Source organism: Cryptomeria japonica, chromosome 7 (genome assembly GCF_030272615.1).
Source record: "Cryptomeria japonica chromosome 7, Sugi_1.0, whole genome shotgun sequence".
In the NCBI taxonomy this organism is placed as follows: Eukaryota; Viridiplantae; Streptophyta; class Pinopsida; order Cupressales; family Cupressaceae; genus Cryptomeria; species Cryptomeria japonica.
Window position 1 is genome coordinate 111,547,594 of NC_081411.1, and position 72,089 is coordinate 111,619,682.

Consider the following 72,089-nt stretch of genomic DNA (forward strand, 5'->3'; position numbering starts at 1 on the left):
TCTATAAGATGGATGCATACATTCATTTCCTCTTATCCATGAATTCTTTGTTCACATTCATAATATTGGTTGCCTCCAGCTCTTTCATAGTGGTATTTGGCACTGGCTCCAGCCATTATCTCAGACCAGTACCGTGTTGAACAAGCTTATCTCTTATTCCATTCCGCGTATATGTCAACAAAGTTGTCCATTACTACCAATTCATGTGCTAAAATCCAAAACAAAAAATCTTTCATATATATTGTTTTCTACTATTTAGAGTAAATAGTCATTGTAATCATATCTGTAGTATTAAAATACTAAATTCGAAGGCATGGCCTTTAAGCACAGTTTAAACTTTGAATGTAAGCTGTTTTGTTCTTTCTAGGTCTAGAAGAACAACTGTCCATCACAATAAAATCCCATGATTAGAAAGATTGTGAGAGATGAAGATAAAGGATGAATTTTTTCATGCACTGTGCGCTGGCAATGTTTCCAAATAACCCAATATTCAACGACTGAAGGGACTGATGGTTTCAAAATCAACATCCATTATTGTTGATTTCCATCATAGAGTAGACAAAAAGTTATTTGTTCAATTGAATTTTAAAGGTATTTGAATTTTTTTAAAAGTTAGCGTGCAGTTTCAAACATCTGATTTGAATATTATATTTTTGTAACAATCAAATAATTAGTAGTAATTTTATTTGCCATTCTTTTTAAAAAACAATAGATAGTTATCTTGTTTTATTGATTCAAATCTATCTCTAACTGTTTTGAGAAAAGAAATGAAACGTGACAGGGGAGTATAAATCTGAATTCTCTAATAATCAAACATCTTGCATCAACTTTTACTAATTCTAGAATTAGATTTCCAATCAATAGTTGACATATAGTGAAAGCTCAAAAGTTGATGTGCCTTATAATCTAATCAAGAATAAGAAAATTCTATTTAAATATTATATTTTGCAACTGTGAACATTCAATAAGAAATTTAGATGTCATTACCCAAAAAGAAGAATATGATACTTTTATTTTTTGGATATATGAAGTCCAAAGGTCACATGACTGTTTGTCTTCCCCATACTCTTCATTTTGTATCTGATATCTTTATATAAATGGCTGAGTGCAGCCCATACTGGATGTACTGTGTATTGGATATTTGGTTAATAAGATAATTCCCTGCATTTCTGGTGGAGGTAGCCACTTAGTGGTGAACCACGTTAAACCTTGTGTTGTGTGTTGTGTGTTTCTTTTCTGCTGTTTTGTTTTCCATTCTCTGCTCGTTTTAATCTTTACATTATTGACCAAAATTTACATTTAACTAACAAACAAAAACATTACAGAAATGGAAGACTAAGAAGAATAGTTTGTCTTATAATCATTTTTTCCCTGGGTATGAGTGAGAGACATTTTCTAGCCCACAATTACCGTTGACGATCCATATAGAAAATCTTCACTCTGACTGTCAAATAATCCCACTTCTGGTCACAATCATAGATGAAGGCAAAAATGATTGCGAAAGACAAACAATCCACAGAAATAATCACATTCAAGAAGAATGAGAATGAACAATAATCCTATTGACAAAATCAATCTTGAGAAAAAAAAGCACTTAAAATTCTTATCACACGTAAATTGTGGAATAATTTGGTGGACAGCCCGGAAATAAATGCTGTCCAGATAGATAATTGGTTGAAATTTTGAAATTTCATGGCTTGTTTTCTACGATGGACGCCAGCAATAAGACGAGGAAAATGTACAGAGCACATGATACACCATTATTATTATTATTACTATTTGTCTGGATCAAGCCATGATATCAATAATTAGGGTTTTTTAGCAACGCATTTTAACATTCTTATTGGATATATTCAATAATGGGTTTTCCTGATTTAGAACCTGTGTGATTAACAATTATTTGATAATGGGTACGTGTTTTGAAAATTAATCTTCTTTTGGGATGACTTAATAAGGATAATTTGTTATTTAAATAAATTTTGTGTGTGTAAATATATAGTTTATATGAATTACAGTTCAGTTTATTTTGAGGCAAATTTAATAATAAGTGTAAATTTGGATTTCATATAAATTTAAATTATTTGATAAATAAATTTCAATTAATCATTATTTATTTTCTTTTAGTTAATGATCTATTTTTCTACTAATTTAGATTCTTTTAAGTATTCTATCATTATGTCGAAATGTAATTTTTTTTCACTACTTTGATCTTTAAATAAACTCTTGAAAATTAAGTTTAATCTAGATTTGGAACCTATGTTTAAATTGTGACTTTCATGTTGACCTTCAAATTTAAACTATGTAATATTGTATGCTCGATCGAGTAGAATAGCTTCAGATTGACAAACCATGTTTCACTTATGAGATCTCATGCAACACTACCACATAACATAGTCTATGGTACAAAATCCATTCTTTCATGGTGCATTTTGTTGGTTAAGTTTACACTTTATAGAGGTGCATATGACTGTACAACATGTTGAGAATGTGGAGTCCAATGTCAATTAACCATTCCTTTCCGTCATCTCTTCATTTCTTATTGTCTCTTAATATTTGAAGAGTTAAACATTTCTATAAAATGATGTGTGCAAACTATGTATTGTGGTGCAACAATGAAAATGAGACATTTTCCTAGTTTCTCATGTATATAGCCTTTAATGGTGAATCATGTAATTGGCTATGTTATGTGTCCTTTTGATTGTCTCTGTTATGGAAATATTTTTGGGAAAACTAAGAAGAAATGGAAGAAGTAGGTAAATCCATAATTGAAAAGATCTCTAGACAAAAATTCACAATGTGGAAGTCTATAGCTACAAATTTTTCTAGTGCAATTTTTTTTTGGTAATAATGCTAGTAAGAAAGGAAAAGAAGCCAACTATGATGTCCAATGAGGAGTGGGAGAAACATGACAAGAAGGCGGTGACAACAATAATTCTAAATTCCTTTGCAGTAATATGTTGTTTAATGTTGCAGCAAGGAAGACAATGGAAGGTATTTGGGATCATTCATCCAACATGTATGTAATGGTTTCCACATCAAATAAAGTCTTCCTAATGTTGAAATTATACAATTTGAAGATGAGTGAAGGTAGAGTTCTATCGAACTATTTAAATGAATTTAACACATTGATCAACCAATTAATCTTTATGAGCATAAAATTGGATGATCGAATGAAAGCCATTTTTCTGTTGTGTTCTCTACTCAATAGTCGGGATGGAGTTGTTATGTCTATTAGCAACTCAATGTTTAAAAATAATGAAAGTGTAAATTAAAATTTGATGATGTTGTTGAGAATCTTCTTAATAAAGATTTATTACTAAATCCTCACCATCTATTATATGGTATTCATATGGTCTTCTCAGTGTGTAGGCATGTTCTCATTGTATCATCTAGTAAACCTTGATTAGAAAGCCTACTGGCCATGTGCATGTAATATGATTGAATTCCCAAACTTGGAGAAGTGTGCAGGTCATCAAGCTTTATAACTCATAATGAACATATCATCCCAAATCACAGTATAAATGTTCTAGCATATTTTATCCCTATGTGAAGATGGTCCTATTCTCCTTGATATCCTTTATGGTGTGAATGATGACCCCATGAAAGTTTATGCCTTATTCATCAGGGACTACCATAAGAGTGATAGTGGTAATGAGAGTACACACCTAATAGAATCCAATATATGTAGATGTGACTTGTTGTATTTCTCTTGATGTTGAGGACTTGGAAATGGAGAAGACACTAGAGAATTTGATGCTTAGCATTGTTACTAGAGAAAAATTAGATGAAATTATACAATAGACAACTTAATTTTTTAGTGGAGAACAAAGTTTAATCACTCAACATCAACTTCAAACTCATTTATAACTTACTAAATCATTAAATACTATCTAAGAGGATATTGAGAAAGGGAAGGAAACTCAATTTCATGTGAAAGAAAAATTTTCAAAACAAGTTTGAGTGATCGATTACCTAGAGGAGAAATATTCTATAATTTAAAATGGATGTGGTCCTCTCTCTAAGGAAAATAGAGAAAAGGCTGAGGAGACATTGAAGGGGATAAAAGTGAGGGTTTCACATCAAAGGTAGAATGTTGGAATCATAGATTACTTCTCTCATGTAAAGAAGTATGGTTTTATTATTAGATATTAATCAGTGTATGTTTGAATCTAGTCCATAAAATTGGAGATATATCCAAGTATCTATTATAAGTTGCTAGTGACAATGATGAGTTTGATGTTTAGTGGAGACTTCTTAGGTCTACAAAAGTTAATGGGTTTGAGGAAACAAATGTTGATTAGATAACGAATGTCACAAAAAATAATGTTTTGAGTTTGTTTATGAGAGAGATTTGATAAGATGGAGAAAAATAATAAATCTTACGAAGTTGATATTAAAAGACATAGAGGCTATATTGTGTGAGAATTTTTTTAGGGTAGTTTTGGAATTGTTTTGAGATTTAAAGTAGAAAATGTTCAATTGTTATATTTTTTTGACTCTGATATGGATTTGAGAAGGCTCATCCAAATTGTTCTTAAACAAAATTTGGAGAAGCTAAAGTCTTGCAAATATTATTTGGGTTTGGCTATAATATAATAATGAGAGTGGAGATATGGTGGACATCTCTGTTTGTAGCTGTATGGGTTGGAATTCAAATGAGATATTTTTGACAATTGGAAGGCCAATGGTCATTTGACCATTCCGTTCTTTCATCTCATGTGTTTGTGTACTATTTATCTTGGTGCAACAACAAATAAAAGATATTGCCTTGGTTTCTCATAGATGTATCCTTTAATGGCAAGCCACATAATATATTGTGTTATATGCTCTTCTTATTGTCTTTGTTTAGGTTTTGTTGTTTGATGTTATTTAATCTTCTATGTAAATTCAACACAACCTCTAGTCAATTTTTTAGATGCTACTTAATGCTAAAATTTAATCATTGACTTAGATCTACTAATTGTTAAAAAAATGTGATTTGTTCAATGCAAGTAAAAGTCAAGAGTCCTCACATTTTCCCACAAATACCAAAGATAACATATAGGTGTCAAATTTATGGTACCACATTCTAGGAGATTGCTTCAAACCATATAAAGACTTCTTCAAATTGCAATCCAATTTTGTTTACCTTTTTTAATCAAATGCTTTGGCTGTGACATATAAATTTCTTCCTCCAAATCACCATAAAGGAATGTTGTCTTCACATCTATATGTTCCACTTCTAAATCATATGATTCTACAAGTTATTTAACAAGAACCAATAGTAGTCAACTTCATGGTAGCAAATAAAATCTCACCTTAATTTATTCCCTCCACTTGAGCATAACCCATAGGGACCAAATACCCCTTACACTTCTTAATACTACCATCTAGACTATATTTTCTCTTGAACACCCATTTACATCCAATAGGATTTTTTTCTTGAGGATAGGGAACCAAATTCAATGTATAATTTATCTGCAATGAAGCCATTTCTTCATCCATGGATTCCATCCAAGATCCCATGCCTCTCATTCCCATAGCCTCTCTAATATTCCTAAGTTCATTAGTGTTAGTAATCAGTAAAAATATGCAATTGGAATCCAAACAAGAATATACAAAATATTCTAGTGAATAACCATATCTTTCAAGTTGTTGCCTATCACAAGTAGACCTCCTTAAATTTTGAGGTTGAGGTTCTTCATATTCTTCATAATTATTATATCTACTAGAGCTCTCTTTTTCATATAGTCTAATAGGAGTACATAGTAAATCTCTTTCCAGAGTAAGAAAAACTTTAACTACTTCCTTACTCTATTTATGTCTTTCCCAAGTTGTATCTTAACTACAAAAGGTGTCATCTCTTGAAATATCACACTTCTCCTATATAGAACCATTTGTTCTATTGAATCCCAAAGGTTGTCCCCCTTCACACTGACACCATATCTAATAAAGATACATTGTGTTTCCTTTTATTTTAATTTAGATCTTTTCTCAATATGATTATGAGCATAATCTTCACAACCAAATACTATAAGATGTCTCATCAAAGGATTTTTACTAGACCACACCTCCATGGGTATCTTATCAACAAGCACATCTGTAGAAGATATATTCATCAAATAACATGAAATGGCTATACCTCAGTCGAAAACTTATACTCAAGGCCTATGTCACTCATCATACTCCTATCCCTTTGTATCAATGTCTTGTTCATCCTCTTCACAACTCCATTTTGTTGTGGGGTGTATGGAGTTGTTCCATTTCCCTCAATCCTATAATCCTTACAAAACCTATCAAATTTTGCTAAACAAATTTCACCACCATTACTAGTCATCAAACACTTAATCAGTTTGCAAGTCTAATTTTCAAAAAGTGCCTTAAACTACTTAAATCAACTAAAGACTTTATATTTTCTTCTAAGAAGATAAACATATTTTCTTCTAAGAAGATAATTTTTTTTTCTTCTACTATAGTCATCTATGAATGAGACAAAGTACCCAGATGTAGAGAATGTAGAAACACTCATTGGACCAAATACATCTACATGCACATAATATAATAACCTAGAAAACTTATGAGAACTGGAATAAAAAGAAACATGATGTTATTTTGTATGCACACAATATTTTTAGAAGTAGAACTCAAGATTACAATAATAAAGGCCTTTAACAAGACTATTTATTTAATGGCTCTACAACCCTTCTCACCATTATGACCATGTGTTTGGTGTCGTAAACTGATTTTCTTTGTTGGGAGTTTCATCTCCAAGGCATGAACACCCTTAGCTACCCAAAAAGAATAACTATTAGATGTAGCTACCCCAACATTCTTATTTTCTTGATTTAATGGTGAAGATGTAGAATCCAAATATTTCTTCTTTGACATCTTAGAAGAACCGTGGATGCATCTAGCTTGTAAAAGATGCCAACTTGAATACCTTTACCCAACACCATAAATCCTCTAGTCATCTTGCATTGTCCATTTTAGAAAACATCATGCACACCCAAATCATTCAATTCACTCACTGAAGGTAGGTTTCATGTCAAAACTAGGATATGTATTACACCATCAATCCCCTTCACTCTACCATTAGGGAATCTAATATTAACTCTTCGATGACATACAATTCTTAGATGAGAATCATCACTAAAAAACCCTTGCCACCATCATACTCTTCATACTTTGAGAACCAACCCCTATAAGGGGTCATGTGGAAACAATCTTATAAGGCTATGAACTACACATCCCTTAATGCATTTATTACCATGGTTGTAATGAAAGCATCTACATCATCATGGGAGAATTATTTAGACTTAGAACCAGAGAAATTATTTGTACCTTTTCTTTTTCTTCTCCTCCTTTCAGTTTTTTGTAGATATGAGCAAATTTACCAAATTTCCAACATTTCACCTTGGATATTTGAGGAGTCTTAGATCACCCCAAAGATTTAGATCTAACTTTATTGTCATTTTTCTTGCCTTAATCTTTAGATCTACCTCAAATGGCAAGGGCTTCCTTGGTCATTTCAGAAGATTTTTTTCACATCTCTTCAAAGAAAAGCAATGAACCCACCTCATCCATTTTGAACTTGGTAATTGTACTTCCAAAAGCCATCGCTAGGTGATCCCATAAATTTAGGAAAAAATGTAACATAAACATTTTTCGTTAGTAATATTGTCACCAACACAACCCAATTGTGGAACAATTATATTAAAAGCATTTAAGTGATCTACAATGGATTGTACTTTGATCTTTAGAGAATAAAGTTTCTTTCCTAGGAACAAATTGTTTGCCAAAGATTTTTCTTGGTAAATATCTCCAAGTTTTCTCCAAATATCCTTTGCACTCTTCTCTTCATGGACATTTAGGAGCACTTAATCAACCAAATAGAGTTTGATCATGTCCCTAAATCTCAATATTCTTTGAGTATTGATGCTGGTTTTGTAGCAAATATTGTAGCTCATAAATCTATATCAATGACCGTATCTTTCATCTCGAGTTTCCACAACTCAAAATTGCCACCCAATATTTTCACTTCAATTCTAGATGTGTTTGCCATCTTTGCCTACAATAAGGTTAAAGAATATTCTCCACAAAGATACTACTAAAACTTAGATTACTACAAAAATCCATTCGACCCATCAAATAAAACAAAACTAGCCAGACTCTAATACAAGTAAAAGGGAGTCAAGTAAGCAAAAATAACTTCCTACATCAATCAACATAGAAGAGGGTTGTGAAATTCCTTCAAACCCTTGTTCAATTACAAATGCAATTATATGCTTAATTAAAATCAGATTTAAACAATTAAAATCAACAAACCATAACACAATAATTTACTTGGGAAATCTCTTTTGGGAAAACGTCCATGATCCAAAATACTCATACCTAAATTGTATTATTCAGTAAATAGTTACAATACAATTTATCTGAGCTAGTGCTTTTTAAGAAGTCTACCAACATTTATAATAATTTCAGCAACATCATGGTACCTCCCATATCAGTAATCTCTCATAGAACAATGAATTTTAAAACATATACATCAAGCTTTCCAAGCTAAGCACCAAAGAAAGCAATCTCCATCTTCAATAGAGCCATAAATTTAAAGAAAGTACTTCATCGATGACTCCAACTTCAACTTGCTGATCTCAATTAAAAACATATTCTTTCTTCATTATAAATCTCCAAGGAAAATAAATCCTTCCTTAACTTAGCTTCCAAGAAAAGATAAATCAAAGAACTGCTTTATTCCTTTTTGCTGTTGTAAAATGAAAACATAAATCTTTACTCCCAAGTCTTTATAGAAAGTGTCAAATCAGTTTTTTTAATCAATATTTTCTTCATTTCAACCTATTAAAAGTAAGAAGTAAATAATATATACCAAATAATTAATCAAAATAGTTATTAATGTGAAAACTCAATGATTGAAACACGTTAATCCCAACAAAAACATGATTTCATAGAAATGTCTTATTCTTCATTTATTTACATACCAAACTTTCATCTGCCTATTCTCTCAATTCTTGACAACTGAAAAATGTCTTATTTCCACCTATAATTGGATGTCATGTCCATCTACAATACCTACGCTTCCTATCTTATCATTCAACCAAATTTTCAATCAGTTATTTCAATATCTACAAACAAATCGCCACTGGTATATTTTTCACTCTGCACATTACGTGCACGATTGGTTTTCCGTAAATATTGGACATATTTTCTTGCATTCGTACTTCTGTCCAAGTGGTTGGTTTGGTCCCAATTAGAGGTAAATTTTTTGAGGCTATCGTGACAAGAACAGAGATTATATAGCGATTATTGATTTCACGTCTCATCCAATATAGGCCTAATATTCTCTCATAAATAAGGCATATTTACCCAGAAGATTCAGGCTACTCCGATGTGAAGATATTTTGTGTTGCAGACCCTCCACGCACTGGTCCGCCTGCTTCTCCTTGTGGTATGGCTTTTACCTTTATTTTCAAATAAAAATGAAAGCAGGGATTGGATTTTCCTCTGCTAAACTATGTAATAAACCCAGATGAACAGAACTATATCATACACTTTTTGACTCTTTGTTTTGTGTATAATTTATTTGTGTAATGCCATATGTCCGTGTGTGCTACCATTTTTAACAGAATGATTATGTTTTATCTCGTTTTTACCATTTATTTTTGAAATCTTATCTTAATAAATGTATTCTTACTTTTTAATTTCTAGTTTCTTAATGATATTAATTTTTCACAATTCATATTAGTTTTTGTTATTGCTTCTAAATTAGATTGTGTGTATTTATTTGTATCAGTGTTTCAGATCACACTCTGTGATCCATCATCAGAATGATAAAATAATTCATAAAATAGAAAAACAATAAAAATAAAGATATTCCTAGATGATGAATCAATAAATTTTTCTATATTAGATTCTTTTCCTCTCATCCAACCATAATATTGGTTGTCGCCAGCTTCTTCACAGAGGTATTTGCACTGGATCTAGCTGTTGTCTGAGAGAAGTAGATTGTCAAAAAAACTTACCTCTAAATTTCTAATCCCATTCCTCCCATATGCTAACAAAGTTATACATTACTACCAATTCATGGGTTAAATTCTAATAAAAAAAAATGATTCATATACATGTATTACTTATTACAGTAAATGGGCATTGTAATCATATTTGTATTAATAAATACAAAACTCAAAGGCTTCAGACTTGGGCACAAATTAGACTTTGAAAAAGCATTTTTCTATTTCTGTGTTGAGAGCAACCGTTGTCCAGACACTATAAAATACTATGATTAGAAAAGTTAGAAAAGTTATGAAAAATGAGAATAGACTGTAAGTCCAAGATTTGTAATCTTTATTGCATCAAGTTTAACTGATGTTAGAAATAGAACTTCCATCTAAAGGTTGGAAGATAGTGGAAAAATAGAAGTGCTATGTCATGTACTCTAATTAAGAGCAAGAATATTCTATTCAAATATCATATTTTACAACAGTCAAACAATCAAGAATAGTTTTATATTTCAATCTTATAAAACAAGGTAAAAATAATTTACGTAAGCTCTAACTCTTGAAACTCTAATATTCAAATCTGTTACATCAAGTTTAATTGATCACAGAAATCGAATTTCCACCCAAAGGTTTAGAAATAGTGGAAGCTGAAAAGAAGGGCTTGTCCTATAATCATTTCCACAGGTAGTGTGCTAAGTCCAAAACAGTTTGTGAGAAAGGCATTTCCTGGTCCATAATCACTGTTAGATGATCCAAAAAGAAAACTTTCCCACTGACTGTCAAATAATCCCTCTTCTGGCCAGACCAAACTCTGCAGCATAAAACAAAGATAGTTGTAAACCAATTAGCTTATTGATGAAGACAAATATCGTTGGCAAAGAGAAACAATCATCCAATTGACTATAACAACAATCATGAGATAAAATATTGTTAAATTATATAATTTTTAGTGGTAGATTGTTAAATAACCTGGTGGAAATCCAGGAAAGAAATTATATCCAGATAGGTGGAAATTATGCAGTTTCATGTTCGAGTTTGAAGCCGGATCCCTTGGGTTTTGTGTTAAATGTCTAACATCTTGTCAGCAAACATTTTCTTTCCCTTGCCCTTATTAGATCTCTTTGTATGCTTTGATGAATTATAAATTTGGTGAAAATGTAACTTTTGCATATATCAAAACTTTTTGTATATTAATAAAAGCAAGATCTGTCTTTTTTTTGTGGATGTAGGCGGTGAACCATGTAATTTTTATTTTATTTTGGTGTTTAGTATTGTGCCTTTATATTTTATTTTGTCTAAAAATATATTGTTTAGTTTTGTTCAATGTTTGAACAATTGATATTACAAAGAAAATTGAAAAAACCATTTTCAAACAAGAATAAATAGAGGAGATAGACAAATATAGAATTGAGAAATTTTCGCAATAGAATTTTGGGATGTTGAAGTTGCTACTCCAAAAAGACATTTGAATCATGCTAAAAGGTAAATAATAATAAAAATAGTTGGGATGTTGGATTAAAAAATGAGAAAAATTTGATAACAAGGCAAGGACAACAAGTATTCTCTTTATCACCTCATCAAAGCCTCTATCCCCAATTTCATGCCTCCATCCCCATTGCGAGAGGAGCTTGGAAGGTCTGTTGAAGACATTGGGGGTTTACTTGATGGTCACAGTGACTATATGGAAGGATTTGAATATGTAGGTGCCCCTACACATGTTATTTGGAAGGATGATGTTGCTATCAAGAATTATGGTGGATTGCATGATAACAATGAGGAGGATTTACAAATCCTTAAGGTAGTTTTCTCTCATTATTCTTCTATTAACCAATCTGCTTTGGATTTGTCTAACGATGATGTCTTTAATTTTTTTGTCTCTAAGGATATTCTTTGGAGGAATGATTTTGATGAAGAGGAGTATAAGCTCATGCTTGATATTCTTCTTAATGCCTGTAGGAATACAAGATGGTGTGAGGTTATTGAAAAAGAGGAGGAGATCCAAAATGGTGATCCATTTTTGAGCTTGCACAAGAGCTTTCTTCTATCGCAATATGCTAAGAACTCACCTTTTATTGAGGACACTGTCATGGTTTCCCCCTATCCTTCTTCTAGTGTTGGGAAAGATTTAGGTTAGTCTAAAATTATTCCTAAATGTAATTGTGTTAATGTTGCCTCCAATCTTTTGTTCCTACTTCCTCTAAAGTTTCTAAGGATAATTTTGGGGAGGTAGCTTGCATGCTACAAAATGATGAAGGTTTAGATTGTGGTGGGAAGGATGTGTGTTTGGCTGGTCTTGGACCTACTATTTCTCCACTCTATGAGGTATTCGAAGAGCCTCTTGATGTTGTTCCTCCTCCCATGGTTTTTGCTTCCAAACCTCTAGTAATTGTCCTTGCTCCCACATCTAATGTTTCAGAGGTTCTTTTAGAGAGGAAGAAAGTTATTGATATTTCTGATTCCCTTCTTGATGAGTCTATGGTTTGACTTAAGTGGTTGCTTGTTGGGAGATTCTATGGTAATCATCACAATATTGAAAGTGTGAGAAAATGGTTTCTTTTGATTTTTCTCAGATTCTTTAAGATGGTCCCTAGTTTTTGGGAATGCATAGGCTTTGTCTTACTAAGTGATCTTGTGGTTTTAATCTAAATAATGACTTTAGGTTTCTTTTTTGGGTTCACTTGTTGAGATTACTATTGAAATTTAAAAATAAATATTTTTTCATGATTACTGACAACTCATTTTAGAATTTTGTTCTTTTGACTTTGTCACCAAATTCGTGAAGTTCTTTTTATTTTCTGTATTTTGTGTGTTAATGGAGAAGAAAAATGTGCTTCCCACTTGGATTACACTATCTTACATATATGGTAGTTCGGTGCAACAAATTGAATTTGAAAGCTCTAAATTGTTGTTAATTCTTGTGGTCAAGTGGGTCATGCTACTACTACCTTTTGTGGAAAAAAAGAATGTCATTTTGTCTGGAGAAAAAATTGAAATATGTCTTAGGTATTATTGACTCATATTCTTATTCTTGCAAGAATGATATCACCAACATAATCCTCCAATATTTATGAATTTAATCATGAAACATAAGGGTCATATCATGTTGATATGTTCCACCAACATTCTTTAATACAAAAAGCATGACTACCCAACAATTGTTTTTTATGGTGGTTATGAAGGTATTTTTCTATTGATCTTGAGGATTTATAAATATTTGGATGTATGAAGAAAAATAATTTGTAAAGGACAATAAGGTATGACCCACAATAGAATCAACAATCATGTCTATGTAAAAGAGGGGATTGTCATATTTAAGGAAGCTTTATTAAGATCTCTAACTTATTACACATATGAATATGATTGTCTAGTTTCGCAACAACAACGGTGTTCTATATCCAGGGAGAATATTTTATTGGACAAATAAAGACAATTTATAGGAGCCTCTCGATTTAACCAATAGCTGAACCTCAAGGTTCACTTTTTGAAACTTTTGTTTAATAGGTTTAGCATCAACATGTAAGACAATTATGCATTACAATTTGAGAATCAATATTAGGCATGTTTGATTAAGTTGAATGAAAAAAATTAGTATTTCATGTAACAGAGAAAAATGTTCATATTGTTCATCAACATCCGAGCATCTTCCAAGTTTTATAACCTTTTTTGTATTATTTAGATCTATCATGACATTAAAAGTTTTCTCTATAAGAATAGTAATATTTTCTACAATATGAAATGGACAAGGGAATCCTTGGTTTATTTCTAATGTATCATTTGATAATCCAATTCCTTTCCTAATGTATACTTCATTATTTAAATAATAGGGAAACCCATGGTCATAATGATATTGACAAAGGTTTGTATAAGCTCCTCCCATCAATTTAGACAAATAATCATTTATTGAAAATATGTAAAATGAAGGAATGATAGAAGTGGAACTAACACCAATCAATTAATGATTACTTAAAGTAAGAATTTTAGATGAAGTAGATATCATTTTTACATTTAGAGATGGTTGTTGGGAAGCCTTGGTAGGTTTTGAATGATTGTAACCAAGACCAAATGAAGCTTTGCACAAGTTAGGTTCTATGGGAACTTTAATTCCTTATTCATTTATACCACAACCATTACCTTTATATCAACTTCTTGATAAAATATGAAAAACACAACCATAAAGAGATACCATTTCTATTTTACATGGTAGAAACTCATGAGTCTTAATGTCATATATAGAAGAACTGTCAAAATAATTGGTTGAAGTAGTAAAAGTTGTGAACTCTATCGTACATAATTTAAAAGAAGTTGAATACTTCATGGATGGGTTCAATTCTATCTCTTGAGTCTCAAATGTTGATGGTGGGACTATATACTTTGCAAAAATAAAGGATGTGATGTTTGAAAATCCCTAATTATTACCTAAGTGTGCGTCCTTAGATGAAGGAGTGTTATCAACAAGAGATTGTGTATCCATTTTAGTTGAAGAAGGAAGTGTATATTTAATAGGAGATTAAGATTATATTTTTGTTTGTAAACAACATTGTAGATTCTTATCAGCTTCCATTTTGTATAACCTATTATTATATATGCTTTTTTTGTTTGATTGAGAATAGATGAAACTACTTATATTCTATGAATCCATGATCTACCTAAAAGAATGTTATATGAGAGAAAATTAGGAATGAGATGGATAGGTATGGGTAAAGGCATAGGTTATATCGTAATAGTAAATTTTATTGTAGACCTAACAACTATCTACCAACATTGTCAAAGCCATGAATAGAGAGACAGTTAAGATGAATGACACAACTATCCACAATGATTTGATGTAACAAGTTAATGTTAGAAACATTAAGAAATAATCCATTGAAAATAAAGGTATAATTGATTTCATATTTATTAATAATAACTATAGTCATCAGAGGATTGTGAATCTATTTTGATCTTCCAAAGGGGACAATTCATGTTTTGAGAATGCAATATTCAACTTTGCTGTAAGCATACTCTCTAACTAGGTTGCTACATCATTCAATCTCATAGAAGCTTGAAAAAATATCTTCTACGAGGCTTATTGGACACTCGTTCATTATTTGAGTAGTTTCATTGGGCACACTCATGTATATTATCATTTATAGACTCTTAATATTTGCATCTTAAACTATCAGATATTTGCATTTTATTCGCCTTCAGATCATGTAGTGTTGGTAGAGACATTCAACAAGATTTTATGATAGTAGAGGAAGTTCTTCATTCAAAACACTATAGTAGTCTTTTTTTTTAGCAAATGTCTACAACTTCTTTGTGCTTTAGAAGAGGTTCTTCACATTCCTATTCCTTTAATGGCATTGCTTTGGAGGCTTCTTTGTCCATTTTTTTCTCTCCTTTTGGAGGGAATTATTTTACCATGTGGTTTTATCCTTATCTATGGTTTCACTTGTTAATAAATGGATACGTCATTAGGCCTAGTTTTTTAGACCTATCTCTATATTTTTTGTGCATTCTTTTGTTCCACCATAAGTTTCACTTAAGGAGTGTGTTAGTGCAATCTATATTTAAGAGACATGCTATATTTAGGTTAATCTCACTTGGGGATTTCTTGAGTTAATTTTATTTCCCCAATTATAGTTAAAGTTTCTATTGTCTTTTGCTATAAGGAAAGACTTCATTCTTTTTTCCATTCATTATGCATTATTTTCTTTTGACAAATATAGCTAATATTTTCTTGCTGCTCTCATTTGTCAAAGATGTTTTTCTTGTTGTTAGATCTTATAGGTGCTTGTGTTGCAAACTTTAATAGATTCCATTATAAAGAAAGTATCGTAGGTGTGCTTCTTGTTGTACTTGAGTCTGAACTCAATTAAATAATGTGTTGCCTTTATTAGTCACAAATCTCAAATTTGAATAGAACTTCTAATATCAATTGTCAATGAGAGCTTAACAATATGTTTATTAGTCATCAACACATCAAATCACGAAGGAGCTAAACAAGTCTATCTTTGTGCTCCATTTATCAATATCATTCTATTGTTAATTTGGGTGTAGTTTCATTTTTTTATTGATTATACATTAATCCTAGATTTGATTAGAGTTGTTTTCTTGATTATACTTTAACCCTAGATTTGATTAGGGTTTTATTTGTGAAGTCTTTTTTAATTTCTAGCACTAAAGATTTATATAATAGTCAAAATAAAGATAGCAAAGGGAAATACAAGATAATTAAGAGGAATCACTCCTCTATAATTAGTTAAAAAATTGTTTTTCGAGCATGATACAATAGTAATATCTTTAATCCTTGAGCTAGATTCTTTTCACTTGGAGAGTTATCTAGACTTTGTATTTTATGATTCTTAAATTTAGCTTAATACAAAATAATTAAATCATTTTTTGATATTGTATTTTATTTTATTTTATTTTATTTATTTAAATCATTTTAGCATTTTTCTTTTTCTTTTTTTAAATGTTAATTATCTTGATATTACATTCTATTAACGCCAACCTCATGAAATCAATTTCTTTATAGTACCACTCTAACAAATTTATTTAAGAGACAAATTTACACTCATCACTGATAACAAAAACTAGTACCTAATTAACTCTCTATAAAATAAATATACTCACCAATAAACCAACAACTACTTGAAAATAGTACATTTTCAATTCTCACAAACCCTGATTTATAGGTATACTAATTATAAAAAATAAAATAAAATGATTTCTAAAGAAACATACATCCAAAACATTTTTTTAACTTTTAAAACAGTAATTAAGCAGTAATTCTCAGTAATTCTTTAAATATACAGTAGAACACTGACATTAGAAAGGTCTCTTTCGGGTTGGTATACAAATTCTACCAAATTTCACCAAACCAGCCATCTAATTAGGGCCTCCATAGATTCACAGCGCCATAATTATGGAAGTGTAAACTTCCCCATTTAATCCTCAAACTCATAATTGCCAAAGAAAAATCCAATTAAAGAAACCAGGCAAAACTGACTTTATCCAAGTCACATAATTTTCACAGTACAACTTTGATCCATAGAAACCCCACCAGCAAAACATTCATACTCATGAACGGCCCAGAAATTGTACCTCTGTTAGAGGCCCCTGGCTTGGCTGCAAGACCTCATGCCAGTAAGCACATAAAAAAAAATATAAAGAAAAAAAGTTAAAATTGTAAAAAATTGTTTTAGTTGAGAAATGAAAATAGAAATGGATTTTTTTATAATCCATAATTATTTATTTTTGTTATAGTAATTTATGACGATCTGTTTTTAATCTACAAATGACTTATAATATATTGACAATCTATGATGATCTCTTTTTCAATCTACAAATCTTATAATATATGTGACAATCTATAATGATCTATTTTTGAATCTACAAATGAACTGACTTATAATATACTGACAATCTATGATGATCTCTTTTTCAATCTACAAATCTTATAATATATGTAACAATCTATAATGATCTATTTTTAAATCTACAAATGACTTATAATATATGTGACAATGATATCATACCTGCAGCGCACTGACTGGCAGGGGGAGAACTGACGTTGCAAGCACGGGGAAGTTGAAGAACCTGTGTTTGATTAACTCCACTGGAATTATCACCACTAAACACCTGACACAGACAGGTGGCATTCGTCTTAACAATCGAAGCTAAGGCACTGCAACAGGCTTGAGAAGGATCCTTGACGTCACCCCCACCTGAAATGTATTTCACACAGGGTGTCAGGTTCGCAAGCTCATCAGAACAGTCAGTTGGGACAGGCTGTGCATCCACAGCAGCAATTATCAACGCCACGGAGATTATCACGCCCATTAAAGCCCTCCAGTCCGCCATTATTGATTGTAGAGAAAAGCTTGAGGAAAGACAGAAGCCAAGCAGATCTCAAGAGAATTGAGAAATTTGGGATTGTAAAGCAATTTTTGAAAGGTGGATTGGAGATAAGAAGGGAATAATAAGGAGTCTTTGTAGGAGAGATGGATTGGGATTTTATGGAGCTAACTGATTTGAGTAATACAGGTGGTTTTCTCTTTTGTTTGTTCACCAAACGTCTCCTACTCCATGTGGTCTGCAAGGTTGTTGAATTACAGTCTGGGTAAGTTAACGAGGAGCATGTAATATGATTACTTACCATATAGATAAATTTAGTTGGTATATTGAATGTCATGTGTTTGTCATTTACGGATATTTAGGTTTTTAAAGTGGTCTTTAGTAGTTCACGAGGAATTCATGGTATTTGGGTACTCTATTTTTATGGATACGTGTTGCTTTATTAGTTATTAAAAACTAATATTATACATATTAAATTAAAAAGTGGTTGGATAAAAAATTATATGTTTTAGGTTTATGTGGAGCTAACAATCAGTTTATAAAACATATTAAAAATACATGCAATCAATTAAATATAATTAATTTAAATTAATATTTATTAGGATGATAAATAAATGTGAGAATTGAGAATTTAAATTAATATTTATTAGGATGATAAATAAATGTGAGAATTGAGAGGAAAGAGATGTGTGTCTTTGAAAATAATGATGTGAAAAAATGTTGTTGATATATAAAATTAGTTAATCATTATCTTGAAATTATGTCTTCATGTTTAATGAATGTCTCAAAAGTTGGGTAAGCATAGAACACCAATCTTGTAGAAGATGAGGATGCCATCCAAGAAGACAATGACAAAGTAGTACAAGGTCAAAAATTGTTGTTTATTATTTTTATAAAAAATTTCATTGGTATATTGGTCAATTTGATAGAAATAGCCATCCTTGGTTTTGAAATTATTCTTCCAAACATCTTTGGGATAAACTAGTACTAAATCGCATCTTGATTTGGGGTCAATCTTCATGAAAAAATGCACACCATGGAGCTAATCCAAAAGAGTTTCAATGCATAGAAAAGGATATTAGTTCTTCATTATAATGTTGGTCAGTGTATGATGTGTGATAGTTTATGCAGTTCAACACCATGTATCATTTTTCTTTCAACCAAGGAATACTAGATTAGCACATGGAGAAGAGCTAGGGTTGATCTTGTCACGATCAATCAACTCTAGGATTTGACATTAAACTTCACCATTCTCGCAAATGAATCTATATTACAAAGGAGTAATACGAAGATAGAATCTAAGAATCAAATTATTTATACATTGCACCGTATAGTATGTTAGAAGATCATTCAATTATTCAAAGGTGTCCATGTATTATTATTGTAATTTTTCAAGCTATTACTTTTAATTTGCAACATTCTATGTACTCTTTTCTTCTTTCCATAATATTTTATGTATTTTTTCTCCCCTAGGTTCACCTTAATGTATCTTAAATGACATAAGGATTCTTTGTATTGTTCCTCTTCATCTACACTTTTCCTCTTACTATAACCTACATCTAATAGCTCAATAAATGAACCAATTAAAAAAAATTCCTTTTATTTTAATATGCATGTGTTTGTACTAGCATGTGAAAACAATGGTACAATAACAATTATCTAAAACCTTGGTGGTCTAAAGGGCAAAGATATTTTGAGAAATATAGATTTTATAGAATTTGTAGAAAATAATGAATCAATCACCTTTAAACAATTATAGATACATGTAGAATACTTTAGAAAAAAAGAATGCTACTTCTACTCAAATTAAAAAATAAACAAGTTACAAAAATATTATAGAAGTATGTAGCAAGAAATGAAAAACTCTATAATAAGAATAAATGAGACACTTTATTCTAGTTTGCCTGTGACTATGTAATATTGATCACCATTCGTTCAATAAAGAAGCATCTAAATATATAGGATACATTACAATCATAAATTATAGAATGATATAGTTGCCAATGAATATCTTTAACCTTCTGATTAACATATTAGTTATGCTCTTTGATAATTAGTATTATTTTGGATCATTGAAGTTATCCAAATGTGAATATATTAAATTCATTAGGTGTCCTACATGAGTTTATGCATTTCATGCATGGGAATGTGTGATGATCAATGTGTAATTTATGTGTGGTGGTATATGTCTAAATGCAAAAAAAATGTAGAAGTATTCACTATCATGCAACAAATAGCTTTTAGACCTATTTGTAGTTAAACTCATATCAATACTATTTATCTTGGTCAAAGACAAAATTATATAGAACTACATGTGAGTTAGGTCACCATTGGCCAACTAGTCATGAAAAAATAGTACCTTGAAGGTCACGCTAATTTTTATTAGCAATTATACTCCTTTCTTGATGTATTTATCAAAATATTATCACTAAGATGTGTCTAAGAGGTTCTTAGCCCATTAAATTTCCTATGTACATGTTGGTCACTTGAGACCTATACAAATAAATATCTTCCTCCCTAAGGTAAGATAGATCTCTTCTATATAGATTCTTTAGTTTGAGGCCATATGATAAGATTGTAGTTCAATAGTTTCTAGAAAGTTAGTTTCAACCCTTAGTCCTATGCTCATGTTAAAATGAAGGAGACATATATAATATGACATCTACACTAACATATAAAAGTAGGTATGTGAAGATAAACTAAATCTTGGTAGTTACAATGAAAAAAACACAAAAAGTAGTATATCATAACATAGTGACTTACATTGAAAAATAGTTTTAGGAGAAAAATGCAACTCCAAAGAAATGCAATATATTATTTGGTAATCAAATGTTACAACACACTTACATATTCTAAACTTTTATAAGAGTATCACCAATTCCTAAGATTTAAGCTAATTCTTTTAGTATAACAATATTATAGAAGTCACTATCAAATTATTCATCTCAAGAATCTAATAAATAGGAGAAACAATATGCCAAACAATCAATTGGTAATCTGAAAAGTATGAGCTAGAACCACATAAAATGTAGTGCTCAATTTACCCTAGTCGAAAATTGAACACCTGAATCCAAAGAACATTGCACAAGGTACACTTGTAACATATTCTTTCCACCTATCATAAGCTCATCATAATCCACTCACCAACATGTAACAAGGCTACATATATTATCTTAGGGTCCTTGTCTGCTATCCTTTGAATATTTTTACACATTTTAAGGGTTGACCTATATAAGATTTTGTATCCTTGTAGCATAATGAAAACCCATATAGGGTATTTCTAAATATTGTTAGCCCTCAAATTATGAGAAAGAGCATAGTGAATAGAGACGTGTATGCTAAACATTAGAGTAGAGTCACACACTAAGTGCATATGAATTTTGAGGAACATGACACATTTATAGTTGTTATTTTGACCCAAGTGATTATAGTGAATCCTAATTTGTATTAAAGATCAACAAAACAATCCAGAACATTCATTTGATAAAGAAGTTGAATTTTTAAGATTAAAATTTAAAATATTATAAAATCCTCACTATCTAAATACCCTTATCCTCAAAATTACTTTCTTAATATCATAACACTTATCTAAATTATCAATTACCATTCAATATTAATTAACTCAAATCAATTTATATTTATTTATTTATATCCAATTAAATTGACCTAAACTAACCATAAGATACCGTATTGTCTATTTCAAGTAATTGATTCATCATCACATTTCTTTATGATAATTTTTCTTTCCTCGATAATTGATATGCATGAGATAAAACTTTCTAACCTACCTTCCTAATTTCTAGACCTGACGACCAAACCTTTTGTCTTTTTTTTCAACCTTACCTTTGTCGTTTTATTAAGAGTCGCTATAATGGTAAGAATCAATATGACAAAGACGACATACGGTGAAAACGAAAACTATTTAATAACTCATTGAGATAATAACACGTCCTTGATAATAACCAGGTCAAATCCATGCCCAAATCGCAAATGGTAAACCATTTGTAAAAGTTCTGCCATAGAAGAGATCGTTACCGTCGACGGTACAAAACCTGCGCGTGCGTTAGCGTTGCCTCCAGAAGCAACTTAATGGTGCGAAAACCAGTGCCGCCACAGAAACGATCCCGACCATCGATGGTGCGAAAACTGCGCCTAAGTTAGGGTTGCCTCAAATTATAGCTAGATTGCAAAACAAAACCCCAAGAAACTTCTAAATGGTTTGCTAAGTAATGAGAACTCTAGCAAGTAGAGGGGAAAACTGCAGATATCTTAAGCGATGGAACGATAGTGGGAATCGAGACAGGACCTGTGGGTACTAAAGAAGATACAGCACCTGCAGCTGGTAAAAGAAGCAAAAATTTAGAGCTAAACTTTCCTTTTAAGCTGCCATTTATAAGATAAACCCTGTGCCATCATGTTTGCTTGTCTCTGCTTCTAGATGTTTATCCATTTACATTGTTCTTGTCCCCTTTAGCAAAGCAGTTTTCCTCAGTTTTCCTCCTCTTTCTTTTATTTATAGTTGTTCTTATTTCGGATAAATACATTTAAATTTGATGTCTGTATGATCATATTTATATAATTTTTCAATAAAATATTATGTCATTAGTTAGCTTCAAGGAAAATGCCTAATATCTCATAGACTCAACAAGTAAGATTTTTGCTATTAAGGGTCTTGTTGTTGGAAGTGAAGTCCAACAGACCCCTTCTTTTTTGCCGCCAAATCTTTTGGCCTTTCATCTTCTGATGTAAAGCTCTTTAAGAGCTGAATGAATATCATTTTAGTTGTGTATTCTGAAGCTGCTTGCAGCTGTGTATGTAGAAACAGAACAGGTCATCAATATAATTGATTCCCCTGCTTTAAGTGTGGACATAGGCAATTTGCTGAGCCACAATAAATTGCGTGTTTCTTATTGTCCCTGTTTGTGAATTCATTGTTTAATTTTTGCTCTTCTAATTTCCATTAAATCCTAACAATTGGTATCAGAGCGAGGTTAGATTGTATTTCGGTGGTTGAAATTCAGGAATTATGGAAGAAGCGAAGATAGAGAAGTTCTCTGGTCATAACTTCGGGTAATGAAAGGTGCAGATGGAGTCCTTGCTGATAAAGCAAGACCATTCACTTGCGCTTGAAGGGAAAGCAAAGAAGCCAACTAAGATGGTTGATGAATAATGGGAAAAATTAGATAAGAAGGTAAGAGTGACAATTTTTCTCTCACTGTTCAACAATGTTCTCTTCAATGTCATGGGTGAAGAAACAATGAAAGATGTATGGGATAAATTAACAACCATGTATGAAATGGCGCCGGCTGCAACTAAAGTGTCTATCATGAAGCAATTGTACAAGCTTAAGATGGAGGAAGGTTGTGCGATGGCAAATCACATCAATGAATTTAATACATTGATTAGTCAAGCAACTTTGGTGGGGATGACACAAGACGATGAAAACAAGGTTGTCCTTTTGTTATACTCTTTACCAAGCAGATGGGATGGTGTTGCAATAGCCGTTAGCACATCGCTGTCTAGTAAAAATGTTAGTTTTTAATGATGTAGTAGCTGCTTTTCTCAGTGAGGATTTGAGAAGAAAAAATGAAGAACCTTCATCTGGTGAAGCCTTAACGGTGGTAAGCACCGAAAATAGAGGTAGGAGCCATAATGGAGGTAGAAATAATTATCATAGGCGATCGAAATCAACAAGGAGATCAAAGTCTAGAAACACAAATGGTGATTGTTGGTTTTGTGGCAAATTTGGTCATGTAAATAAAGATTGTAGAAACTACAAAAGGGCACAAGAGAAGGTGCAGGATAGTGAAGCAAATACCGTCTATGACAAAAATGATAGTGTACTCATCCTTTCAACAACCAACACTACTCCGGATTCATGGGCACTTGATTTCAGTTCCTCCCATCATGCTACCTCATGCCTTGAAGTGTTCATTAACTACAAAGAAGGTCACTTTGGAAATGTTTTCTTAGGAGATAAGAAAGCTTGCGAAATTATAGGCAAGGGTGATGTGTTGCTACCATTAGAAGGTAGTAAAACATGGCTGCTCAAAGATGTTCGACATGACCCACAATTAAAACCAAATTTGATATCCGTTGGACAGCTCTTCGATCAAGGTCTTAATGAGAATTTTCTTCTCGATACTTGGAAGGTAACTCATGGTACCATGCTGATTGCAAATGGCAATAAATTGGGTAGTCTCTATATATTTAAGACTCATGGTGAAGTGGGAGTTGCAATGGTGGTTGAAGACAACAAAGTGAATCTTTAGCATCAAAGGCTTGGGCATATTAGCAAGAAAGGGCTCCATGTTATGAACACAAGAAATCAGCTTCCAGGTCTCAAACTTGTAGATTTAGCCTTTTGTGAACATTGTCTTTATGGAAAACAAAAATGAGTCAGTTTTTTGAAAGGTGGGTGTGATACGAAGACAACATCGCTAGAGCTTGTATACTCGGATGTTTTTGGGCCTACCAAGGTAACCTCCATTGGCGGAGCTAACTATTTTGTCACCTTTCTTGATGATTGTACAAGGAAAGTATGGATCTACATGTTCTCTAAGAAATCTGAAGTTTTTTCAAAATTTAAAATTTTTAAGGCTTTAGTTGAAAATCAGATTGGGCATAAGATTAAGTGTCTACAAACAGATAATGGTGGAGAATTTTGTTCACACGAATTTGGTGGTTTTTGTGTTGATAATGGGATTAGAAGGATTAAGGTTGTTCCTTTCACTCCTCAAGAAAACAGTGCAGCCAAGAGGATGAACAAGACAATCCTTGAAAAGGCACGATGTATGTTATTAAATGTAGGTCTAGGTAAGGAATTTTGGGCAGAAGCTTGCAACACAACAGTATACTTGATCAACCAAAGTCCCTCATCTAAATTAGACTTTAGTATTCTAGAAGAGAAATGGCAAGGGAAGAAGATTTCCTACTTGCATCTTCACGTGTTTGGATGTGAAGCCTTCTCACATATACCCAAGGAGAAAAAAACTAAATTGGATCCCAAGTCACAGAAGTGTATTTTCGTTGGGTATGGAGAAGAAGAATTTGGTTTCAGGTTGTGGGATCCGGTTCATAGAAAAACTATTCATAGCAAGGATGTTATCTTTAATGAGACTTATTTCCCTGCACTACAAGTTCCAAATAAATCAGAAATGGAGTATGTTCCTTTATCAGTTTTTGGAAATTATCCTTCACCAGATCAGAATAATGGTAGTTTACATTAGTCTTCCCATCAAACTCTCAATGATGAAGAATCTGATAGCACCTCTATTGCATCACTGTTTGGAATAGGGCCACCTCGGCCTCTAACTGATTCCTCACGAGTTGAAACAGGGGCACGCAAAGAGAATCATGGATATGTTAGTGAGTAACTTCCATGGCACAGCGATGAGGCATCTCACTCTAGGATGTTGCTTACCCCATGACCTTCATCTCCACACATGTTGGTTGGTGGTCTCCACGGTCTTCATCTCTGCACACGCTGGTTGGTGGTAGCCCATGGCCTGCATCATAATTAATGTTGCTTAAACAACCTTCACCGTTAGCCGGATAGCTAACATGTTTGCCCCTCCTCTCTCCCTCCATGGGCTCCCTGCAGCAACAGTATTCAAATGTCATGGATGGTGAAATCATGGCAGACCACTCATGTGGTCTCAGTAAAATAAAACAAAGTCGTCTCCTCTCTACACCTTTGACTGATAAAATAGAGCCATCTCATATTGAATTGGTATCTCCTAGTCATTGTGTTGAAAAAAAACTCAAGCATGTGGTGTTGATAATCACCAATGCAGGTCTACTAGAGAGTTGATTTCCCCCAAAATTTATAGATTATGAGATGTTATTCTATGAAGAAGCTTGGCCACTTTGTTAGTCTCTGATGAAACAAAGCCTACAACTTATAAAGAATCTTGTAAAATTGCAAATTGTGATAAATGGCAAGCTGCAATGTGCGAAGAAATGGACGCATTATTGTGAAATCAGACATGGGATTTGGTGTCACTTCCGCCTAACAGAAAGGAATTATGTAATAAGTGGGTGCATAAATTGAAGGGTGAAGTTGGTGGTCGGAAATGGTTTCAAGCAAGACTAGTTGTCAATGGGTACACTCAATAGCAAGACCTTGATTTTAAAGAATTTTTTTCACTAGTAGTCAAAATGACTACCATTCGAGCCATTTGGGGATTGGTTGCAGCTTGGGATCTTGAGCTTGAACAATTAGATGTGAAGACGACATTTCTCCATGTCGACCTTAATGAGAAATTATTTAAGTATTAGCTAGAAGGATTTATCAAAAAGGGTTAGGAACATCTCTATTGCAGATTCAAATGGAGTTTGTATGGGCTTAAGAAAGCCCCAAGACAGTGGTATCTCAAATTTGATAAGTGTATGATTGATCACAAGTTTACTCACTGTGAGTTTGATCCTTGTATCTATTTTAAAAAGCTTCCCAATGGCGAATTTTTTATACTTCTCCTTTATGTGGATGATATGCTAGTGGCTGACACAAGCATGAAAATTGTTTGTGAGCTTAAAAATCACTTAGCTAATGAATTTGCCATGAAAGATTTAGGGGCGGCGAAGAAAATCCTTGGGATGACCATTTTTCGAGATAGAAAAAAGAGAGAACTCAAACTATCTCAAGAAGACTACATTAAAAATTTATTGGACAGATTTGGTATGGAAGATGCTAAGTCTATATGCATCCCCTTAGCCACTCATTTTCAGTTGTCAACTCAATTGTGTCCAAAAACACAAGAAGATAAGGAGTTTATGGACAATATTCCATGCAAATCTGTAGTTGGGAGTCTTATGTATGCTATGATATCTACTCGTCTGGATATTGCTCATGTTGTGGGAGTGGTGAGCATATTTATGGCTAATCCGGACAAACCACATTGGGAGGTGGTCAAGTATATTTTACGATATCTCAAGGGTAGTTCAGATTTTTGTTTATGTTTTGGGAAGGGAAAGGCACACTTGCAAGGGTTAACTGGTTCTAATTTTTCTGGGGATTTAGACAAACAAAACTCTACTTCAAGTTATGCTTTCACATTTGTTGGGGCAGTCATTAGTTGGGCCTCAAAATTACAACATACAGTTGCTCAATCAACTGCAGAGGCTGAATGCATAGCTCCTTCTAAGGGAGCCAAGGAGATGGTATGGTTGCAACTCTTGTTCAACGAATTGGGTTTGAAGCAATTAGATTTTGCCTTGTTTTGTGATAATAACAGTGCCATCTTTATGACTAAGCATTAGACATCTCAGCCTCGATCAAAACATGTTGATGTACGTAGTCATTATGTTCATTACATGGTCGAAGAGGGCAAGTTTCTTGTAGACAAAATTCACACCATGGAGAACCCAGTTGATGTGCTCACCAAAGTTGTTAAATGGGAGAAGTTCGATTTATGCTGAGCTTCTCTTAGCCTTTCCAATATATGATAGCACGACTGAGTGGAGGAATCTACTTGTGAAGCAGTTCCTTAGCCTTCTAGTGGGAGATTGTTGGAAATGAAGTCCAACGGACTCCTTCCTTTTTTCCACCAAATCCTTTGGCCTTTCATCTTCTACTGCAAAGCTCTTTAAGAGCTGATTGAATACCATTTTAGTTGTGTATTCTGAAGCTGCTTGCAGCTATTTATGTAGAAACAAAAGTGGTCATCAATATAATTGATTCCCCTGCTTTAAGTGTGGATGTAGGCAATCTGCCGAACCACGATAAATTGTGTGTTTCTTTTTGTCCCTGTCTATGAATTCATTGTTTAATTTTGGTTCTTCTAATTCGCATTAGATCCTAACACTTGTTTGTGGTGCATGAGAACAACACCTATCCCAAAGCATCAATTTCAATGAAAAAATGTTTTAAGAAATTTAGCATAGTAAAAATTAGAGTGATCAACACAACTTATTTAAGTAGGTCAATTTGCACTTCTATAATCAGACTCAAAGTGGTGCACATTGACTAATTTTCACTCATGATATAAAATATATGAATTATATAATATTTCTTTGTTGTATAGGTTTGTATGGAGGGTACATATCGAATGACACAATTTTATGATGACACCCTTGCAAGGTCCATACTTTGCAAACCCCTTTTTCATATATTTTGATCTTTGAATATCAACTTACATGCACATTTGTGAACACTGCATTCTTTGAGACACGTGATCATTTCTATTTACATGCACCTCAAGGTGGGTGAAAAATATGAATGCTAAATAAGAAAAACCTATATCATTTTCCATTTTTTCTATGTTCATTTTGAGGAAATTTCTTTACAAAATGTACATATCAACAAATGGTACACAATCTTATGCAAAGTTGGGCTTATTTTTCTATATTTAGCCTATCCCTTTAAGACATGTATTCCCACATTCTTAACACCTAGCTTGTCCTTTTATGTGCACACTTTAAGACATTCAAGAATACTTGGTGGGTATGTGCACCAAGTTATGGTACCAAAAGGGGGTCTGAAGATGCCACTTTTTTTTCTGAAATCAGCAAAGTTTGAACTTCAATGAAAAATTGAAGATAGTTACACTCTAAATTTAAAGATTCAACAACAACAAGAGTCAAAGTTCTTCGAGTCTACTTTCTAAAATACTAATTTGTTTTGAAATTGGTGGAGACTAAGGGCTTCAAAAAGGGGGGCCACAAAAAGTGGTCCTATTTTTATGCAAAAAACATAACATAGCGTTTGTTGTGGCCCCCCTAAAATGTTAACTTTTTTTTTTGAATTTTTAAAATCGCTTTAGTGAGAAATTAGCTAACATCTTTTAGTTTATGCCAAGTTTTTCAGCTAATTTTTTAATGAGTACATGATTTTTTACTAATTTTTGAAATGGACACAACCTGAAAAACAGATATTTGAGCGTGCTACCCCCTAAAGTCATTGATAACTAATCAAAAATCAATTTTTTTTTTTCAAGATTGTGTAGAATGGAACCTAGTTTCTAAAAATATAATTTTCTTCAAAATCTTATGAACATGTAAAAAACTATACCCAAAATAGTACATGTTGGTTTTCGACCAAAAATGGACACACTAAAAAAATAAATTTTAGATGAAAGCCTTAATGAAATCAAAATGCGAAAAAGTTACATACTTGGATAGCTAAGAGAGAGATTGAGGTTTTTATGGCATTTTTTTAAGTTTCATTGAAACACGTGCAAACCTAATGGAGAGCACGGCCAAAAATATGTGTAATTTCTTTTAATTTTTTGATAAAAACACGTCTTAGGTTTGAAATGGTTGTCCGACCCTTTGGGTTGGGTTTCCAATCCAAACCATTTGACAAGCACCCTATTTGGCACTCGCCAAATGCAAAATTTTGAATTTTCACATTTGGTGTGTGCCAAATTTGACGCTCACCAAATGCGAAAAGTTAATTTTTTGCATTTGGCAAGCACCAAATGTTCTCCATTGTCCAATGTGAAGATTTTGTGAGTGTGTAGATTTTCCAATCTGGGCATAAGTTATATCCACCCTCAAAGGAGAATATATACATGAAATATGACATTTAAGTATAAGTCATAAGAAAGAAAAAAGACATATTGAAATGTGACTTATATTTTATGTTATATTTTATGTATATATTGGTAGGATGTTTGAGAGTGGTTTCATCTCTATAGGACTTATAATGTAGATTCTAGTTTTAAGAGGATCATATAAAATTTCAGACAGTCAAATTTTAGTAATCAACATGCTCCTATTACGATTCTTCAGCTATGTATCTCACTCTCTTTATCGTCCCTAAACCCTAGACCTATCTCTATCCCTCTATTGTCTCTCTCACTTCTCTGTCCCCTCTCTAGGTAAACCCAACTTCTCTACCTTTCATTCCTTCCTTAACATCATATCTATCTTTGATTCCCTCCCTCTCTCTTCTTCTCTCTCATTCTCTTATTATTTCACTCCCCTCCCTCTCCATTCTATTGGTCACTACCTATCCCTTCTATCTTCTCTCTCCCCATATCTAGGTCTCTTCCTCCCTCCCTATTCGCCTCACTACCTCTCCCTCCCTATATTGTTACCCACCTCTCTCTCCCCCTCTAGGTATCTCACCTATTTAATTGTCCACCCTCTAGTTCTCTCCCCCCATCTCCATATTTCTCTCCCTCTCCCTTACCCCTATCCATTTATGAACTCTCTCCCTCTATTCTCTCTCTCCAAACCTATCTATCTTCTCATTCCTTAGGTCTATGAGTCCCTCCATGTATACCTCTCCATCCATCCCCTCTTAGTCATCTCTTTTCTCTTCAATCTATTCCCTCTCTCCATTGTCTAGGTTGTCACCTCTCCATCCTACTCTCTCTACCTCCCTCTCTCAAATTTCTAGGTTTCTCCCTCATTCCCTCTCCACATCTATACTTATCCATTAATGTCTCATTAGGAACCTATCTTTAAGCCCCTCTATCTATCTCTCCTCTATATCTCCCATCTAGTTATTTAACCTCTCTCTCATGTTCTACATATATCATTTCTCTACATATCCCCTCTCTAGTTCTCTCTCTTCCTCTCCACCTCTCTCTTACCATCACCCCTTACCCATCTCCCTTTATAAAGTCTCTCCTTCTCTTATCTCTCTCATCACCTCTTTATCTACCAAAAAATATAGACCTATTACTCCCCCTTTTTTCTTTGCATTTCTTCTCTCTCCCCTCTCTAGGTCTCTCCTATATTCTCTCCCTCTCTCTCTCACCTTCCCTCCTTATCTCCATATCTATCCTTCCCTCCCTCCATCTCTCTTCTCTTCTTATTGTTTCCCTACACTCTCTATGTGTTCTCTTAATGAATACCTCTCCCTCCTAACCTCTCTTTCCATACCTATTTTTCTCCTTCCCTCCATCTTTACATATCTACATATCCCTCTTTTATTCTCTCTCTCCCTTACCGATCTACTCTTTCCTCTCTAGGTCTCTCAGCCACTCCCTACCCACCTCTCCCTTTGTTCGTAGATCTCTCTTTCTCTTTATTCTTCCCTCTCCCATCTATTTCTCCCTTTCCTATACAGGATTTAGATAATAGGTTGTAGGATATAAGGTTTATGGTATGGGGTAAAAGATTGATGAAACATTGTTTAGGGTAGATAGGGTTGAGGGTAGTGGTCGTATTGATACCCAGGGAACATTATGACCCCTTAGGACACCATATGACCCCTAACAACACCATATCATTTCCTAAGGGGTCATATGGTGTCATATGGTATTCTATGACCCCTTAGGACACCATACGACACCATATAGTATCCTAAGGGGAAATATGGTCTTGTATGACCCCTTAGGACATCATATGACCCCTAATGACACCATATGGTGTCCTAAAGGGATAATTGGTATTTATGACCCCTTAGAACACCATATGGCACCTAACAACACCATATGGTGTCCAAAAGGATCAAATAGTTTCCTAAGGGGAAATATGGTCTTGTATCACCCCTTAGGACACCATATGACCCCTAATGACACCATATTATGTCCTAAGGGGTCATATGGTATTTTATGACCCCTTAGAACACCATATGACCCCTAACAACACCATATGGTGTCCAAAGGGGTTATATGGTTTCCTAAGGGGTCATATAATGTCCTAAGGGGTCATATGGTGTTATATGACCCCTTAGGATACCATATGACCCTAGACAACACCATATGACCCCTAATGACACCATATGGTGTCCTAAGGGGTCATATGGTGTCGTTAGAGATTATATGGTGTCCTATGGGGTCATATGGTGTTCTATAACCCCTTAGGACACCATATGATCCCTAACAATACTAAATGGTGTCCTAAGGGGTCAAATGGTGTCCTAAGGGGTCATATGATGTTTTATGATTCCTTAAGACACCATATGACCCCTAACATCACCATATGGTATTCTAAGGGGTCATATGATTTCCTAAAGGGTCATATGGTGTCCTAAGGGGTCATATGGTGTTATATGACCTCTTAGAACACCATATGACCCCATACAACACCATATCATCCTTAACAACACCATATGGTGTTCTATGACCCCTTGGGACACCATATGAGCCCTCGGGATACCATATGACCTCTAAAAACACCATATGGTGTCCTAAGAGATCATATTGTGTTCTATGTCCCCTTTAGACACCATATGACCCCATATAAAATCATATGAACCCTCACAACACCATATGGTGTCCTAAGGGGTCATATGGTGTCCTAAGGGGTCATATAGTGTCCTAAGGGGTCATAGAACACTATATGACTCCTTAGGACACCATATGACCCCTAACAACATTAGATGACCCCTTAGGATACCATATGGTATCATTAGGGGTAATATGATGTCCTAAGGGGTCATAGAACACCATATGACCCCTAACAACACCATATGACCCCTTAGGACACCATATAACATCCTTAGGGGTCAAATGGTGTCCTAAGGGGTTAGATGGTGTCTTAAGGGGTCATAGAACACCATATAACCTCTTAGGACATCATATGATCCCTTAGGACACCATATGACCCCTAACGACACCATATGGTGTCATTAGGGGTCATATGGTGTCCTAATGGGTCATAGAATACCATATGACCCCTTAGGACACCATGTGACCCTTAACGACACCATATAGTGTCATTAGGGGTCATATGGTATCCTAATGCGTCATATAATACCATATGACCCCTTAGGACACCATATGACCCCCAACGACACCATATGACATGTGCTAAGGGGTCATATAGTTTCTTAAGGGGTCATAGAACACCATATGACTCCTAAGGACACCATATGACGCCTTAGGACACCATATGGTGTTGTTAGGGGTCATAGAGCACCATATGACCCCTTAGGACACAATATGACCCCTAACAATACCATATGACCCCTAATGACACCATATGACCCCTTAGCACACCATATGGTGGTCATAGGGGTCATATTGTGTCCTAAGGGGTCATTGAACTCTATATGAACCCTTATGACACCATATGACCCCTTAGGACACTATATGACCCCCAATGACACCATATGTTGTGGTTAGGAGTCATATGGTGTCCTAAGGGGTCATGTGGTATCCTAATGGGTCATAGAATACTATATGACCCCTTGGGACACCATATGACCCCTAACGACACCATATCGTGTCCTAAGGGGTCATATGGTGTTCTATGATCCCTTAGGACACCATATGACCCATTTTAACATCTTAGTACATGACATGACTACTTGTGACACCATATGACTCCTCAGATGCAATATGGTGTTGTTAGGGATCATATTATGTTCTAAGGGGTCATATGGTGTCGATAGAGATCATATGGTCTCCTAAGGGGTCATATTGTATTCTATGACATATTAGGACAACATATGACCCCTTAGGACACTATATGACCCCTAACAACACCATATGATCCCTTAGGACACTATGTGATCCCTAATAACACCATATGGTGTCATAAGGGGTCACATGGTGTCCTAAGGGGTCATATGGTGTCGTTAGGGATCATATGGTGTCCTAAGGTGTCATATGGTATTCTATGACCTATTAGGATGCCATATGACCTATTAGGATGCCATATGACCCCTTAGGACACCATATGACCCCTAATGACACCATATGGTGTCTTTAGGGATCATATGGTGTCATAAGGGGTCATATAGTGTCATAAAGGGTCATATGGTGTTGTTAGGGGTCATATGGTGTTGTTAAGGGTCATATGGTGTCCTAAGGGGTCATATAATGTTGTTAGGAGTCATATGGTGTTCTATGATCCCTTAGGATACCATATGGTTTCGTGAGGGGTCATATGGTGTTGTATGGGGTCATATAGTGTCCTAAGGGGACATAGAGCACCATATGACCCCTAAGGACACCATATGGTGTTTTTAGGAGTCATATGGTGTCTTGAGGGCTCATATGGTGTCCCAAGGGATCATAGAACACCATATGACCCCTTAGGACACTATATGTTGTCATTAGTGGTTATATGGTGTCATTAGGGGTCATATGGTGTCCTAAGGGGTCATAGAACACCATATGACCCCTTAGGACACTATATGGTGTCATTAGGGATTATACGATGTTGTATGTGGTCATATGGTCTCCTAAGGGGTCATAGAACACCATATGACCACTTAGGACACCACATGACCCCTTAGAAAATCATATGACCCTTTAGGACACCATATGATGATGTTAGGGGTCATATGGTGTCCTATGGGGTCATAGAACACCATATGACCCCTTAGGAAACCATATGACATGTTTTAAGGGGTCATATGGTGTCTTAAGGGGTCATAGGACACCATATGACCCCTAAGGATACCATATGACACTTTAGGACACCATATGGTGTCGTTAGGGGTCATATGGTGTCCTAAGTGGTCATAGAACACCATATGATCCCTTAGGACACAATATGACCCCTAACAACACCATATGACCCCTAATGACACCATATGAACCCTGAGGACACCATATGGTAGTCTTATGGGTCATATGGTGTCCTAAGGTGTCATAGAACAACATATGACCCCTCAGGACACCAAATAACCCCTAATGACAATGTCGTTAGGGGTCATATGGTGTCTTAAGGGGTTATATGGCATCCTAATGGGTCATAGAATGCCACATGACTGCTTAGGACAGTAGATGGCCCCTAACAACACCATATGACCCCTTAGGACACCATATGTCCCTAATGACACCATATGGTGTCCTAAGGTGTCATATGGTGTCCTAAGGGGTTATATAGTGTTCTATGACCCCCTAGGACACCATATGACCCCTTTTAATGTCTTAGTCCACAACATGACCACTTGTGACACCATATGACCCCTCAAGACATAATATGGTCTTGTTAGGGGTCATATGGTGTCCTAAGGGGTCATATGGTGTCGTGAGGGATCATATGATGTCCTAAGGGGTCATATGGTATTCTATGACCTATTAGGGCACCATATGACCCCTTAGGACACCATATGATGCCTAATGATTCCATATGATTTCTTAGGACACCATATGACTCCTAATGACCCCATATGAAGTTGTTAGGGGTCATATGGTGTTTTAAGGGGTCATATGGTGTCATAAGGGGTCATAGAACATCATATGACACCTTAGGACACTATATGGTGTCGTTAGGGGTCATATGGTGTCATTAGGGGGTTCATATAGTGTCCTAAGGGGTCATATGATGTCCTTAGGGGTCATAAAACACCAAATGATCCCTTAGGACATCATATGGCCCCTTAGGACACCATATGATACCTTAGGACACCATATGACCCCTTAGGACACCACATGGTGTCGTTAGGGCTCATATGGTGTTCTAAGAGATCATATGGTATCCTAAGGGGTCATGGAACACCATATGACTCCTTAGTACACCATATGACCCCTTAGGACACCATATAACCCATAACGACACCATATCACCCCTTAGGACACCATATGACTTGTAACAATACCATTTGTTGTCTTAAGAGGTCATATGGTGTCGTAAGATAGATAGTAATGGTTTCCTAAGGGGTCATATGGCCCACTATGCTCCTGCACATACCTAGATGGGTTATATAGAGATATAAGATACCTAGAGGGGGAAAGAGGCATGAGAGACCTAGATAGGGTGAGAGAGAGAGAGAGGGTTGAGATAAATGGAGGGGGATAGAGAGAGGTTGGTAATGAGATATGGATAGAGATGTAGAGAGGTGGAGAGGGAATGAGGGAGAAACCTAAAGAGGGGTAGAGAGGGTGTGATGGAAATCTGATGATGTAGACGATAAAGAGAGAATAAGAATTAGCAGGGAAGGGAGAGAGAGATTGAGATAATGAGGGAGAAGGAGAGGGGAAGAAAATAGTGGAGATGCCTATAAATGGGAGGGAGGGATAAGAAGAGAGATGAAAGAATAAAGAGAAAGAAGAGTATGAGGGGATTGAGCGAGAGGTAGACATGGAGGGAATACAAGACCTAGGGAGGGAGAATATAGTAAGGTGTGGGGAAAGAGAGAAGAGGAGGAGAGAGTTAAAAAATAAATAGGGGTAAAGGGGGAGGGAGATAGAGGGGAAGATAGAGGGAGAGAACTAGAGAGGGGACAAATAGATAGGTGAGAGAACTATATTGGGAAAGAGAGATGAGAGACCTAGATGAAAAAAGAGAGGAATGAGATAGATAGATGGGGGATAGAGAGGTGAGTAATGAGACATGATGTAGAGGTAGATAGGTGGAGAAGAAGGAAGTGATTAACCTAGAGAGGTGAAAGAGAGTTGATGACCTAGAATGTAGAGAGAGAGATAGATTAAAAGAGGAAGAGAGAATAGAAAAGTGGGGGAGTGAGATATATATGGGGGTATGTATGGATGGGGAGGTAGAGAGGGATAGGGGAAGAAATGAAGGGAGAGACCTAGAAAGGGGAGGGAGGGAGAAGAGAAGAGATAGAAGAACAAAGAGAGGAGTAAGAGGGGATGGATGGAGGGAGTGAGAGACCTATCGAAGGAGGAGATAAAGTGGTTAGGGGAGGAAGAGAAAAGGAGGGAGTTCATAAAGGGATAGGGTTAAGGAGGAGGGAGAGAGAGGTAGAGAGGGACAAAGAGATAGATGGGAGACCTAGATGGCTAGAGAGGAGTGAGATAGATAGAGGGGGATAAATAGAGGTGGGTAATGCGACCTATATGCAGAGGTAGATAGGTGGAGAGGAAGGGAGGGAGAAACCTAGAGAGGGGAGAGAGGGCGGGATGGAGAGGTAATGACCTAGATAATGAAGATAGAGAATAAGAGAGGAAGAGAGAAGATGAGAGAGTGGGAGAAGGAGATAGAGAGGGAGAGAGGAAGAAAGGAAGGTAGAGACCTGGAGAGGGGAGGGAGGCAAAATAGAACAGATAGAAGAACAAAGAGATGAGTAAGAGGAGATGGATAGAGAGGTAGACATCGAGGGAGTGAGAGACCTATAGAATGAGGAGAAAGATAAGTTTGGAGAAAGAGAGAAAGAAGAGAGGGAGAGAGTTCATAAATAGATAGAGGTAAGGAGAAGGGAGAGAAAGGTGGAGAAGGAGGGAGAGAACTAGAGGGTGGAAAATTAGATAAGTGATAAACTTGGAGGGGGAGAGAAAGGTGGAAAACAATATAGGGAGGGAGAGGTAGTGGGGTGAATAGGGAGGGAGGGACAACCCTAGATATGGGGAGAGAGAGGATAAAAGGGATAGGTAGTGACCAAGAGAAAGGAGTGGGAGGGGAGAGAAACAATAAGAGAGTGAGAGAGAAGAGAGAGGGAGAGAGTAAAGGATAGAGAAGTGAGAGAGACAAGAGAGGGAGAGAGATAGGTCTAGAGTTTGGGGAAGATAAAGAGAGTAAGATACATAGATAAAAAATGCTAATAGGAGCATGCTGATTACTAAAATTTGACTGTCTAAAATTTTATATGATCCTCTAAAAACTAGAATCTACATTATAATTCCTATAGAGCTAACTTAAATGTTATATTTCATGTATATATTCTCCTTCGGGGGTGGATATAACTTGTGCCCAAATTGGAAAATCTACACACTCACAAAAACTTCACATTGGACAATGCAGAACATTTGGTGCTCGCCAAATGCAAAATTTTGAAGTCAATTTTTTGCATTTGGCGAGCGCCAAATGTGAAAATTCAAAATTTTGCATTTGGCAAGCGCCTTATTTGGGGCTCGCCAAATGGTTTGCTTGGGAGAATACCAACCCTTTGGGTTGGATTTTCCTTGGGCATTCAACCTGCAAGTTTGGATGACCTTTTCATGCCAATGATCCATTTTTATGAAAAGATAAAAAAGTGACACCTTTTTGGTACCACAACTTGGTGCACTTACCCTGTCATTTATTATATCTACTTCCTTTCATTGTCATGGTCATAGGGTCAACCACAAAATTTTAGATATGATCCCTTCCTTTTGTGAATTACAAAAGCAATTTCATCCAAGTAGCCCCTTAATTTTTTTTCTAAGATCTATCTAAACATCTTTTTCGTACTATTTGATATTATCTTCTAATCTCTAAAGGAATTTAGTTGCATTTATTTATCATTTTCATACATCAAAGCATCGTCTCTCATTTTATAACATAAAAGAGTAAATAATCATAAAATATTTACTAAAAGATAAATAAATGTGCATATATCATCTTAGGGATTTTTCTTCTTATTTTCAATATTTATATGCACTTATGAGTGTTGATGTGAAAGAACTTCTTTCCTTGAAAAAAAAAAAAATGAAACCCATGTAAGATATTTCTAAATATTTTTATCCCTCTAATTGTTAAGAATGGTGAAGCAAGCATAGACTTCTAATATAAACAATGAACAAAGTCATAACTTAGTAAACAAAGATAAGGCAAATAATAGAGCAAAGTCATACACTATGTACAAATAAATTTTAAGAATGAAGATAAGTCTATAGTAATGAATTTGATTGAATCAATCAGAATCAACTCTACATTACATTGAAGATAAATAAAGAATCAAATACATCCATCTGATAGAAAACTTATATTTTAAAAATAAAGAAAAAAAAATTCCAAAATTTTCATTAACTAAACACTCTTATCCATTTCACTACTTTTTTTCAAATTAAAAATATACTTGATCGATTTACATAAATTTACTATAGAAATCCATATTTTCTATTTCAAATAATTGCTTTACCCTTATACTCCTTTATAATAATTATAAAGGCTTAATGGTTATTTAGTGATATGCATTAGTCAAATTAAATAATTACTGAGTAAAAAATTTCAAACCTTCCTTCCTAATGTGTGAATGTGGTAACCTAATCTGTTAGTCTTTTCTTTTAACGTACCCTTTGTCTTTGTTTTAAGAGTCGATTGCAAGAAACAAGATAACAAACACAACATGCAGTGAAAACGATACCTTTCAATAACTCATTCACAAATTAACGAAGGGGTAGATCGCTTGTACGTTTGCCGCAGCTGATTATCTCGATTAAAAGCAATGCCGCCACAGAGACGATCGCTACCATCGACTGTGCGAAAACTGTGCCTGCGGTAGTGTTGCCTTCAGTAATAGCTAGAAAACAAAACTGATTGACAGGTAGGTTGATGGTCAAATTTAGGCTTCTACTGTAGCTTATATTATTTCTTTTTTTTTTTTTTTTAATAATTTTCTTGCTTTCTAAGGTTGTTGTCAGATAAAGGCGGCTAGTTAAAATTTCTCGTCCATATTTGTTGAAAAAATGGAAGAGCGGTAGTGTTGCCTTCAGTAATAGCTAGAAAACAAAACTGGTTGACAGGGAGGTTGATGGTCAAATTTAGGCTTCTATTGTAGCTTATATTATTTCCTCTTTTTTTTTTTTAATATTTTTCTTGCTTTCTAAGGTTGTTGTCAGATAAAGATGGCTAGTTAAAATTTCTCATCCATATTTGTTGAAAAAATGGAAGAGCCAAACGATTTTTTTGAAATTTTGAATGAATTTTTGAATATTTTTTTCACTAGATTAGTATAGGAAGTGTTAGGGGAAGAACACCAATAGATAACATAGTTTCAATAACCGTCACCTTATTGTCATGGTGACCCTCCAATAGCCGTCATAGTGAAAACACCATTAATAAATTTGTTTTGTACCAATAACCGATCATTTTTTGTAATTTTTTGTTCATAATTGGTCCATTTGTGCACCACTATTGGAACCTTTGTGCACCACTATTGGAACATTTGTCAACAAGTACTAGCGATTTTGAGTTGGTGGTTACTGTAACATCTTTAGTTAGGTATCAGACGTCACTTTGAAATGTGTACTTTTTGACCTTTGTACGCATAACTAATTCCACGACATGCATCGTTACTACCCAGAAGCCAGATCAATAGCTATAAGCAGTTAAGTCACATACGAAGATAAATTAAAAAATATATCAAAATCTGATGTACAGTTTAGGATTTGTGGGTGCGTGAAGTTAGCTATGAAGACTACTGGTGCTCTTCCCCTATCACATATCTTGTTTTCTATATTTTTTTGTTGTGTAAGAATTGTTTATTCTTGGTGTAGCAAGTATTATCACATATAATTGAAAGGTAACTTCATCTTTCTTTAAACTTTTAAATGATTTCACTACAATTTCTTTTGTAAAGGTTTGAAAACAAAAATGGAATAGTTTGTATTTGAATGTTGTATTTGTTAATGCAAAAAAGATGAAATAGTTGCCACCTCAAGGCAACGTTAACCTTTGTCCATTCATATCTAAATGTGGACAAACATTTCAATGGATTTTATTAGACTTCAAAAATCTACATGAAAAGTGGTCTTTCCAATAGTAGTAGATTGTCTCTCAAAATGTGCTCATTTTTGTGTTTGATCCCATTTTCGTTAAAAATACACATCATACATTGTTTCTTACTTTTATAGGTCCATTTGAAGACAATATACCAAGGGACACACTAATGTGATCACATCCTTTATAGGTTCATATTTTATAGGGCCTTCTTTCATAGACTTTGATTTTTGAATATTTACTTCACGTGCATTTAAGTGAACATTACATGCACCTTAAGTGGGGGAAAATGTAATGGTTAAGTAAGCAATACAAAATATTTCCAATTTAATTTTGTGCTCATTTTGGAAAAATCTCTTAGTGCATGTACATATAAACAAATGGTGTAATCTTGTACGAATTTGAGCTCATTTTTTGAACCGTATCCTATCCAAACCATAGACATGTATTCCCATATATTTAGCACTTACCTTATACACCTCGTTGCTTTCTTAAAATTAGAGCGTCTATCTAAATTATCAATTACCCTTCAATATTCATTGATCCAAATGAATTATATTTGTTTATTTACATTTAATTAAATTGACCTAAATTAACCTTAAGAAACCATATTTTGTATTTGAAAGAATAGATTTATCCTCCTATTTCTTTACAATAATTATATTTTATTTTATATACTTTGCTCAATATGATATGCATGAGATAAAACTTTCTAAACTACCTTCCTAATATCTAGAATCTAGATGTGGCAACGGACCCTTTTGTCTTTTTCTTTTAACCTTACTTTGTCCTCTTATTAAGAGTCCCTATAATGATGAGAATCAAGATGCCAAAAACGACATACATTGAAAACGAAAAGGAAAACTATTTAATAACTCATTGAGATAATAACAATTCCTTGATAATCATAATCAGGTCAAATCCTTCCCCAAATCAAAAGCGGTAAACCATTTGTATGTTTCTCTCATCCGAGAGCTTTCATTAAAACCAGTGCCGTCATAGAAGCGATCGCTACCATCGACGGTGCAAAAACTGTGCCTGCGTTAGTGTTGGCTCCTGTAGCAGCTGAAAAACAAAGAAACCCCCCCCCAAAAAAAATCTAAGTAATTTGCTCAGTAATCATAACGCATTCTGGAAGTAAATAGAGAGAAAATTTGCAGAAATCTTACGCGGTGGAGCGTTGCCGGGATTCGATATGGGGCCTGAAGCTACCACAGTAGGGGCAGGAGCTGTAGCTGGTGAAAGAAACCCCGAAACAGCGATATTTTAGAACCAGAGCTTTATTTTCAATCTTCTATTTATATTTTAGAACTAGAGCTTTATTATCAAAATCTTCCTTTTATCAGATTAGCTCTGTGACAGCATTTTTCATCTCTCTTCATTGTTTTATGCTTGATTTATTTTCCATTTGAATTTCTTACCATTTTTTATTTTGCCAGATTTGATGCTCTGTTTATCTCTTCACTGTTCTATAAGTTTCTTTATCTCGTTTATTTATTTATCATTTTAATAGAATTTATTATTAAATTTCTTAATATGTTTTTTTCAATATTTTCATCTATTTGTTGACTATAAATCACTGTAGTTTTTACCCTGCCTCCTTTGATTTCCAGGTTACTCTGTTTTTTTCTCATTTTTAACTCTTTTATTATTTCTCTTTCATTGTAATATGAGCTTTAATTTGATGGTCATATAATAGTATGTAAGCTTTTTATCATGAAATATAATTTAAAAAATTATGTAATTTTTTAAAAATTTAGTGGAATATTAGAATACAAATTGACATTGTTTTCTTTATTTGTATGGTCGTATTTTTCTTGTTACTGTTATCACATAAAGGGGGCTTGTTAAAATTTCTTGTTGCAAATTGGTGAGAAAATTAATCAGTAAAATAAGTTTTTCTAAATGTGTGGTTTATTTTTAAATTGAGAATTTTAAGAATAAATAAAAATTAGAATTTAAGAAAATGTTTTGTAAGGTGTCATATATACATAAAAGTAGACAAAGTAATTGTTAGTTGCAAGCTATCAAGTTTGTGAAAACAAAAATAAGAACTTAAATCTCTTCTATCAAATTTAACTTTCCTTTTTTCTTTTTTCTTTGTTTTCTATGTTATTATTTTAGGAGGAATTCTAGGTTCAACTCTAGGCTCTAGATTGTCGCTCTTAGAACTTTTCTTCTCTTTTATATTTTCGCAGTATTATATTTATTCATAGGAGAATCTATAACTCATGGAACTCAACTTTAGACTCTATATTATTGTCCCTATAAACCCTACCCATTGTCAATAAAAACATGGAGTAAGATAATTGTTGCCCCCAAAAGAATCATTTTGAAGTTTTTGAGTTCTTATTGGTTGTTGCCTACTAGCCCCTAGAAAATCAAATTATAGTCATCTAGTGACAAGCACTCACCTCCCTGTCTTTAATACTTTAGAATATATATTGTTTAAAAATGTTATATCATGATGGTGTGAATATGGTATTTTACCTAAGTAGTTCACTACAAGATCTTATTCACATGCTTAACTTAACATCTATCTTAAGGAATCTTTTTTTCATAAGGTCTTATATTATCTTTAGAAATTTAATTGTAATTTCCTAGGCCATATAAATATCTCTTAACTTGTCTCATAACATAGGATTAAGACATATGTCACAATCTTGTCTAATCCTCTCTCAATCTTATCTTTATAAGCAAGGCATACATCTCACATATTCAATCAATCATTCAATCATCCATAAAATCAAACAAGTTATTCTTGTCATTTTCTCACTAGTACAAAGTTATTTGTGTTTTGCATGTGATCCTAAAATATGAATGAGTTGACAATGAATTCCTTCATACCATAGATCTGATATACATTTAATTCTAATCCTTCTTCATTTTTTGAGGCTAATAAAATCTCTCATTTTCAATGATATTATCTTTCCTAAATTTTAAACTCATTTTATAACAAAAATCCTTAAATACAACGATCAAATTTAAATTCTACCTACCCTTATTCTTTTCGTTACACATCATTATTGAAGTAAAAACAATTTACATTTCATAATTCATTAGAAAAAAAAAAAGTGAATTTAAATCTATTCACTTTTTTATAACTAAATGATATTGTCTTCCCTAAATTTTTATCATATTTTACCATAAAAATCTCTAAACACAATCAACCAAACTCTGTTCTTTTAAGCCTAAACCTGATAATAAATCTGAAAATCAATCTCAAACAGATTAAAAAAGAACACAATTTTCAGGTACAAATTTCTCAGAAAACAACCATGAAAACCTAATCCATATAAATTTGGTGCAATTACCTTTGTTACAGTCGCTGACAGGTGGAGTGACGACGTTGCAAGCGGTGGGAAGGGCTAAAGCCTTGGTCATATTGATCGGAAACCCCGAATTGCCAGTTAAAACAAGGCACAGACAGCTGGCATTGGTACTCACAACCTTAGCCAAGGCGCTGCAACAAGCTGCAGACGGCTCTTTATCATTGCCTCCAACGTAGCTAACACACGGAAGCAACGTACCAATCTCCGTTTGACAGTCTGTCTGTGCAGCCACGTCAGCAGCGCCAATCAGAGCCACGAGGACCACGAAACCCATTATTGCCTTCACTTCCGCCATTAATGCCATCGCACTAAATACTAACGAGAAGACTAAAAGGAAGGAAAAAAACTACAGAAGAAATAAATGCTTTGCAAACCAGAATGCAGTGTTTTGATAAAAAAAGGGGATTTTAAAGGCCCGAAATTAATCCGTACTTTTATCTTTTGTAATGGGAACAACTGGAAAACATGGAAATTTTTATTTAATTATTGTAGGCGATATTTTTTCTCATAACGTGTTCCTTAGGTCTTACAAATATAATTCCAAGTCGCGATGAAGAAAAATTTGAGAGGAAAATTTAAATTATGGAATAAAAATTATTAGTCCTAGCTTAATTATATTATGGTATGTCCGGTGTTTTATCGTTTAGTCGGCGTCTTTATGCGGAAAAGTATTCCAAATCGTATATGGCTTATATTATATTATGGACGTGATATTTTATTGTTTATCCGTCGTCGTATACGGAAAAAGCATCCTGAAGCGTACACGGGATGTCGACATGCAAACGTCATACTCTTTGGGGGAATAAGAATATTCAATGTTATTAGATTTCTGTGTGAAATTTTTATGATATATTTTTCACGATGAAAGAGAGTTTAAGGAGATTTAAGATTATTAAGTGTGATTCTAAAGGTTGATGATAATTTTTTACATACAATTGAATTCAGAAATTAAAAATAATAAACTAAAAATTACTTTTAATGTTGTTATTTTTTAATTAAATGTGTGAAAAAAAAATATATTCATTTAATCTTGCATTGATTTAATTATTTAAATTTAAAGTATATTAATTTATCTGATCGAATCTTGATTATTAGAGGGTGTTTCTTTTGACTTAGGGTGTCTTTAATATGTCTATTAGTTTACAGATTAAATAATAGTTAAATAGGTTTTATTGAAAAATATATTTGGATTAAATTTATTGATTTATATTTATGACTAGTGGTTTATAGTCATTCCTTTTATTATGAATGGTTTGCTTATCATGTAATCTTTTATTAAGGTTTAATTTTTTCAATTTTAGTTAAATTTATTAATTTGGTTGGTTTATTTTTTTCAATTTTAGTTAAATTTATTAATTTGGTGGTGTCTTGATTATAGGGAGATGTTTCTTTTGAGTTAGGGCATCTCTAGTTTGTCTATTATCTTATATATAAAGTAAAAGTTAAATAGGTTTTGTTGAAAAACATTGAGTTAAATTTGTTGATTTATATTTACGAGTTGTGGTTTATAAGAATTTTCTATTATGAATGGTTTGTTTAGTATTTGTTGTATTTAAGTGACTTTGTAAAGAACTAAGACTTATTTTGGCAGGTCGCCCATCTTAAACCCTTATCCTTGTAGCTATTGTATAGATGCAATAAATGATAAGTGAATCAATCATAATCATGAGGGATGGGTTTTTTTGAATAACAAAATGTTTTAATATAGGCATATATATTGAGACATAATTTTGTTATTACAAATTTTGTGAACCTTTCAACTTCACCACTATGCAAAGAGACCATTGAAATTTTGTGTCTATGTGAAAAGAATGTTTTAATATATATATATTGAAACAAAACTTACTTATTACAAATTGTAATACCCAAATCTCCTATGCAATCAATGACCACAACACATTAACATTTGTCATTAACTATGAGAATTAAATCCTTTTAACTTCATTCACTTTTAAAAATGAGTTTTTCACAATCACACTGATAACATTTTATGTCGATCTTTGAAAACGCGCTCAATATTCCATCATTTTTCTCATCATTATAATAATACATCATTGAATATGATTGAAAAACTCCTACAATTTATCATTTATATTATAGTTATTCACTTATTTTTTAAGTAATCTATAACTATTCAAATTTTTCAAAATAAAATCTAATAATTGACTTCTTAATTACCATTTCAATTCTAATTACACTGTGATGGAATAAAAAGAAATTAATAATCACCTAGTACAAATTGGATAACGAACCGTGCCTTGAGAGTCATGACTCTTCCATTGAAATAGAGTTGCACAATAAAATTCAGACTGTTTTATTCCTCTCGAAAGCAAAGAGATACGACGCACACTGAAAATAAATCTAGTTTAACAATTTATTATCTAAACCACACTGAAGGCCGCCAAGACATTTCTATGATCTTTCTTAACTGAGAATCTTCATTAAAAGCAGTGCTGCCAACGCAAAGATCGCCACCATTGACGGTGCAAACATTACTCCTGCGTTAGCAGGAGGGGGAGCTGAAAAACAAAAGAAAAAAAACCCACAAAAGTCAAAATAATGATAACATATTATACAAGTATCTATACATGAAGATTGCAGAAATCTTACCCAGTGACCCAGGATGAGAAGGCCATTTGAATGGGTTTGGAGAAGGCGCCGGTGCACCTTGTAGAAGAAACAGAGGAACATTAAAATTTAGAATCATTTAATTTGTTAAAAAATCATGGGAATATGGGCGTATTAATATTGGGAGGGTCTTTACAGTCAAAGTTAATTCGATATATTGAAATTTGATTATATAATATTTTTTCATTAACATTTCAAATCATATTCTATTTTAAGATCTATAACAAATCATGATATATGATCAATAATATTAAAGAAGAAAAAAGGTTTACATAATCAAATATAAAAAAATATACCAAACTAATATTATAAATTACAAAAGATTTAAAGATTTGATTATGTAATTTTTTTTTCTTATCAATTTTTTAACTTTAGATCATATCCCATGGTGGGATAAGATAATGGGAGAAGAAAAACAAATTATAAAATATGATTAGAAACATCGATGATGAATTTTTTTTACATGATAAAACCAAAAAATATATAGAATTATGTTATAAATTATAAAATTTGAAGTCTTTTGAATCCACAATAAAAGTCGAATCAATATAAAAAATATGCTTAAAGAATGTATAGTTCATACTTGATAGTGAACAGACTAGGCAATAATCATAGTTGAAACCTACTATAACTTACATTCTTGTATATAAGATATAACATATTTAATATACTTCATAAAAGAAAATATCTGTTTGGTGAAGACGGTTATGTTCGCCTTCTATAATATAATACTAACTATTATTTTCTATTCCTTCTGATAATGTATCATGGAGTATAATTGACAGTGAAATAACCATAGCTGAATCCTGATTGAACTTCTATTCATGAATATAAAATATATTTATGAAATATCTGTTTGATTAAGACTGTTATTTTCGCCCTCCATAATATAATATAATATTGTTATTGATCCTTGCCTGTAAGGGAGCCCATGCACGGCCAACCCAAGTTGGAGACTTGAGGATCACAGAATGTTAACTGTGCAGCCACGTCAGCAGCGCCAATCAAAGCCACCATTGCCACGAAAGCCATTATTGTGTTTGCTTTCGACATGAACGCCATCGCCATAATATTAAGTAGAAGGCCGAAAGGAGGAAAACAGTAAGAAATAATTAGAGCCTTGGAAATCCGAATGCAGATTGCCTGTGGAGAGGGGGTTTTAAAGGCCTCGGAAATCGTACATCGATTTCCTCAACGGATTCTTCAATGAGCTTTCGGATTAATCTCCCTCGGTTTCTTCTTTTGGGCGAGCTTAGCAATACAATGTCTCTTTCAGGTTTTTCTTGTAGCGGGCGGCTGGGCTAGTTGACCAGCGCACTCAGAAATCATTAAAATATCGCAGGAGGCCATGAAAATAGCTGTGAAACACCAAAATGTGGAATAGTAAATGAATTTCTTATTTAGGATCTGAAATATGCTGTGTAAATAAAATATTTAATTCTTAATGATTCTTTTTTATTGTTTTGTTCTCTTCTTTCTAATGATTAATCATAATGATTGATAAAGTAATATTGAGATAAAAAAATCACACAATTTATTTCAAAAATTATGTAGATGAAATCATGAATTTTAAGAGTGATGAAATGATTGATTTTGTATGATGAGGTCTTGTATAAAAGAACAAATTATAAATCATTTTAAAATATCAAGTTTCAAGTTTCAATTTAAGCCATATACATTAAACATCATAGCATCATCATTTGACATTAATGGATGCACAACTAGAATACAATATGCATACTACATGGTTTCTTAGTATGTATTCATCTTGTTCTAATCCTTAAATTGAATAAAGGGGATTGATTGTATAATAACTCATGCACACAAAATACTAATGATATATGTAATCTTGTCTCTCCATACATTCTCTCAATTCAACTACTCCTTTAATCTTATGTAATTTTATGTTGGCATTTTTCACTATCCTTGAATCTCATTATTTCTCATTTATATATAATATAAGAACCAATTTTAGTATCAAATTTTTAGTCACTTGTTTTATTATAATAATTGGTCCAATATTCTTTTCTACTTTCTCTATGCTCCATCATTTTTCCTCTAGTTCTATCTTTCTTACTTATTTAGATAATTAAGCTTGCAATCTTAATATTCTATTCTCATTATGACATCTCTAATTATACTTGAAAATATTGATGATATTGATGATAAATCTATCCTTTTATCAAAGCATTCATACAAAAATTAGATTAAAATCCAAAATTGAATTAAGAAAAAATGTGTTCTCTATACTGAAGGCATTGGATTCTTCTTTGATTTGCTTAATACCTCATTTCACAATTAACTAACATTTAAAGAAGAATTGAATGTGTTGGGGTGGACTATTTTCGATTATTAACACTTTGAAGTGGCTTGAACATAGGATGCATTTATTCCATGTCTCACCTAAATAACTAGTTTCATAGGTTGGTTGACTATTTGAGCCTATAATGTAATATTTTGATTGAGCGGTAGATTGGACATGTGAACACTTCACTATCTTGATTATTGAGTGATAATTGGCTAACATCATTCAATGGAATCTATCAAACAGTTCAAGGTTGGGATCTAAACTTTTTCAATGAATTCATTGTATACATGATCTACATGTATGACTTTCATGAGATGACATCTTTTAAGATGTTCCATCAAATATCTAATGTGCTTTGTTGATTATTTCAATTTTTTTTTATATATTTCTAAAATAGCATTTTCACCCATAATTTATGAAATACCTCTTCCCTTTCATTTTGATGAATTGTCTTACATTGATTTGAAGGTCCCTTACTCATATGAGTTGTGAGGATTTTGGTCTAGGGTGTGAAATTTTTATTTATGATTGCCAAATGTGATTCAATGAAATATTTTAAAACCTTTCACACACACACACACATGCACATACACATATACATATATACCTAGACACACCCATATGGATATATTGAATAATTTAAAATGAAATGACAATTTTTTTTTTTTGAAATGAATCTTTTTTTCCAAAACATAATTAATTAACCATGTTGATTTTATTTTTTAAAATAAAGATAAAAAAATTATATCAATAAATAGAATTATATGATACAATTTTACAAATAAAGTATAATTTAGATTAGGAATACTATCCTACTAATCTATTGCGTTACATTAATATGTAAATTTTAACTTATTTTGCAAACTAATTAGTTATTAGTTACAAATAATTAGTCATAGTCATCTCATTTAGGTGCAATCAATTATGGCTATCCAGCTATAAGAAAGAAAGGATCACCTACGTATTTAATCTCTAAACATAAAACAAGTAGTCTCTTACTCATCTTCTCATTAGAAGTGGTGTAACCCTTGAATAAGAGTGATACATAGGGACATCTATAGAACCGTATTTGAGAGCCAAGTTCACTATAAAAATGTACATTCCCATCGCATATAACCTATCATGTAAAATTCTCCTAGATTCCCTCTAGCTAACATGTTATCTAGCTAATATAGACCTTGTTCTATAGTGACCTAACAATGTATATAACTATCGTACCGCTTTGACCAAAGCATTGAATTAATAGTCACAAAAGTGTAGGTTGTCTATTCACATCAATACTACCTTTTCTTGAATCTTGCCAAATACTAAATAATTAGAAAAAATGTAAGTATAAACTAAAATATAAATGATCATTTACTTATCAATCTCTTAAGATACCCCCTACCTTTGGTTTGGTCCTATTAATTGTCTAGTTTATTAGTAGATTATTATAAGTTTAAACTGGAATAAATATATTAACTAACAAGTGCATAGACAATTAGTACAAAATATAATTATTAATAAAAGTGCATAGATCATCCATTATCACTAGTTGCCAAGTAACCCTTACCCTAAATTAGTTTTATCAATAATGTAAATATATTAATAGCTAGATCACTTTCAATTTCTTGGTATGCACTTTCCCTTAAGTTGGTTCTATTTTTAATATTCTAGTGGTAAAATAATAAATGAAACACAAAACGTAAAGTTTCTTTTTTCGGTTCTCTTGTTGAGGTTACTATTGAAATTTAAAAATAAATATTTTTTCATGATTATTAACAACCCATTTTAGAATTTTGTGCTTTTGACTTTGTCACCAAATTCGTGAAGTTACTTTTATTTTCTATATTTGTATGTTAGTGGAGAAGAAAAAGGCACTTCCCACTTGGATTACCCTATCTTACATATATGGTAGTGTAGTCACATAAATCTGTCCACTTAATTAAATGAATACTTAGTATTTATTTGATTATTTAACCATCAATTAATAATTAATTAAATTAATATTTAATTAATTCATCTTAACCCTCTTCTCCTATTAATTAAATAAATTATTTAATTTATTTGATTTAATTCACTTAACCAAATTCATACCATTAATTAAATAAATAAATCATATTTGTTTAATTAAATCTTCTCTCACATTTAAATAAATTAATATTTATTTAAATCCCCCAAAATCCCACCTCTCACATTTAAATAAATTAATATTTATTTAAATCCCCCAAAATCCCACCTCTCACATTTAAATAAATAAATCATTTATTTAAATCACCTTTATCCTCCACCCACTTGTATTTTCCTACAAAAGCAAGTTGCACAACTATTTTAAATAAATTATTTATTTAAAATCCTATTTATCCTCACCCACTTGAAACCTTTAATGGTTTCCCTTAAAGTATTCAAACTTGATGGCTTTAAAGTCTTCAAACTTGATGGCTTCCTTCTATAGTCTTCTTAAGACTTTAATGGTTTTCCTTAAAGTCTTCAAGCCTTTAATGGTTCCCCTCAAAGTCTTCAAGCATTTTAATGCTTTATCTTCCTTTTTTTCATTTAAATAAATTAATATTTATTTGAATATTTATCCAAATACAACTTGCACACATTTATTGAAATAAATGAATTTTTATTTTAAATAAAATCCTATTTTCCCTCACCCACCAAATCCACTTGCAAAATCTAATCCCCTTCTAGATTCTTCTAACCCCTTCCTAATTAGCCTAATCCATCCCCTAATTATTGTCACATTCCTAAGCAAAATGGAGTCACTTCTCAAAGCCTAAAAGTCTTTGATAACCATTAAAGGCTTCCAACCTTCAACCACTAAATGTCTCAAAGTCCTGGATAACCTTTGAAAGCTTCCAACCTTCAACCACTTAATCCACAAAGTCTTCAAAAACCATTAATGGTTAACCCAAACCCTCCTACATGGTTAAAACATTTGTTTTGACTCAACCTCTACCCAACCCAAGGGTCTCATCAAGCCTTTAATGCTTTGACCATGATTATCTCTTAATCATTTTCACAAAGGTTTATCCTTGCATTAACTCCTAATCCAGTGGGTAATCCTAATTTAGGCTTGACCCTTACCTTCTAGATAACCATGAGGTCTCCTCAGGCATTTAATGCCTCCAACCTCTTCTCTCAACCCAATCTTATGTTGACACTTGTCACCATTTCATTGGTGCAAATTGTGCACATGGATCCCCAACTTTCAAGCTTGACCCTTGATTAAACCTTTCAATCCTGGCCATCCATTGCTCCATTTTTCCTATAAATAGAGCCCATTCCTTCATAATCCAGATCCTGAAAACTTGTATGCATTTAGGCTATAGACATTTTTAGAGAGCATTTAGCATAGCATAACTAAAATCTTGTCTTTTTGGTAAAATCAATCATTTTAGCATCAATAGCATAGTATTTAGCTTTTCATTTCATATTTGAAGCTTAATATTAAATCTCAATCCTCCATAAGCATCCATAGTGCAAAAAGCTGCTGAGAGCTACACTATTTTGGAACTTGGAGAGGAGAGGAACAAGGGAGAAGGAACTAAGAGTATGTTAGGAGGTATTTGGAGATGCCTCATCATGTTTGCTTTGATAGTTAAATATGCTTGCATGCTTGTAGTCTCTCTTTTGGAATGCCTTCATAGATTAGTTTTTGATTGACTAACGCTAATGTTTTGTGTGTTTTTGTGTTATTTGATCATAGACTAATCTTGTGCCATTTAGGAGGGCATCATTTGGTGAACCCGACGTGAATCCAAACACCAAAAAGATCAACTTTTTTTTTTAACCAATATCATATTTGAATGTTGAAAATGTCACACAGGTTGCGTTTTTGACACTGTTTTGGCGTGTTTGACATTATTTTGGTGCTATTCACCCCGTTTCAGTGCTTTTTCCTTCTCTTGTCTTTCCCTTTCTTTTAGTGCATTTGTGTTAAATAGTGCCTCTATTCAAACGCAGACTAGCGCTATTGTAACAAAACGTTGTACAAATCACCTTGTAACCAAAAAAAAAAAAAACCAAAAAAAAAAAGAAAAAAATTAGGCTTGTAGAAGCCCACCAAATAGGCGGATTTTACTAACTATTTTTCTCTTTTGTGCAGATTTAAATTAGATTAAAAAGTAGATTTATATTTTTTACTAACTTGTTTTTGAAGTTGGTTTTAAAAATGAATTCGGTTTTTATTTTGGTTTAAAATTAACTTCACATTTGTTTGGGGCTCTTAAAAAGAATTTCATTGTTCCAAGGTAAAAAGAACCACAAACTTATACAAAAACAACTTTATTTCTTTTGCAAGTTAGGAAACAAACTTCGTTTTGGTGCTTAAAATCAACAAGGCAAATTTTATTTCTTGCATCAAGATAAAACTCACAATCCACACTTCCATTTTTGGTGCAAATAAAATTCACAATCAACTTGTCTCATTTTTAAAGCAATTTTACTTCATGCAAACATGTTTTTCATTAAGTTGACCAGGATTTCCGAATTCTAGATTACAAAACACATTGTTTTTGAAGTTAAAAAGAACACCATGACTATTGGAGCAACATCTCCAAATAGTTAAATCACATTGCAATGATGGATTAAAAAGAACAAGTGAATTTGGTGTTTGGCACACTTGTGCACAAAGGTCAGTCGAGTGGTCCTACCTCTAACACACACTATCCTCTCCCTTGGCTCTCGTGGTCCTAGGTGCAAGAGAAAAGTGTTAGTAACACTCAAATTTTATCTTTTTAAGAGAGGCCTGCCAAGGGATCGATACTCTTGGGAACGACCTCGAGCGGTAAATCCTTCGAGCCGCTATAGAAATCAGGTGAGAGAAAAAGCTGTAGCCTTGGGTATAGCTGTTCCTACAGTGTAACTGGCCGAAAGGACAAATGGGCCCCACCACCAATTACAAGGCTCTTAAGTGAGTCACTGTAGAATGAACTTATGTCCAAAAACATCGAACATGACTAAACACCTTTAAGTAGTAGCCCACCCGTTCTATTGATTGAGGATATTTGAGGTATAATTTAGTGCAAGAGCATAGATGGTTTTGCTCCCAAGATACTCACCATACATATTTCCTTGAGTAGAAACATAGCTTTTTGAAAAGTCACTTGTGGCTTGATAAAAGTGGTGACTCCCCCATCATAGGGATCATCTATTTGTTATGCTCGTGCAAGACTTAGTATATCACATCCTTACCTGCCACGGCGGGATTCATAAGGTATGTAGTACCAAAGTCAAAGAAATATCAAGATGTGGGCTAAATTTATCACAACTGGCCATTTGACCTTAGGGATAAAGAGTGTTTGAAGTGTGTTCATTTTACAGACCTAGTGCAAATTAAGCCGACTTCAGGCTTTGGAAATACACCTTAAAATACATCTAAAGGAAGGGTCAAAAACAAGTCCAAGGATTGGGTTGATCTAGACCCATACTCATTTGTGCCTTTGAGGCAACATTCTTGTGTTTGTGTGCTTGCTTTGTTTTCTTGTCAAAGAAAAATCAGAAAATCAATCCCAAAAACATAGTATTCATCCAACATTTCTCAAAAACAAACAAAAATACCAAAAACAAAGTGCAAACAATACAGAGACAAATTTTATGACCATTCTTCACATCTAGCGAAAGAAGAAGTGTCATCAGAATATCAACTTGAAAAGGAGACCATTAAGCTCAAAGGCTTTAATCAAAAGGAGTAACTTCTTCTATCTCAATAGACAAATCTTTATCTCACATAGAGTCTTTCTACATCGCATGCGTCTATACCTTCAAGGTAAAAACAAACGAGTTTGATTCAGAATCATTGAATCGTAGAACTTTTATGCAATATAGAGCTCTGAGTTATCACAAAAATCAAGGAGGAAAGATTAATCCCAACTTCTTCCCAAACATCTGTATCACCTACAACACAGCTTGAGAAGTGCCACCAACGCCTGAAAGGGAAGAGATAGAGTTTGTCCCATTTGTAACACAAAGTTTTTATTGAATTTGAAAACATTTTCATCCATCATCTCACTCATACATCATCACTTCATCATCAATCTGTCCCAACTCTCAAAACATTAAGAGGTTCTTGTCCCAAGTTCTCTTTTAGATATTGCTTGAAATCAAACACATCACATCACTTTTTAGATTGTTTCTACATCTAGGATAAGCTCATCCTAAGAGACACATCTACGCAGGTTAAAACTAGTTCATGAGTGAATCCTCTCATTACTAGGTAGTCAAAATCTGTAACACATCTCAGATTTCTCTACACCTTATCACATCCAAACTCCTCAAAACAAACAAGCAATTCAAAGAAGGAATTTCGGTTACATCTACCTTAAAGTGCTAGAGATCCCCATACAACACAAATCACCAACCATCAATCTTTCATTTCATCGACAACTCATCATCATCTTCAATCAACTTCACACAAAACTTGCAAACAAAATGGCTCAAACCCGATCACGGTCAAGGCAACGAGAAATAGAAATTGAGGAAGAAGAAGACGAAAATCTCAATGAATTTCAAGAGGCACTTGGAGGAAATATGAATGACGAAAACCCAAATACTCCCACTCCTGCAACAATAGAGAGGGCCTAGCATAACCCTCTCTTTAACAGACTATTTGACGAAATACTCAGGAGTAATGCGGATGCTCAATTCTTAAAACTCGCTCAAGAAGGAGCCAAACTCCCCTCTGACTTTGATCTTGCCCAATTAAGACAAGCATCAGAAAGACAAAGTCGCCATGAGGAGGAAAGAGGTAGAGATCACATCAGATATAACATTCCTTGAGGTAACCCACCACCTCCTCCTCCAAATGAAATGGAGATGTTGCGGCAACAAGTCGAGAATCTCACCCAACAACTTCATAGTGGTGTTAAGACCAATCAATTCTCACTCAATGACATCTGTCCCTATCCTTTTGATAGGAATATTTATATGCCACCCTTTCCACGCGGGTTCGAAACACCCAAATTTGAAAAATATAGAGGAAAGGGGGATCCCCGTGATCATGTCCGAGAATTTCATTCCGCTTGTCTTGAAGTGGCATATGAAGACACCTACCTAATGCACCTTTTTCCCCAAAGCTTGGGAGGAACAACCACATCATGGTTTTCCCGACTACCAGGTGGCATTAGAACATTTGAGGAACTCATCCAGAAGTTCCTATCTCATTACTCTTATAACATTGAACGCGACATCACCATGGCTGATCTATGCAATACCAAACAAAAACCAGGTGAACTATTCTCAGTATTCCTGCAACGATGGCGCCAAATGTCTAGCAGACGTTCTCTTCAGATACCTGAACGAGAACTAGTGGAAATTTTCATTTCCAACTTAAACGAAGAAATGGAATTTCACTTGGATGTCAAAGACACAGACTCTTTTAACGATATGATCACCAAGGGTTTAAAATGTGAAAGGGCACTCATCAAGAAAGGACTCATCAAAATCTTTAATGAACCAAAAGATGGACCTCGCCCGCGCTTCAATAGTGATAAACCAAACTTCTGGAACAAGAATAAGAATATCGTCAACGATGGGGTTGTGGATGCTCGAACTATCCAAAATGCACAGCCTGTGGTTCGATTTGCAGGACAAAATCCTCCACCTCAGAATAACACAAATGTTCCTTCCAATCAAGGTCGCATCACATCTCATGATGAACCAAGACCTCGTCCACAAAAACAAAAACGCACATACACTCCCTTAGGGGAACCCATTGAAACAGTGTTGCAACAACTCATTTCTCAAAATTTGATCACTCTACCTAAGCTATCAAACTATGAGCCTCAGGTCAAACCGGCATGGTGGAGAGATACTGAACACTGTGAGTTCCATCAAGGAAGAGGACACAAGACAAGTAATTGTCACCGATTGAAAGATCTCATTCAAGATCTTATTGATCGAGGAGAAATTGAAATTGAAGGACATAACCCAAAAACAACCAATAATGATCATCTGATGTTCAAAAATCCACTTCCATCACAAGATCAAAGGGATCCTTCCACTTCCAGATGAGGCACTGATACCACTGATTATACGCAGGTTGCGTATAACTACACTGTAAATCACCTGTATGATGCCAGTGAACAAATTGCAACTATCACCTTCAAAAATCCCACCTCAAATTGCAATGTTGTTACACGTCATGGCAAGGTCACCATCAAGGCAGCTCCACAAGGCACCACCTCCGTCCCAAAGCAGTACAATCTTGTGGAACAATTAGACAAAACCCCTGCACTTATATCCATTTTGGAGCTTTTGCGTATGTCACCCTCTCATAAAACAATCTTGGATCAAGCACTCCAAGAAGTGTCAGTCCCTGCAAATCTAAATACGGACCAATTTCAAGCCATGGTTGGAAATCTAAAGTCATCACCTTGTCTCACTTTTTCGGAAAGTGACAACTCTTCCTTCCAACAACCTCATAATGCTTCACTACACATTGAAGGCTTTATCAACCAACACAGGATCAAGCGAGTCTTGATCGATAATGGAGCAGGCCTAAACATTTGCACACTACAGTTGGTCACAGCATTAGGATATGCAATAGAATCAGTGGATCCTCGCAAGAAGATCACCATCAAGGCCTATGATGATGCAGAGCATTCATCCAAAGGAGCTGTGGTACTACCAATCCGAGTGGGCCCCGTGGTAAAGCACATCATTTGTCAAGTTCTGGACCTTCCTCTGCCATATAATCTATTATTAGGAAGACCTTGGATACATGCCATGCAAGCTGTTCCATCTACCTACCATCAATGTATCAAGTTCCCACATAATGGTGCAGAGATCACAATCCTGGGCAATGCAAATCCCTTTGCATTTTGCCATAATATCAGCCATCAACCAGAAATTACTGTTCCTAATAATAGGGAAGCCATTTCCTCCACATCATATGTAAGTCCCGCCTCTCTTGCCAGTTCTAACACCCCTATACCCAAGCAAGAAAAGCTAAAGATGAAAGTAGCAGAGGAAGGTCCTGGAGAATACAACTTGAGTCAGCTCTTTTGTGTGGGACAAATGCCCACTTCTCCTAGAACACATGGTAAACCACAACAGTTACTCCAGCAACCACTAATCACGCCAGCATGTGCCTTGATGCCTTTCATCCTTGGAAAGAGTCAAGAGGAAGAAACACAAGATGAGGACCTAGCGGACTGGATCTATAAAGATCCCATCACCACTGACAAACCGCAAATTACACTTCCTACGAAACAATATGGCAAAGGCCTCCTCATTATGCAAAGAATGGGATATGATGGTCAGAGTGCTTTGGGATACTGCAAACAAGGACGACATGAACCTCTGCTACCAGAATTCAAGCCCAAAGGTACTACAGGCCTAGGTTTTGAAAAAGAGATCCTTCCTAAACTTAGATTCAAAGGAAAACCTAGCAAACCATTTTGCCCGCCTACTGCGAGGAGGACACCTTTCATAATCAAAGCACCATCAAACACTATCCCCACTGCCCCATCGAGGCTCACAAACCCACCACAACCATCTACAATACCAATCATCCCACCAAACGAACCAGTAATCCCATCAATCACACCAATAGCAGCAGCAACTATATCAGAACCTGCAGCAGCATCTATGGCACCAGCCATTCCAACAGAAGTCACTAAATCAACACTGCCAATACTTCCAGTGACAAATCTTTTAAACCCCATAACGGTTCCTGCAGCACCGATCACTACAAAGATACATAAACCAATCACACCTGCTGTGTTTAACTCCAAAGACATCCCAGTATGCTATAGCAATCGGATGCTGGAGAGTGATTCAGAGACTGACTCACATGAGTGGGAATTTGATTCTGTATAGCTTAACACTTCAGATGAGGAAGACACATCACCACCTCCGCCCCGCAAAGACATCCCTATTTATGGAGAAGCACAGATAAAGACCACTTGGGTACCTGAGCTGGAAACATCTTCCACAGACCCTACGTCTCATCCTACGCCTGATTCTGACAGGGAGAGTACCATCAACGACCTTCACCATAACGTCTTAACACTCACTAATACCTCTAACGAACTTAACCTAGTCGATGAAGTAATGCCCATTATCCACCCTGAACTCATCGAATGGAACCAATCAAATCCCCCATGTCTTGACCTCTTTCAGAACGATGAGGCTATCATTGACTTTTTGGAATTAAGGGATAATCTACCAAGCGGGGATCACAAAGCTGGATTCTCCATTGAACTTAATAGCGCAGCATACTTTGGGGCGGATGCCAAACCTTTCAGCTGCAAAAACATAACAATAAAACATGGATCTTCCAGTGAAAACCACACTGTGGCACTGTTTGATCCAACAAAAGTAAAAAGAAAGAGCTTATCCACCGATGAAAACCTCTCAGAGGCGCCTGAGGATGAAGGGTTTGACATTCTCCCTGATAGTACACAACAGGAACGATCAATGATTCTCATCGAGGAAACTAATGAATACAATGTGGGGACTCCTGAAAATCCTCATATCATACATTTGGCATCTCTTCTCACTCCAGAGGAACAACCTAAATTTATAAAGTTCTTCCAGCAACGTCAGATCAACTTCGCATGGTCATATGTAGACATGCCTGAGCTTGATCCTGATTTAGTCATGCATCACCTCACCGTCGCAGAAGGAGCCAAACCTGTCAAGCAGAAGCTTCGTAAGATGCATCCCCAGATTGCAGTGCTAGTCAAAACAGAACTCAAGAAACTCCTGGATGTTGGTTTCATTAGACCAATTGATTATGCAGAATGGATCTCCAACATCGTGCCAGTTGGCAAACCAAAAGGGGGCATCTGCATTTGTACCGACTTCAGAGATCTAAATAAGGCTTGTCCTAAGGATGACTTTCCCCTACCAAATATCGACATCATAGTGGATCTAACGGCAGGACATGCCATGCTTTCACTCATGGATGGCTTTTCAGGATACAATCAAATAAAGATCGCACCAGAGGATCAGCATAAGACTGCCTTCACATGTCCATGGGGCACCTGCTACTGGAATGTAATGCCCTTCGGTCTCAAAAATGCAGGAGCAACCTATCAAAGAGCAATGACTACTATCTTTCATGATATGATGCATACTATGATGGAAGATTATGTGGATGACTTACTAGCAAAATCACTCAACAGAGAAGGGCATCTCCACATCTTAGATAAAATATTTGATAGACTGGAACAATACCATGTTTGACTCAACCCAAAGAAATGTGTCTTTGGAGTGACCTCTGGGAAGCTTCTAGGATACATTGTCTCAAGCAAAGGCATTGAGGTCGATCTAGCAAAGGTTAAGGCAATAATGGACATGCCACCTCCAAAGAATATCAGTCAGCTAAGGACATTACAAGGGCGGCTTCAATCCATCCAAAGATTCATTGCACAATTGGCTGATAAGTGTCACCCATTCACACACTTGCTACACAAGAACATCCGCCTTCAGTGGGATGCCAGATGCCAACAAGCATTTCAGACACTTAAAGACTATCTCATGAATCCACCATTGTTGATGCCACCAGATCCAAGTAGACCGTTGTTACTTTATATCTCAGCGACAAGTACAGCATTAGGTGTATTATTGGCACAACATAATGCAGAAGGCAAAGAGTGTGCTGTTTACTACATCTCTCGCACACTGGTTGGCTATGAACTCAATTACACACCTATTGAGTGAGCTTGCCTAGCAGTAATCTTAGCAGCCACTAAATTGCGACACTATCTGTTGACACACAAGGTACAACTCATCGCAAAGATTGATCCACTCAAGTATTTACTCAGCAAAGCAACATTGACAGGTCGCTTGGCCAAATGGGTAATGATTCTAAGTGAATTTGACATCGAGTATGTGGACCGTAAAGCTATCAAAGGTCAAGTTATTGCAGATCAGTTGGCCGATGCACCACTCATAGGCGATCATCCCCTCATTTCCAATTTTCCAGATGAAGAGATATTCATGATCACAGAAGTACAACCATGGAAACTATATTTTGATGGTTCATACACTAGGCACAGCTCAGGGGCAGGCATTCTGTTTATCACACCTCAAGGTGATAGCATCCCGAAGTCTTACAGGCTCACATTTCCATGCACAAACAACATAGCAGAGTATGAGGCCTTGATCACAGGACTCAAGTTAGCCGTACAATGGAAATTACAAGAAGTACAAGTATATGGCGATTCACAACTAGTCATTCGACAAGCAACAGATGAATATCAGACCAAAGATGATAAACTCATGCCATATAAGCAAATGGTGGACACTCTAAAGACATCATTTACTACTATCACTTTTGATCAGATACCAAGAGATCAGAATCGAGCTGCTGACGCTATGGCTACCATCGCATCTCTACTAGATCTTCCACAGAATTCAACATGCTATGAGTTCTTGGTAGAACAGCTTTGGATCCCCGCTTATGATATCCCTGAATCTGAAATGATATGTCGCCTTGTTGGTTCCGAATCCCAATGGTACGGTGAGTTCTACACCTATCTCCGCGATCATACCCTTCCTCCCAACCAATCAAATAACCAATGTAAAACCTTCATTCGCCAAACTGCTCGATATACCATTATTGCCGAAACCCTATACCGACGTACTCTTGATGGTACTCTCCTTCGATGTCTGGAACAAGATGAGATAACAAAGGCTTTGGAAGAGGTACATGAAGGAATTTGCGGGACACATGCAAGCGGTCCATCACTAGCCAAAAAGATCATGCGAGCTGGATACTATTGGGCATTTATGGAAAAGGATTCCTACTACTTTGTCATAAAATGCAAGAAATGTCAAGTTCACGGTGACCTGATACATGCACCAACACAGGAACTGCAACCAATCACAACACCATGGCCTTTTTGTCAATGGGGCCTTGACCTTGTGGGTAAGATTCATCCATCTTCATCCAATGGCCATAAATTCATTATTACCGCTACTGAATATTTCACAAAGTGGATCGAAGCTGTTCCACTTACCCAAGTCACCGGCAAGCAGATCGCCTCATTCATCCTCAACTACATCATCTGCCGGTATGGTGTACCCATGTCCATCGTCACAGATAACGGTCTTCCTTTCAAAAATCAGGATGTCCGTGAACTTTGTGAGAAATTTCATATCTAACACCGCTTTTCCACTCCCTATTACCCACAAGGCAATGGTCAGACCGAAGCATCCAATAAAAACATATTGAGAATCCTAAAGAAGACAGTCAATGATGCCGGCCGTGATTGGCATGTTCAACTAAATCCAGCGCTATGGGCATATCGAACTAGAATTTGAACCCCTACAGGTGCAACTCCTTATTCATTGGTCTATGGTGCAGAAGCTATCTTGCCTATTGAGGTCGAGATACCATCATTACGGGTTTCCTTGCACAATCTCATCGATGATGAAGCCTACAGAGTATCCCATCTTCAGGACTTAGAGTTACTTGATGAGAAACGACAAGCTGCATACAATCACCTCAAAGCCTATCAGCAGCGCATGAGCAGAAGCTACAATCACCGAGTTAGACCTCGTACATTTGAGGTAGGTGATCTTGTTCTACGAGAGAATCCTCGCAACCAACCAAACAGAGAACATCAGGGCAAGTTTGAATCAAACTGGCTGGGCCCATATGTTGTCACTGCTGTGTTCGGGTCCGGGGCATATCAATTGGCTACATCAGAAGGAGAACCGCTTGTAGATCCAATCAATAGCATGCACCTAGAACGGTTTTATACCTAAGGTGTATAGAGCATCAGGCTCCCCTACATACCAGAAAATACCAAAAACATTTCAAAAAAAAAATGTCCTGAAGAAATACAAAAACATTCAAAAAAAAAAGTAAAGAAAAATCATGCATCCAAACGGTGAACAAACACTCCGGTGGCACCTTGGGTAAGTACGATGGCGAAAACCTGGCAAACAGGCGCCACTCGTAAAGGCTATGGCTCCATTGTCTTTCAGACTTGTTGCGATCACATCTACTTCATACATACATCCATCCATCCATCTAACCATGGCTTGTTATTTGATCTGTAATCCAAGAAAGTACTTATGCGTCTGGCATCCCGCTTTTTCATAAATCATGTCCAACTTGGGGGCAATGCCCTTACAATCTAGATGATGGAAGTGGATTCTACATTACTGGTGATTCATTGGCAAAAACATTCAAAAATGTCTCGCAAAATACAAAAACATTCAAAAATGTCTCGCAAAATACAAAAACATTCAAAAATGTCTCACAAAATCCAAAAACATTCAAAAATGTCTCGCAAAATCCAAAAACATTCAAAAATGACTCACAAAATCCAAAAACATTCAAAAACTATTACACAAAATCCAAAAACATCGAAAAACCCATCGAAAATCACACAAAAACATGGCAACACCTTGTACATATTCATTCGAGTAGATGCAAAACCAACATTAACACAGTACTCACACAATGACCATTTATCAATCGACCACACAATCCACATCCAACAAATCAGAAACTGTCTTTAAACAAGGATGCATCCTTCCTTACCAAAACAAAGACAAAAGTGACGTTTTCTTTGACAAGAAAATTATGTTAAGCTATCAAATGCTTGGTTGATTCGTGAGTAATTCATTTGTTTATCTGTATCGAGATCTTTCAGCATTGTTTTGTATCGTTTGCGCATTATTTCCGATGAAGTTCTGGGGCATGTACTAATGGTGTCTACTTGGGAAGTTCACTAGGCTACGTGATCTTATGCCAAATGCAATCATAGATCACTACGGCTTGCTGACTACAGCGTATACCTCGACCATATGGGCATGAACCATTACCAAGGATCCTTATTCTTTATTCTTTATGTATATATTGTTTGTTTGCAGGTACAATTCTCTTTCTTTGGTTCCTCCTACCTCATCCAAACTGGATAAAGGTTTTATCTCTTATTATGGTATGCACTTGTCTCAAGATATGATCAACCTAAGATCAAGGAGGACGATCCAAGTCATGCATGAAAGGAGATAATCCTTGTCTGTTCTGCAAGCAATACTCTGGTCAACTTGATCCATTATATCAAGTTGCTTGTATTAACTTGCTATATCAAAATCCATGTAAGAAATACTCTGGTCATCTTGAATCTTTATGTCAAGTTGCTTGTATTTTCTTACAACATTTTAAAGCTCAATGATGAAAAATAAAGCACCATGGATCGTCATTTCATCTCATATGTATATATTGCATTCCGTTGCATTCCATCCATCCATACATTCATAATAGCTGCATATCATGCATACATAGTCATAATAATGCATACTCTATTTTCCTCTTCTTCCATAGGAATGAGTCATAGGTCCTCCATTTCTTCTAACATCGAACCCCCCCAACCCTTCCCATCTCAATAATCAACATCACATATCCTTCATCATTTCCCATCAACCAATCAAGCCACGTTCATCACCATCCATCTCTAATAGGAGGGATTGTGTTTCCCATCCTCATTCATCCACACAATCAAGCCAGTTACTCTGTCTACACAGATACATCGACTCCCACACACCTAGACTATCAACTGATACTCTGATCACGTATCTTCGGGTCTCAACAGGTAATCGATTATGGTAATCCTAGACTACATCAGGCATTTATCATAATGACCTAGTCTCAACGGGGCTGCCATGATTCCCCACAACCATCCATCACACGCACATACTATCAATTGATCAACCAATCAAACACAATCCAACGGACAATTACATCAATTGTCTACGTCTCAACGAGTATTTTGCTTCATATACCTTGACTTCATCGGGCAATTACATCAATTGTCTAAGTCACATCAGGTCACTTTGATTCACTTACTTAGACTTTATCATGTCCAAGCGACCAACTGACATCAACTGTCACGCTTTGACTTGACCGGGGCAATTAAACCGATTGCACTAGATTGTCCAAACAATTTTGATCAATTGTATAGCATCAATCCAAACTCCACACTACATCTTCTATGTATCTCTTGCATGACCTCAGGGTACTCGCTGGCTTGTTGTTTCTTCATATTCACTCCATTTTCTCCCATTCTTTCATCATTAGTTCTAATTTCTTCTATTCTACCTCCCCTCCACTTTGCATTCTTTTTCGAGAGATCGCCTGATTTTTCAAAATAAAATTCGGCCCATCTCTCGAGGGGGCATACTACCCATTAAATTTACATTTTATGGGGCATTTCTTCACACCTTTTTTTCTTTCTTTGAAACGACGCGATAAACTGCACCGTCTCAAAGAGGGGCAAATGTAGTCACATAAATCTGTCCACTTAATTAAATGAATACTTAGTATTTATTTGATCATTTAACCATCAATTAATAATTAATTAAATTAATATTTAATTAATTCATCTTAACCCTCTTCTCCTATTAATTAAATAAATTATTCAATTTATTTGATTTAATTCACTTAACCAAATTCATACCATTAATTAAATAAATAAATCATATTTGTTTAATTAAATCTTCTCTCACATTTAAATAAATTAATATTTATTTAAATCCCCCAAAATCCCACCTCTCACATTTAAATAAATTAATATTTATTTAAATCCCCCAAAATCCCACCTCTCACATTTAAATAAATAAATCATTTATTTAAATCACCTTTATCCTCCACCCACTTGTATTTTCCTACAAAAGCAAGTTGCACAACTATTTTAAATAAATTATTTATTTAAAATCCTATTTATCCTCACCCACTTGAAACCTTTAATGGTTTCCCTTAAAGTATTCAAACTTGATGGCTTTAAAGTCTTCAAACTTGATGGCTTCCTTCTATAGTCTTCTTAAGACTTTAATGGTTTTCCTTAAAGTCTTCAAGCCTTTAATGGTTCCCCTCAAAGTCTTCAAGCATTTTAATGCTTTATCTTCCTTTTTTTCATTTAAATAAATTAATATTTATTTGAATATTTATCCAAATACAACTTGCACACATTTATTGAAATAAATGAATTTTTATTTTAAATAAAATCCTATTTTCCCTCACCCACCAAATCCACTTGCAAAATCTAATCCCCTTCTAGATTCTTCTAACCCCTTCCTAATTAGCCTAATCCATCCCCTAATTATTGTCACATTCCTAAGCAAAATGGAGTCACTTCTCAAAGCCTAAAAGTCTTTGATAACCATTAAAGGCTTCCAACCTTCAACCACTAAATGTCTCAAAGTCCTGGATAACCTTTGAAAGCTTCCAACCTTCAACCACTTAATCCACAAAGTCTTCAAAAACCATTAATGGTTAACCCAAACCCTCCTACATGGTTAAAACATTTGTTTTGACTCAACCTCTACCCAACCCAAGGGTCTCATCAAGCCTTTAATGCTTTGACCATGATTATCTCTTAATCATTTGCACAAAGGTTTATCCTTGCATTAACTCCTAATCCAGTGGGTAATCCTAATTTAGGCTTGACCCTTACCTTCTAGATAACCATGAGGTCTCCTCAGGCATTTAATGCCTCCAACCTCTTCTCTCAACCCAATCTTATGTTGACACTTGTCACCATTTCATTGGTGCAAATTGTGCACATGGATCCCCAACTTTCAAGCTTGACCCTTGATTAAACCTTTCAATCCTGGCCATCCATTGCTCCATTTTTCCTATAAATAGAGCCCATTCCTTCATAATCCAGATCCTGAAAACTTGTATGCATTTAGGCTATAGACATTTTTAGAGAGCATTTAGCATAGCATAACTAAAATCTTGTCTTTTTGGTAAAATCAATCATTTTAGCATCAATAGCATAGTATTTAGCTTTTCATTTCATATTTGAAGCTTAATATTAAATCTCAATCCTCCATAAGCATCCATAGTGCAAAAAGCTGCTGAGAGCTACACTATTTTGGAACTTGGAGAGGAGAGGAACAAGGGAGAAGGAACTAAGAGTATGTTAGGAGGTATTTGGAGATGCCTCATCATGTTTGCTTTGATAGTTAAATATGATTGCATGCTTGTAGTCTCTCTTTTGGAATGCCTTCATAGATTAGTTTTTGATTGACTAACGCTAATGTTTTGTGTGTTTTTGTGTTATTTGATCATAGACTAATCTTGTGCCATTTAGGAGGGCATCAGGTAGTTGGGTGTAACAAATTGAATTTGAAAGCTCTAATATTATTTTTAATTCTCGTGGCCAAGTGAGTCATACTACTACTACCTATTTGTGTAAAAAAAGGAATGTCATTTTGTTTGGAGAAAAAATTGAAAAATGTCTTAGGTATTATTGACTCATCTTCTTATTCTTGTGTTAACGATATCACCAACACAATCCTCCAATATTTATGAATTTAATAATGAAAGATAAGAGTCATATCATGCTGATATGTTCCACCAAGATTTTTTAATACAAAAGCTACCGAGCAATTATTTTTCTATGGTGGTTATGAAGCTTGTTTTCTATTGATCTCGAGGATTTATAAATATTTAGATGTATGAAGAAAAATCATTTCTAAAATATAATAAGGTATGACCCACAATAGAATCAACAATCATGTCTATGTTAAAGAGGGGATTGTCATATTTAAAGGAAGATTTATTAATATCTCTAAAGTTATTACACATATGAACATGATTGTCTAGTTTTGCAACAGCAATGGTGTTCTAGATCCAAGCAGAATATTTGATTGGACAAATAAAGACAACTTATAGGAGCCTCTCGATTTAACCAATAGTTGAACCTTAAGGCTCACTTTTTGAAGCTTTTGTTTAATAGGTTTAGAATCAACGTGTATGATAATATTATGCATTACAATTTGAGAATCAATATTAGGTGTGTCTAATTAAGTTGAATGAAAAAATTTAGGAATTCATTTAAGAGACAAAAATTTTCATATTGTTCATCAACATCCAAGCATCTTCCAAGTTTTATAACCTTTTTAGTATTATTTAAATCTATCATGAAATTAATAGTTTTTCCTATAAGAACAGTAATATTTTCAACAATATGAAACAAACAAGGGAATCATGGGTTCATTTCTAATGTATCATTTGATAATCCAATTCCTTTCCTAATGTATACCTTATTATTTAAATAATAGGGAAACCCATGGTTATAATGATATTGAAAAAGGTTTGTATAAGCTCCTCCCATGAATTTAGACAAAGAATCATTTATTGAAAATATGTAAAATGAAGGAATGCTAGAGGTGGAACTAACACCAATTAATTAATGATTAGTTAAAGTAAGCATTTTAGATGAAGTAGATATCATTTTTACATTTAGAGAGGGTTGTTGGGAAGCCTTGGTAGGTTTTGAATGATTGTAACCAAGACCAAATGAAGCTTTGCACAAGTTAGGCTCTATGGGAACTTTAATTCCTTATTCATTTATACCATAACCATTACCTTTATATCAACTCCTTGATAAAATATGAAAAACACAACCATAAAGAGATACCATTTCTATTTTACATGGTAGAGACTCATGAGTCTTAATGTCATATATAGAATAATTGTAAAAATAATTGGTTGAAGTAGAAAAAGTTAAAGACTTCATGGATGGGATCAATTATATCTTTTGAGTCTCACATGTTGATGGTGGGACTATATACTTTGCAAAAACGAAGGTTGTGATGTTTGAAAATCCCCAATCATTACCTGAGTGTGCGTCCTTAGGTGAAGGAGTGTGATCAATAGGAGATTGTGTATCTAGTTTAGTTGAAGAAGGAAGTGTATAATTAAGAGGAGATTTAGATTCTATTTTTTTGTTTCTAAACAACATTGTAGGTTCTTATTAGCTTCCATTTTGTACAACTTATTATTATATATGATTTTTTTGTTTGATGAAGAATAGACGAAACTTCTTATTGGTTTTAGTGTTATACATATGACAAATAATGTTATAAAGAGTTTTTTTTGACACTTGTTGATTATGTTCACTACATTTAGTGAGTTGTTTTGTATAGCCTGAATATAACTCAAGATATAGATAGATTATTAAAACCTCAAATAGTTATAATAGGTTTTGTTTGTAGTTAAGGAACATTGGGACACGTACGCACACTAATTTTAGGTTTCTCAAATGCATTCTTATAACCAAGAACATGTATCATGTTGATTAATTTTTGACAAAGAGATGGTTTAGGATACTTAGAGGATTATTGTATTAATATGAATTCATCAATGGCTTCATATAATATATTAAAATCATTAGTAATAAATGCCTCATCAAATGCATGAAACTATTAAAAAGAGATCCAACATGGTTGGGTAAACTTGTTTTTTCAAAGATATATGTTGATATAATAAATTATAAGAAGGAAAATAGAAGAGATGTGATGGAAAGATCTATAATATTCTTATTAGATGAAGTGGGAGAGGACCTAAAATGTTACATAATAGCCAAGTGTAAAATGAAAGGGGTCTCACGAGGAATGAGAACATCCAACATTAACAATAGAAAACACAACAAAAAAAAAAGCAATTGAAGAACAAAAACTAAACTAAACACAATATAAAGAAAGACTAAACATGACTAGCACCAAAGCACCACCCCTAGAAGACATGAATATAAGGTCTATAGAGTGTGAGCTTTAATAGCTTTCCAATCCTAGAAAATCTCATTAACTTTCTCTAGAAATGACTCTTTTTATCACGCCCTTGGTAGGAGTAGTCGCAGGGAACTTTACTTTAGCCTTGACAATGGTACCAGTCAGCTGCATAGTAGTACCAACTATAGTCTCCATGGATCTCTTCCTATTAGCATGTCTTTGTTCAAGCTATTCTTGCATAACCTACATAGAAGTTTAGTTTTTTCTCACCATTTCCTTGCTATACACCACAATCTCTTCAAATTTTATTTTTAGAGTTTATTGATTATCTTGGATTTTAGAGATATCCCTTGTCATTTCCTTTCTTTCTTCCTCCAAGGCCAAATTTGCACTCAGGGATTTGACCTCCTCATCCAAATTTTCCCACCTCATGAGCCTCTCTATTAGGTCTTTGGAAACCATAAAAAATATATCATATTTATTTGTTACTGACTAGTCAATAACACTTATCTTCACCTTATCTAAAGCTTCTAATCCATTAAGTTTCATTTTTGTAGTGTGGAGTTGGGATAGGATCCATTTAATGATTTCATTTTTCATTTTGTAGGGGATGAAAAGTTCATTAACTTTTTCTACAACCTCCAATAACTCCCAATCACTACTAGAAAAAAAAGGGAGGTGGGAGGGGAACCCATGGTTGACGTAGAAGGATTAGGGGTCATCATAGTAAGATTAGGGATAAAATTGTCAGGGGTTTGTTCCAAGCCCATATTCCAAGAGGAAGAGGAGTCCTTAGAGATGACCTCCTCAATGATAGGTCATTTGAGAGTTTTGTCTTTCTGAGGTTGAGCACGAGGTTCAATATTTTTCATATTTTTCTATTTGGAATTATTAGGGATCCATGTTGAGCCCTTTGATAAGATGGATAATATTAATTAAGTTATAAAATAATGCTGTTTTAACTTTTTAGTTTTGTAATCTAAGAAAAGAAAACCTTATTTTAAGAATGTCTCAAGCATAAGAAAGCCTATGCTTTTATTGTAAACTGAGCACTTATACATGTAGGAAAAACATAGCTTATTTCTGAAGTCCTAGAAGAAAAAAGTTAAGTGTATTCACATCTTTGTATAAAGATGCATTTTTGGTGCTTATTGTTCTGTGGACAGTGCCTCCCAGATATAAAGTCTTTGTGATAACTTTGAATGTCATTGAGACAACACCCACTTTTGAAAATTTGGTGAATCTACTTCAAAAAGAAGAATCTCTAAGGCACAAACATTAGGAGGAGGATCATGCCATGACTACTCATCATAAAGGAAAGAAGCCTCTGAAGCAATCCGGTGGACCACCCAAATCTGGCCATTCATCTAGACCTCGAAAGAAGTGTCCAATTTGTGACAAAGTTGGACATGTTGTGAAGAATTGTTGGTAGAACTCCTTCAATAAAGCATATTCCAACAAATCACATCCAAAGAAACCCTTTCAAAGCAACAAACTGCAATGGGAGCAGAAGAACAAACATAAGTAACAAAGCAATGTTGTTGAAGCAGATGATTCTTCAGATGAGGAATTTGTGCTATCAACCCACACTTCACAAGATGGTTCACAATCCACCTCTATTTGGTATGTGGACTCTGGTGCTACAAAGCATATGACTGGACAGAAGGAGTGGTTTCTCACATTGAAACCCCAACATGGTATCATCACACTTGGAGATGATACCACCCATGAAATCAAAGGTATTGGTGAAATCTCTTTACAATTTGGCATACATAAGTGCAGGGTTACTAATGTTCTATATGTGCTACGACTTACCAAAAATCTTCTTTTTGTTACTCAGTTTCTTGATCATAACCTTAGGATTGAATTTGATTCAACTAAGGATAAAAAGGTCTGTCTTATCATAGATAAGTCTAAAAATGATAAGGTTGTTTCTAGTGCTACTGAGGTTGGTAGAATATTTAGGCTTGATACAATTGTTCATAATCAAGCCTTAGTGACTAAGGACAATGATCTTTCCATGCTTTGATATCGTAGATTTGGTCACTTAAGCACTAGTTATTTGTTGAAACTTTGTAAGAATAACATGGTCAAAGGGCTTCCTTCACTTGAGAATTCGAGTATTGTTTGTTCTAGCTTTATTGCTGGAAAACAACACAGAGAACCTTTCTATCCCATTGAGCATCATGCAAACCAACTATTGCAGCTAGTGCATACTGATGGGTGTGGTACCATGCCACCTAGTCACAATGGATACAAGTACTTTCAGCTTTTTATTGATGAGCATAGAAGGAAAATGTGGGTATTTTGTTTGCAGCATAAAGATGAAGCTCTTTCCTATTTCAAAGAGTTTTGTACTTAGGTGGAGAAAGATACGAATCACTGTATTCATGCACTCCACTCAGATCAAGGGGGGGAATACACTAGCACAAAATTCTCCACATATTTGAAGGAAAATAGCATTCGACGTCAACTGACTGCATCATACACACCCCAACAAAATGGTGTTGCAGAACAAAGAAATCATATCATAGTGGAGATGGTTCATAGTATGTTGAAAGATTCACAACTAGAGCATGCATATTAGGCTAAAGTTGTACACACTACAGTTTATCTTTTGAAATGTTCTCCAATCAAAGCCCTTGATGGCATCACTCCAGAAGAAGCATGGACAGGGGTAAAGCCATCTATCTCACATCTTTATGTTTTTGGATGCACTGATTATATGGACATTCCTAAACAGAAGAGAAAGAAGATTGAGGAAAAATCCATGAAATATATTCTTCTTGGTTATAGTAGTGAGTCTAAGGCATATCGGCTTATGGATCCTAATACAAAGAAGATATATATTAGTAGGGATGTATTCTTTGATGAGAAGAATGATGTAAGTACTCCTCTTGCATCTTCACCTAGTGAAGATAGTGCTTCTATATTCAATATGGATGGTAAAAATGCCAATGTCACAAAACCATTGCCGAAATGGTATACTAGTACCATTAGAGATGCAAAGCTAGATGGAGTTCCATACATTTCAACTTCAGGTTTGAGGACTCATAGCATGGGTTGTAATGAGGTAAATTTTGCACTAATGACTTTAGTTGTTGAAAATTTTGAGCCATAATCAAAGCCTTGGAAAGAGGCTATGGATGTAGAGTATCAATCTCTGATGAAAAACAACACTTGTGAGTTGGGAGCTTGTTGATATACAACCTAGTAAGAAAGCAATTAGTTGTGAATGCATTTTTAAAACTAAGTATAAAGCAAATGGTAGTATAGATAAACATA

At 34.5% G+C, this 72,089-nt stretch overlaps 2 protein-coding genes and 1 long non-coding RNA gene across 4 annotated transcripts; 1 reads left to right on the forward strand and 2 right to left on the reverse strand.

Moving 5' to 3' along the window:
- Positions 1–9,187: 9,187 nt before the first annotated feature.
- LOC131061216 (uncharacterized) lies at positions 9,188–12,672 on the forward strand. Its single transcript, XR_009110515.2, has 3 exons — positions 9,188–9,442; positions 11,696–11,790; positions 11,949–12,672. It is a non-coding gene; the product is annotated as an uncharacterized LOC131061216 (long non-coding RNA).
- Positions 10,487–18,112, reverse strand: LOC131061215 (non-specific lipid transfer protein GPI-anchored 5). Of its 2 annotated transcripts, none has more exons than XM_057994751.2 (2): positions 17,513–18,011; positions 10,487–10,803 (listed from the first exon to the last, which is right to left on the reverse strand). In XM_057994751.2, exons 1-2 carry the CDS (start codon positions 17,835–17,837, stop codon positions 10,772–10,774), a joined length of 357 nt encoding a protein of 118 aa, XP_057850734.1. In that variant the 5' UTR covers positions 17,838–18,011; the 3' UTR covers positions 10,487–10,771. The 2 variants fall into 2 exon arrangements, with proteins under 2 accessions (XP_057850734.1, XP_057850733.1); XM_057994750.2 differs by lacking the exon at positions 10,487–10,803 and adding an exon at positions 16,753–17,102 and having other exon boundaries at positions 17,513–18,112.
- Positions 18,113–40,909: 22,797 nt separating this feature from the next.
- On the reverse strand, positions 40,910–43,784 carry LOC131061217 (non-specific lipid transfer protein GPI-anchored 19). Its single transcript, XM_057994752.2, has 3 exons — positions 43,379–43,784; positions 41,234–41,299; positions 40,910–41,129 (listed from the first exon to the last, which is right to left on the reverse strand). The coding sequence occupies exons 1-3, from the start codon at positions 43,698–43,700 to the stop codon at positions 41,029–41,031; spliced, it is 489 nt and encodes a 162-aa protein (XP_057850735.1). The 5' UTR covers positions 43,701–43,784; the 3' UTR covers positions 40,910–41,028.
- Positions 43,785–72,089: the final 28,305 nt, after the last annotated feature.

Excerpts from the sequence above, each read along its gene's own strand:
- LOC131061215 (XM_057994750.2), bottom strand. The coding sequence starts at position 17,837 with ATGGCGGACTGGAGGGCTTTAATGGGCGTGATAATCTCCGTGGCGTTG. Across the intron at positions 17,103-17,512 it reads TGCCAGTCAGTGCGCTGCAG|CCAAGCCAGGGGCCTCTAAC; the intron begins GTATGATATCAT and ends GAGGTCTTGCAG.
- LOC131061217 (XM_057994752.2), bottom strand. The coding sequence starts at position 43,700 with ATGGCATTAATGGCGGAAGTGAAGGCAATAATGGGTTTCGTGGTCCTC. Across the intron at positions 41,300-43,378 it reads TGTCAGCGACTGTAACAAAG|CTACAGCTCCTGCCCCTACT; the intron begins GTAATTGCACCA and ends TTCTTTCACCAG. Across the intron at positions 41,130-41,233 it reads TCCCGGCAACGCTCCACCGC|CTGCTACAGGAGCCAACACT; the intron begins GTAAGATTTCTG and ends TTTGTTTTTCAG.